The following is a 72,089-nucleotide window of genomic DNA, read 5'->3' on the forward strand; positions in this document are numbered from 1 at the left end:
GTTACCAAACTCCTGCCAATTAAATGTCAAAGAACCTACCTATCAGGCCACAACCAGAACTTAGAAAGCTACAGGTAATCTGGATACTTGTGCCAAAAAAGGAGCTTTGAGTTTGAAAGAATAAGTAATATTCTAGGGAGACAGGATGGCAGTCAGAGGCCACCTGAATATGAATCAGGCAAAAGGCTAGGATGAAAAGAAGGTAGACAAGATCTCTATGAAGTTATAAGGCAAGATCTCTATTAAGCCCTTTGGGGTTAAAACATACTTATCTGTGGATTGGATTACTGGAAAATTGGCTACTTTGAAGTCAAGAAAACTGAAAATAGCTTCACAGAATGCTAAAAATTCAGGCATGAAAGACAAGTGTTAACTAATCATTCAAAGCTTGGATAACTGCTATAATATCCCAAGAAATGATGCCTCTATTTTGGAACATCTCCAGTGACTTAAAAAAAATTCACACATTCCATTTTAGATGGTTCTGACCATTAGAAAATTCTTCTATATCTTGAGCCAAAATCTGTCTCTCTGAAATTTCTATTACTGGTTACAGTGCTAGCACTCAAGTTTATATAGAAAGTCTAATTTTACATTCACATGGCAGGCCTTCAAATGTCAGAAGGTGGTTATCACATTCTCATTTTCAGACTATTTATTCCCAGTACTTTTAACAGATTGTTTACATGGCATGGCTTACCCATATTGATTATTCTTTTTTACGTCTCTTGGCCACTCAATTTGGCTTTAGCCTTTTAAAGTGGACCACTGGGACAGGAAAGGAACAGAACTATAAACACTCTCTTTCTAGACACCTATGTGTATTCACACAACTTCAAATCACCTTTTCTTTTCTTTGAAAGCCTCATTACATCATTGGTCAATTGTATGCTTACTGTCAATTCAAACTTTCTGTTTCTTAGAGCAAAATTTTTGGAAACAAAAAAGGGACCATATATCCATCCCTGTTAAATTTCAGCATAATGAATTCAATCCATTCTCCAGCTAGTAAAGATTTTTTTCGTTAATTATTTTATTATTCACAACTTGAATGGGCAGACTTTCTGTATGTTCTTTTAAGTCATTGGCAAAAATATCAAAAAATTACAAGGCTAAAAAAACTTCCTTTCAATTGAACAGGAATCCATGTTTTCAATCAAATATTGGAGTCAAACCTGTATGTCTCCATCTTTTCACATACTAGGGAGACCTTATCGAATTCCTTGATTTAGTTTAGATACATAATATCATTTTGCCTGCATTTCCTTAATAAGTCCAGAAATCCTACCCAAGATAGAAATGAGGTAAGCATAGTATGAATGTATGTCAATCCTTTCCATGTTTTAATCATCATTTTCCACTTTTGGTAAATCACAAATCTGTTTAATGAGTCACTTTTGCTGGTATTGTGGTTATGTATGAAAATATTCTTTTTATTTTTTATATGAATACTGACATATGTAGGGGTAAAATTATATAACTGAGATTGTGTTAAAATTACTAACAAAAAGGGGAGGAGAGTTTCCCATTGATGAACAATAATTATGGCTAAGTATTGACAGAATTGGGCATTTTGTTTGCAGACATCACCCTTCTCTTAACAAAATTTTTTTATAATTGCCTGACACTTTTGTCCCCCACATCTTGTCCAGTCTCCACAATTTCTCTGCAATAACAAATAGCCATTCAATTAATTCATTTGAAATTTCTGAGTAATCTAAGATGTCATTCATAAGATTTGAACTCTGAACTGCTAATGCTCCCTCATCTTTTTTGCTTTGAGTTTGCATTCTTCATTTCAATGTTTGCCCCACTCTTTTTAATATGAAGATCAATTTTAACAAAGATGATACAAGGAAATTTACAGGGTAACTTACAAAACTGTATCTTCTTCCCAACTGTTGTTACTCTGCCTCATCCTTGATCTGTTTCTTGTTCTGAAAATAATGAAGAAATCCTATTTTACTGTCAGTGGCACTTTTCACAAACTTGAGTACCCTTCAACTTTATGGACATTATTCTTACACATGTGGACCACCCTAGGATTTTTTGTCATTAACTTGTACTTTTTAAATCACATATGTCTCAAAAATCTGAGTTCACAATTCCCACTAATTTTTATTTTTTAAGAAACAGGGTCTTGCTATGTTGCTTAGGCTGGCCTCAAGGGATGGATACTCCCACATCAGCCTCCTGAGTAGCTGGGTGTGCACCACTGTGTCAGCAAAATTTCCCTCTAATTTTTATGAGATAAATGGTTTACAGTATGCAGAATCAAAACTGCATTTCTAACAACTTCCCAAACCTGTTGGCATCTTCCCTTTAATGTAGAATGCCATGAAATCATGCCTATGTTTTCCTTGATATTTTCTACATTGACCCTCTTAAAGTCTGTAGCACATGGTCAACCATACCAGGCTTCCCCTCAATGATTATGATGAACTCTAAAATATTATAGTGACTTTCCCCAAAGCTTCTGTTCCTCTCACTTTGCCAATAAATGTATCCTATATTTCAGAGTCAGACCAAAAGGAACTGTTTCCCTAATGGCCTATCTTTCAGGAGATTGTTTACAACTTGTCAAAGAATGTCATGAGCTTACACACACTCAGATTTTTGCAGGTTGAGATTCTAGGAGATGTCTTAATTGAAATCCCTCAATCATAACTTTGGCTTGGCACAGGGTCATCTTTCAGATCTCTGTCAAAAGTATATCATCTCTTTCTTCCTTCTGGCCAGAAAGTTTGGAGAACACTCTCCCAACAATTTCAGATTTCCATTTCTATTTTCCTCAGCTATAATCTTGCATCATGAGTTTCTACACTAGTTTACGGCCCCTTGATACATAAATATAACTATTTCTCTATTTTATTTTCAAAAATGTCTGCCCTCCTTAAAGAGATACCATCACCATCTTTTAATTTTGAATCACATCTCAATTAATCTCAATGATAACTATGAATGTATATAAACCTCTTGCCATAAATTAAAATTGCTCAATATCTTGTTAATTTCTAATGTTCTACAGTGGTATACGTGTTGGAGGCTATAATTTTGGCTTTTGGTACCATTACTGATTTTCCAACTAAATCAATAAGCATCTCCTACATTCCCTCCTACTATTTGCATTCGCAAAATCATGCTCTACACCAATGTATTTTATTACTTATCTTCTTCCCCTGTATATTCAGTTTAAATTTCACTCAAATAATTCTGAACCGTGTTCCTACCCTAGCCAAAATCCTATCATTCTGGGGTCTTAAGTTATAGCTCAAAAATCTAAATTCTATTTCAAATGCAACATCCACTGAACATCAACATTTTCCCTGTTCATGTATTTTTTCAACAGACATCTGTTGAGAAAACACTTTGTACAATGTGGTCTGGTAAGGATTAGAATAGTAAAAAGAGACAATTTCCCCACCCTCTAATGGGTGGGTTCAAGTAAGCAAATGTAATTTTAATATGTATCTAAGCTTTCGTCCTAAGGCAATAAGTTTACCCAAGTTATTCCATTTCTTATAAGACTTCTATACCATTGTTACCATGAATCTTCTCAGATAAACATAGTCAACCTCTCATGAATCAACAAGGTGAGATAATGATTGGTGCGATTTGATAGACTTGTGACAACTCTGTCAATTCTCACATACCTGCTCTAGGAAAACAGAACACCGTCCAATTTACTACATTAAATCTACCTACAACTAACTCCATACAGCTAATTCTGTAGCCTGAAAAAGAAGATACCAAACAACATTAAGCATCTCCTTCCTTAACCTTGTAACAGGCTTATCTATATAAACTAGGACTTAGTAATTGTGCCACTTGGTCTGTGGAGTATGAGCTGCTACCATTTCTTCATAAGATCCAAATTCCCCTTTTCTGGGAAGGGTCCCATACACATAGTATAACTCAAGCTAAAGTAATATTCCTTGCTTTCTCCTGCGTCAGAATCTTCCACTTGCTAGTAGTATTTATTTTTCACTCTTTATTAAAACTTTCTTTTGTTCTCCCTTTAGTCTTTATTTCTTCCCTTCTGACTAGAAATCACTCATCATCTCTAACCGGTTAGAGTTTATAAAGCCTTGAGCCTACATGTGTTCTCCTTTATGGGAACATCAACTTTTTAAGGGAAGGAAAAAATCTTATTCATCTTGATGCAGTCTCTTATCTAGACGATGTTGACACAGGCCTGAGGCCTGGCAGCTCATAGGTGACAGGTAAACATCTACTGAGGTGACCTAGGAAGAGAATTGACAGCTCACATAATTGGTCAGAGCCTCTGGCAGGAAGACAAACATCTTGCAGGCTCAGAAGTGTACACTTTGTAGATTTTTATAGGAAATAAAGACCTTCATAGTTTCCCTTAGGAAATATTTCTTAAACTCCTGTAACTCACTGCCTACAGGCTCCTTTGAATACTGCCTTCAAGGAAGCCAAAAATATGCCCCCTTTCTTCTATCTCTGCCATCTTCTGTTCAAAGCTTGGTACTTAATGACTTGAGTCCTCGTCAGTTCAAACATACTCTAATCTTTTTAAGTAATATTAATTACCAAAAAAAAGTACATCTACAAAACACTTTCTCAGCCACTTCCTTTTTCCTCTTTTCTCTGTTTGCTCTGGACTTCTCAGAGTCAATAGGATAGAATGTCTCCCCACAGCTTTAGAAAGACTTTAAACATAATTGACTGCATGGTATTTCTGTAAAAATATAAGCAAGGGGTAGGCAGTGGATAGGTATATGATTTATGAATAGGTTTAACATGAGCTCTGCAGCTCCTTTTCTTGGTTGTGCACTCATCTGAACCCAGGTAATGGAGGTGAGGGCCACTAAAGGAAAGATGCTGCCTGGTACACTTTCATTGCAAAGCTGCTTGAAAAATTAGAATACCTTGTCAAATACCCATTTCTAAGAATGCTTTCAGATAGCTCAAACATTGTGCAAATTAGCAAGCAGGGGAAGAATTAGATTAAAATTTAATATTTAGATTCCCCCATGTCCTTTCAACATAACAGTAGAGTGGTTCCCCTCTGTTCTATTTGCAGAAAAAGTCATAGACATTTTCCAAACTAAGGCATGAAGTGAGACAGTTCAAAATCCTAAAATTTGCCCTTGGGAACTTCTCCATTTAAAATGACAGTAGAATCTCCATGTACCTATATAATAAACAGAGTAGAATCTATTGAGAATACTAGAAAGCTTGCAATTTGCAATGCTTCCAGAAAATCAAAAAAAAATAAAAAAGGCAAGTTAATTAAATCAAGTAAAACTGTTCAGAATCCCCAGTAATAGTCACAAAGCAAAATAAATACCCCTAGGTTTCCAGGTACATATTATGTATCTTTTTTTCATTTTTTTATAATATTCCCAAAATGTCATCAAAGTAATTTACTCCATTTATCATAGGTACAAGGTTTGACCTATAGCTTCCTGCAGCATAAACGAAATGCTACAATATAGAGAAAAACTATTCATAAGACTTTCTCCAGTCATTCCAAATGAATTATCCCTTGATAATCCATTTGAGGTGGAGAAAATGATCAAAGGGAATGTTCAAGTTACAAAAATGTTCAACATACCAATGAGATAAAAAATCTAGGGTCCCAAAGGAAACCCTGGAAGGAAGGCACACAAAACAGTAAGGCTGGGTCCTGCATGGATTCCATGAGTGAACAAAAAGGAAAGGGAGACATGATCCCTCTTCCCATATGATTAGTTTACTAGAGCTACCATAAAAAATACCACAGACTGGGTGGCTTAAACAACAGAAATTTATTTTCTCAAAATTCTGGAGGCTAGAAGTCCAAGATCAAAGAGTTGGCAGTAAGGCCTCTCTTCTTGGCTTATAGATGGCTATCTTCTCACTATGTCCTCACATGGTCTTCTCTGTGTGTCTGTGTCCTAGTCTGCTCTTCTTGTAAGGGTACCAGTCATATTGGATTAGGATCCACCCTAGTGGCTTTATTTTAACTACCTCTTAAATACCCTACCTCCAAATATGATCTCATTCTCAGGTACTAAGGGTTAGGACTTCAACTTGTGAATTTTGTGGGAGACACAATTCAGCCCACGATTACATCCTCCAGCAATGAAGAAGGGAAGACAATTATGAAGAAAAATGCCTTATAAGGATTTCAGTGGTTTGCTATGGGATTGAGCTAACCAAAGGAATCAGATTTCAATCAGACTCACATAAATCAGAGATCTCACCAGCATCATGATTTACTGGTAATTTTAAGGATACAAGCAATCAAAAGGAGCAAAAAGAACAAAAGGTGGAATTTTAAGGATACAAGCAATCAAAAGGAACAAAAGGTGGAATAAATATATATTCTCTGTGTATAATATCTCTATGTGTATATATATGTATATATGTATACGTACACGTTTTGTGTGTGTGTGTGTATATATGTATACACACACACACACACACAGATATTTCACTACAATTATATTTAAGGTTTACCCCACTGAAAACTTTATCTTATTGTGTACACCTTTTGAGTGTTATATCCAATGCCTCCTTTTCTGGTAACTTCTTTCCTCTTTCCCAGCCATTCACATGATAACCGCAGTGGCAAACTCTCCCTCACCTCACCCCTCAGAATCTCTTCACTAGATTTCAGCCCTCCAGATAATTTACCTAGTCTAGAAGCAGATAGCTGCTGTAGAAACCACTTTTCTGAGAAAGTTATTCCAGCTTGAGTCTTTGAAGCTGTCTTGAACTCAACAGTTGCGGACAGTCACTCTTTTGCCATGTGCATATAAAATCAGTTATATAGAAAGAGAAAAGACTTAATCAGATCCACTGAGCGGAGCAGAAGTGAGAAAAAGAGAAACAGCCTTAATTGCATGCCAATCCCTGCTTCTAGGGTATCCTGGGCACTGTCAGCCCTTGGGTCCTGTGTGACAACTGTGACTATATCCTAAAAATAAGTGCCTTCTCTTAGAAATATATTTTTTATTGCCTTCAACCAAAAGAACTCTAATATGTAATTTAGACCTATATTTAAATTCTGGCATTGTCACTTAATGATCATTTGATCTTATATTATTTGTTCTCTCCAAATTGAAGTTTTTTTATTTATAAAATACAGACAATACAATTTAACTTACAAGTTAGTTGTATAGATTAAATATTAAAATATAAACTATACGACACACTTTATAAATGGCAAATATTTATATATGACCGATGCCTCCAGCTGCCATTCTTAGGATCCACTGCAGTGTTCATGCCAAGGCCGTACTTCCCCCAGGTGCTCCCAGCCAATGAAAGCCTGATGGGGGCCACTGGAGCTGGCCCATTACTGTCTAAAGCAGAACTCTTCTAGTGGAAAGTCTTTGCTCAAGGACTTCCTGTCAGCCCACTCAAAACTTTCTCAGAAATACACTGTGGTCTGAGACTCCTCTGACCCAATCTGTCCTTTCCTCGCATGTTTCACAAGTCCAAACCCTGAAGCATTGTCTAAAGGCTCTACCAAGCATATCTTGTTCCCTCCCAAATACCCACTGCTGACATGTCCCCAAAAAAATCTCATTCATATATAATTTCATGTTAACATTTTCTTCTCAAAGGACCTGAAGTGACACAATGACAATTTACATGCAGTATTTAAACTACCAATAAAGAACTACTATTGTTGTAAATACATAGCACATTCTACACCATAGTGGCCATTCCTAACTGGAATGTGGCTGACAATCTCTGACTGAACCCAGACATGATCTCACACATTTAAAAGCCATATTAACCATAAATTGACCTGACTGGCATATTTACAGGTAGATCTGACATTAACTTCCAATTACTACTAAGAAATTGATAAAACACTTGGCCCAGAATGACTAAGAAAAACATCTGTGCCTTGGTTCCTTCCAGCATCTTTTCAGCTTTTCTTGTTACATGACTTTGCCTTTCACTAAACCCCACCTTTGTCCCAGGCTGTTATAAACCCCAAACTAGTCTGTCCTAAATCAGTAGAGTACAATTATTAAAGCTTATAGAATGTTTTGACTTTAATTTTAAACAACATCTGGATTGTAGACTCTGGTTCAACTTCTCTTAATGTCCCACTAAAAATATAGGTGAAATTAAAAGAAAAAAAAATACCTACATGGAAAACCTAAGAATGTCAGTCAAATTACTGCTAATCTAAAAAATACTTGCACAAGCTGCATGACTTAAAGAGTAAAATTCAGAACCAAAACCAATGGGAAAATCCAAGATTTGATACTGACCCAGAGTATATCGAACACTCTTGACAAAGACAGGAAGATACTATCTGCCTGCCCGGTAATTCAAGGTCCCAGAGTACAAATCAGTTGCAAGCAATCCCATGAGTAATGCTTTTGAGGTGGCCAGTACACTTGCTTCCCCATCCTTAGTTAATATTTCTCTTTCTACCTTCATACAGACAGCACAATTGAGAAATCAACATGTACTATCATATAGATATATGATGCTATATTGTGTATTGGGGAATAAAAACCAGCACATAAAGTTAAGAAATAGGAGGAGAGATAGGAAGAGCCATGTTAGCAGTGACTAGCAGGACTTACAGCTTTTCATATACAACCTTGCTTCAAATTGTCCTAAGTCAGGTACTGACAGTAGGAGAGCCTCCCTCAACCGGAATAACTGCATGAGTTAAAGGCCTACTAATAATATACATGGAACTAGAATTTAGCACAGCAGTCTACTTGCCAGTCATAGATTTCAGAATGGTATTTAACAAGACCCAATTGGACCTATGGTGGGGACAAGAAAGATACATCTTCTCTGTTGGCAAATACTGAGCCTGGGAGAATTTATTTTCATTCACACATAAGGACACACAAATCCATAAGATCTGTAGAAACAAAATACTAGAGATTAATGGAACACCACCCCAAACACACAAAGGAAATGCATACCTCTGAAAACGATACATTAGAAAAACCAAAGCAAATTGAAGACTTGACATTTTGAATGGAATATCAAAATACATGCATAGTATGAGGAGTAGAGGAAAGACATTACAGTTAATTCATTTGAGAGAAAAATATAATTGCAATAGATAATGAAGGAGTCTATAAATATATGAAAATACAAAATCAAAATTAAATGTAATTTAAAAATAAAGAACAAATTTACATGGCAGAATATAAAATTGATGTCACAGGGAACAAACCAAAGAGGCTATTCCAATGTATACAGGCATATGACAGATAAAAATAAAAATAAAGAACATATAACTTGCAGAGGACAGAAGACATGAGATCAAAAGAAACAAAATAAGTGATCAAAGATATCAAAGAAAAACATATGCAAACTGCTGAGAGGAAATCATCTCCTACCTACATTCTGGAGGGGAAAAATGGTGAATTATAAAGGCAAACATGAGGGGAAATATCATGGAGGCCTCAGAATTCTTATCTGAAAAATAATAGTGCTTGATAGTATTATTAAAACTACAGGATTTAGGGGAGGCCATTGTAACTTAAAAAACATATAATCATAATTATTTTGTGTGTATGAAGGTATAAGAAAGATATTCAAAAAGAGTTTTTATGAGTCATTAAGAAAAATATTTTTTAATGAGCAAGGAATACAAAGAAAAGCTCAAAGGGAGATTCCAAGATGGCCAAATAGGAACAGCTCCAGTCTGCAGCTCTCAGTGTAAGCGACACAGAAGTCAGGTGATTTCTGTATTTTCAACTGGGGTACCAGGTTCATCTCACTGGGGCTTGTTGGACAGTGGGTACAACCCACGGAGTGTGACCCGAAGGAGGGTGGGGCATCACCTCACCCAGGAAGCACAAGAGTCCAGAATTCCCTTTCCTAGCCAAGGGAAGCCATGACAGAAGGTACCTGGACAACTGGGACACTCCCACCCTAATACTGTGCTTTTCCAACAGTCCTAGCAAATGGCACACCAGGAGATTATATCCTGCTCCTGGCTCGGAGGGTCCCATGCCCACGGAGCCTCGCTCACTGCTAGCACAGCAATCTGAGATCAAACTGCAAGGCAGCAGCCCGGCTGGGGGAGGGGCGTCCGCCATTGCTGAGGCTTGAATAGGTAAACAAAGCAGCCAGGAAACTCGAACTGGGTGGAGCCCACTGTAGCTCAAGGAGGCCTCCCTGCCTTTGTAGGTTCCACCTCTGGGGGCAGAGCATAGCTGAATAAAAGGCAGCAGAAACTTCTGCAGACTTAAACGCCCCATCTGACAGCTTTGAAGAGAGTAGCAGTTCTCCCAGCATGGAGTTTGAGATCTGAGAACGGACAGACTGCCTCGTCAAGTGGGTCCCTGACCCCTGTGTAGTGTAACTGGGAGACACCTCCCACTAGAGGCCAACTGACACCTCATATAGCTAGGTGCCCCTCTGAGACGAAGCATCTGGAGGAAGGATCAGGCAGCAACATTTGCCGTTCTGCAATATTTGCTGTTCTGCAGCCTCTGCTGGTGATACCCAGGCAAAGAGTGTCTGGAGTGGACCTCCAGCAAACTCCAACAGATCTGCAGCTGAGGGTCCTGACTGTTAGGAGGAAAACTAACAAACAGAAAGGACATCCACACCAAAACCCCATCTGTACATCACCATCATCAAAGACCGAAGGTAGATAAAACCACAAAGATGGGGAGAAACCAGAGAAGAAAAGCTGAAAATTCGAAAAATCAGAGCTCCTCTTCTCCTCCAAAGGAACGCAGCTCCTCACCAGCAACAGAACAAAGCTGGACAGAGAATGACTTTGACGAGTTGAGAGAAGAAGGCTTCAGATGATTGGTAATAACAAACTTCTCCGTGCTAAAGGACGATGTTCGAACCCATCGCAAAGAAGCTAAAAACCTTGAAAAAAGATTAGACAAATGGCTAACTAGAATAAACAGCATAGAGAAGCCCTTAAATGGCCTGATGGAGCTGAAAACCATGGCACAAGAACTGCATGATGCATGCACAAGCTTCAGTAGCCCATTCGATCAAGTGGAAGAAAGGGTATGAGTGATTGAAGATCAAATGAATGAAATGAAGCGAAAAGAGAAGTTTAGAGAAAAAAGAGTAAAAAGTAATGAACAAAGCCTCCAAGAAATATGGCACTATGTGAAAAGACCAAATCTACATCTGATTGGTGTACCTGAAAGTCACGGGGTGAATGGAACCAAGCTGGAAAACACTCTTCAGGATATTATCCAGGAGAATTTCCCCAACCTGGCAAGGCAGGCCAACATTCAAATTCAGAAAATACAGAGAATGCCACAAAGATACTCCTCGAGAAGAGCAACTCCAAGGTACGTAATTTTCCGATTCATCAAAGTTGAAATGAAGGAAAAAATGTCAAGGGCAGCCAGAGAGAAATGTCAGGTTACCTAAAAAGGGAAGCCCATCAGACCTACAGTGGATCTGTCAGCAGAAATTCTACAAGCCAGAAGACAGTGAGGGCCAATATTCAACATTCTTAAAGAAAAGAATTTTCAACCCAGAATTTCATATCCAGCCAAACTAAGCTTCATAAGTGAAGGAGAAATAAAATCCTTTACAGACAAGCAGATGCTGAGAGATTTTGTCACCACCAGGCCTGCCTCACAAGAGCTCCTGAAGGAAGCACTAAACATGGAAAGGAACAACCGGTACCAGCAGCTGCAAAAACATGCCAAATTGTAAAGACCATCAATGCTAGGAAGAAACTGCATCAACTAATAAGCAAAATAACCAGCTAACATCATAATGACAGGATGAAATTCACACATAACAATATTAACCTTCAATGTAAATGGGCTAAATCCTCCAATTAAAAGACACAGACTGGCAATTTGGATAAACAGTCAAGACCCATCAGTGTGCTATATTCAGGAGACCCATCTCAGGTGCAGAGACACACATAGGCTCAAAATAAAGGGATGGAGGAAGATCTACTGAGCAAATGGAAAACAAAAAAAAAGCAGGGGTTGCAATCCTAGTCTCTGATAAAACAGACTTTAAACCAACAAATATCAAAAGAGACAAAGAAGGCCATTACATAATAGTAAAGGGATCAATTCAACAAGAAGAGCTAACTATCCTAAATATATATGCACCCAATGCAGGGGCACCCAGATTCATACAACAAGTCCTTAGATACCTACAAAGAGACTTAGACTCCCACACAATAATAATGGGACACTTTAACACCCCACTGTCAACATTAGACAGATCAATGAGACAGACAGTTAACAAGGATATCCAGGAATTGAACTCATCTTGGCACCAAGCGGACCTAACAGACATCTACAGAACTCTCCACCCCAAATCAACAGAATATACATTCTTCTCAGCAACACATCACACATATTCCAAAATTTACCACATAGTTGGAAGTAAAGCACTCCTCAACAAATGTAAAAGAAAAGAAATTATAACAAACTGTCTCTCAGACCACAGTGCAATCAAACTAGAACTCAGGATTAAGAAATTCACTCAAAACCACTCAACTACATGGAAACTGAACAACCTGCTCCTGAATGACTACTGGGTACATAATGAAATGAAGGCAGAAATAAAGATGTTCTTTGAAACCAATGAGAATAAAGACACAACATACCAGAATCTCTGGGACACATTTAAAGCAGTGTGTAGAGGGAAATTTATAGCACTAAATGCCCACAAGAGAAAGCAGGAAAGATCTAAAATTGACACCTTAATATCACACTTAAAAGAACTAGAGAAGCAAGAGCAACACATTCAAAAGCTAGCAGAAGGCAAGAAATAACTAAGATCAGAGCAGAACTGAAGGAGATAGAGACACAAAAAACCCTTCAAAAAATCAATGAATCCAGGAGCTGGTTTTTGGAAAAGATCAACAAAATTGATAGACCATTAGCAAGACTAATAAAGAAGAAAAGAGAGAAGAATCAAATAGATGCAATAAAAAATGATAAAAGGGATATCACCACCGATCCCACAGAAATACAAACTACCATCAGAGAATACTATAAACACCTCTACACAAATAAACTAGAAAATCTAGAAGAAGGATAAATTCCTCGACACATACATCCTCCCAAAACTAAACCAGGAAGAAGTTCAATCCCTGAATAGACCAATAACAGGCTCTGAAATTGAGGCAATAATTAATAGCCTACCAACCAAAAAAAGTCCAGGACCAGATGGATTCACAGCCAAATTCTACCAGAGGTACAAAGAGGAGCTGGTACCATTCCTTCTGAAACTATTCCAATCAATAGAAAAAGAGGGAATCCTCTGTAACTCATTTTTTGAGGCCAGCATCATGAAGATACTAAAACCTGGCAGAGACACAACAAAAAAAGAGAATTTTAGACCAATATCCCTGGTGAACATTGATGCAAAAATCCTCAGTAAAATACTGGCAAACCGAATGCAGCAGCACATCAAAAAGCTTATCCACCATGATCAAGTTGGCTTCATCCCTGGGATGCAAGGCTGGTTCAACATAAGCAAATCAATAAACTTAATCCATCATATAAACAGAACCAAAGACAAAAATAACATGATTATCTCAATAGATGCAGAAAAGGCCTTTGACAAAATTCAACAGCCCTTCATGCTAAAAACTCTCAATAAACTAGGTACTGATGGGACATATCTCAAAACAATAAGAGCTATTTATGACAAACCCACAGCCAACATCATACTGAATGGGCAAAAACTGGAAGAATTCCCTTTGAAAACTGGCACAAGACAGGGATGCCCTCTCTCACCACTCCTATTCAACATAGAGTTGGAAGTTCTGGCCAGGGCAATCAGGCAGGAGAAGGAAATAAAAGGTATTCAATTAGGAAAAGAGGAAGTCAAATTGTCCCTGTTTGCAGATGACATGATTGTATATTTAGAAAACCCCATCATCTCAGCCCAAAATCTCCTTAAGCTGATAAGCAACTTCAGCAAAGTCTCAGGATACAAAATCAATGTGCAAAAATCACAAGCATTCCTATACACCAATAACAGAAAGAGAGCCAAATCATGAGTGAACTCCCATTCACAATTGCTTCAAAGAGAATAAAATACCTAGGAATCCAACTTACAAGGGATGTGAAGAACCTCTTCAAGGAGAACTACAAACCACTGCTCAATGAAATAAAAGAGGACACAAACAAATGGAAGAACATTCCATGCTCATGGATAGGAAGAATCAATATCACGAAAATGGCCATACTGTCCAAGGTAATTACAGATTCAATGCCATCCCCATCAAACTACCAATGACTTTCTTCACAGAATTGGAAAAAACTACTTTAAAGCTCATATGGAACCAAAAAAGAGCCTGCATTGCCAAGACAATCCTAAGCCAAAAGAATAAAGCTGGAGGCATCATGCTACCTGACTTCAAACTGTACTACAAGGCTACAGTAACCAAAACAGCATGGTACTGGTACCAAAACAGAGATAGAGACCAATGGAACAGAACAGAGCACTCAGAAATAATATCACACATCTACAACCATCTGATCTTTGTCAAACCTGACAAAAACAAGAAATGGGGGGAGGATTCCCTATTTAATAAATGGTGCTGGGAAAACTGGCTAGCCGTATGGAGAAAGCGGAAACTGGATCCCTTCCTTACACCTTATACAAAAATTAATTCAAGATGGATTAAAGACTTAAATGTTAGACCTAAAACCATAAAAATCCTAGAAGAAAACCTAGGCAATACCATTCAGGACACAGGCATGGGCAAGGACTTCATGACTAAAACACCAAAAGCAATGGCAACAAAAGCCAATATTGACAAATGGGATCTAATTAAACTAAAGAGTTTCTGCACAGCAAAAGAAACTACCATCAGAGTGAACAGGCAACCTACAGAATGGGAGAAAATTTTTACAATGTACCCATCTGACAAAGGGCTAGTATCCAGAATCTACAAAGAACTTAAACAAATTTATAAGAAAAAAATCAAACAACCCCATCAAAAAGTGGGCGAAGGATATGAACAGACACTTCTCAAAAGAAGCTATTTATGCAGCCAACAGACACCTGAAAAAATGCTCATCATCACTGGCCATCAGAGAAATGTAAATCAAAACCACAATGAGATACCATCTCACACCAGTTAGAATGGCGATCATTAAAAAGTCAGGAAACAACAGGTGCTGGAGAGGATGTGGAGAAATAGGAACACTTTTACACTGTTGGTGGGACTGTAAACTAGTTCAACCATTGTGGAAGTCAGTGTGGCGATTCCTCAGGGATCTAGAACTAGAAATACCATTTGACCCAGCCATCCCATTACTGGATATATACCCAAAGGATCATAAATCATGCTGCTGTAAAGACACACGCACACATATATTTATTGCGGCACTATCCACAATAGCGAGGACTTGGAACCAACCCAAATGTCCATCAATGATAGACTGGATTAAGAAAATGTGGCACATGTACACCGTGGAATACTATGTAGCCATAAAAAAGGATGAGTTCATGTCCTTTATAGGGACATGGATGAAGCTGGAAATCATCATTCTCAGCAAACTGTCGAAAGGACAGAAAGCCAAGCACCACTTGTTCTCACTCATAGGTGGGAATTGAACAATGAGAACCCTTGGACACAGTGGGGAACGTCAAACATCAGGGCCTGTCATGGGGTGGGGGGAGGGGAGAAGGATAGTATTAGGAGATATACCTAATGTAAATGACGAGTTAATGGGTGCAGCACACCAACATGACACATGTATACATATGTAACAAACCTGTATGTTGTGCACATGTACCCTAGAACTTAAAGTATAATAAAAAAAAGAAAAGCTCAAATCACCTATGAACATATGAGAAATACTCAATCACACTAGTAAATTACAATATTAAGATCCTATTTCACACTTGTTTAATAAACAAAATTGTAAAACTCTAAAAATATCAAGTATTCAACTAATAGAATAAAATGAGAACTGTCATGCATTGCTAGCAGGAAAAGAAATTAGTGATCATCCCCCACCCCAACCCCGGAACACAAAATTAAACAACTATTCACACAAGAAACACCTTCCTAAGAACAAAAAATCAGAGGAGCACTCACAATACCTGGTTTTAACATCATATCAAGGAAAGGGGCGCTGAAGAGGGAAAAGAAATCAGTCTTGAATTGCTGACACCACCCATTCCCCTTCCCCAAGTAGTGACTACATGGAGAGAAGAGAGGATCTGTGTGCTTGCAGGAGGGAGAATGCAGTGAATGCATGAGAATGCAGAGAATGCAGTGGAACTCTGCAATTGGAACTCAGTGCTGCTCTGTCACAGTGGAAAGCAACACAAGGCAGAATTCAGCTGGTGCCCACAGAGGGAGAATTTAGGCCAGCCTATCACAGAAATCAGAAACTGGGTTCTGGCTAGCCCCCACCATTGCAGGCTAAAGTTTTTTTTGGGTCTAAATAAACTTGAAAGGCAGTCTAGGCCACAAGAACTGCAATTTCTGGGCAAGTCCTGGTGCTGTGCTGGGCTTAGAGCCAGTAGACTTGGGGTGCATGCAACATAATCAGAAACTAACTGGGGCAGCCAAGGCAGTGTTTATGTCACTCCTCTCCTAACCTGAGGCAGTACAGCTTGCAGCTGTGGGAGAGACTCCTTCCTTAAGGTTGAAGAAAGGAAATCAAGAGGAAGAGGAGTTTGTCTTGCATCTTGGATATCAGCTCAGGCACAGTAGAATAAGGCACCAAGCAAAGTCCTGAGGCCCTGATTTCAGTCCCTAGCTCCTGGACAACATTTCGAGACACACACTGTACCAGATGGGAAACAGCTGCCTTGAAGGGAAAAACCCAGTCCTGGCAGGATTCATCACCTGCTGTTGACTAAAGAGCCCTTGAGTCTTGAATAAACATTAGTGGTTGCCAGGCAATACTCGCTACAGGCCTTGGGTGAACCCCAATGCTGTTGTGGCTTCAGGTGTGACCCAGCACACTGCCAGCTGTGGTGACCATGGAGAGAGACTCCATTGGCTTGAGGAAAGAAGAGAGAAGAGTAAAGGGGACTTTGTCTTGCAGCTTGGGTACCATCTTAGCCACAGTGGGGTAGAGCACTAAGTGGACTTCTCAGAACCCTGACTCCAAGCCTTGGCTCATCGGGGGGCATTTATGGACCCACCTTAGGGCAAAGGGGACCCCATTGCCCTCAAGGGAAAAACCCAGCCCTGGCAGAATTTACCATAAGCTGACTGAAGAGCCCTTGAGCCATGAGTGAATATCAGCAGTAGTCAAGCAGTACTTGATGCAGATCTGGAGTTGGGGTGGCCATTGAGAGAGGCTCCTTCTGCTTGAGGAAAAGAGAGGGAAGAGTGAGGAGGACTTTGTATTGCAGCTTGGGTTTCACCTCAGCTGTAGTAGAATAGAGCACCAAGTAGATTCCCAAGGTTCCCAACTCCAGGGCCTGGCTCCCAGACTGCATTTCTGGACCCTACCATGGATAGGGAGAAGCTTGCCACCCTGAAGGGAAAGATACAATCCTGACTGGATTCACCACCTGCTGATTGTAGAACCCTTGAGCCTTGAGGAAACATCAGCGGTAACTTGACAGTGGTCGCCACAGGCCTAAGGCAACACTCAGTGCTGTTCTGGCTCTTAGTCTGCCCTAACACAGTCCCAAAATGGTGGCCACAGGGGTATTTGTGTCACCTCTCCCCTAGTTCCAAGAAATTCAGCATGGAGAGAGAGAGACTCTGTTGGTTTGGGGAAAAGTAAGGGAAGAGAACAAGAGTCTCCACTTGGTAATCTAAGCAATTCTCCTGGTATCGGGGAATCTGCCCCAATATTCACATAGGTTCTTTTCTATTTTCCTTAAGCATTGGCCAGCTTGAGAAATAAAGGGACAGAGTACAAAAGAGAGAAATTTTAAAGCTGGGCATCCGGGGGAGATATCACATGTCGGTAGGTTCTGTGATGCTCCACAAGCCTCAAAAACCAGCAAGTTTTTATTAGGGAGTTTCAAAAGGGGAGGGATTGCGCAAATAGGTGTGGGTCACAGACATCAAGTACTTTACAAGGTAATAGAAAATCACAAGGCAAGTGGAGGCAGGGCAAGATCACAGGACTACAGGACAGGGGTGAAATTAAAATGGCTGATGAAGTTTCGGGCACCATTGTCATTGATAACATCTTATCAGGAGACAGGGTTTTGAGATCAACTGGTCTGACCAAAATTTATTAGGCGGGAATTTCCTCTTCCTAATAAGCCTGGGAGCACTATGGGAGACTGGGGTCTATTTCACCCCTGCAGTCTCTACCATAAGACACAGGTGCACCTGGGGGTGCTGTTTATAAGCCTATACCTCCAGGCGCATATTCTCTTTCCCAGGGATGTTCCATGCTAAGAAAAAGAATTCAGTGATATTTCTCCCATTTGCTTTTGAAAGAAGAGAAATATGGCTCTGTTCCACCCAGCTCACCGTCGGTCAGAGTTTAAGGTTATCTCCCTTATTCCCTGAACAATTGCTGTTATCCTGTTCTTTTTTCAAGGTGCCCACATTTCATATTGCTCAAACACACATGCTGTACAATTTGTGCAGTTAATGCAATTATTACAGGGTCCTGAGGCGATATACATCCTCCTCAGCTGACAGGATTAAGAGATTAAAGTAAAGACAGGCACAGGAAATCACAAGGGTCTATATAGATTGGGGAAGTGATAAGTGTCCATGAAATCTTTACAATTTATGTTTAGAGACTGCAGTAAAGACAGGCATAAGAAATTATAAAAGTATTAATTTGGGGAACTAATAAATGTCCATGAAATCTTCACAATCCACGTTCTTCTGCCATGGCTTCAGCCGGTCCCTCCGTTTGGGGTCCCTGACTTCCTGCAACATCCTGGATCTTACCCAAGACCAAAATGGTGGTACCTATACAGATCTGCAGGAGTCATAGCATTACTAGGATTGGGATTCCCCTTAACGCATATATGCCTGCAATGACCAAAGACTTACATCACAACACTCAATACCCTTTGAATACTTGGAAAGCCTTCCCTAGAAGGATGAATATAAACAAGCCCAGACTGTGAAGATTACAATAAAACCTGACTCCTCAATGCCCAGACATTGGTGCAAATCCACAGGCATCAACACCTTCCAGGAAAACATGACCTCACCAAATGAATTAAATAAGGCACCAGTGACCAATCCTGGAGTGGCAGAAATATGTGATCTTTCAGACAGAGAATTCAAAATAGCTGTTTTGAAAAAGCTCAGTGAAATCCAAGAAAACATGGAGAAGGAATTCAGAATACTATCAGATACATTTTAACAAGGAGATTGAAATAATTTAAAAGAATCGAGCAGAAACTCTGGAGCTGAAAATTCAATTGACATATTGAAGAATCTATCAGAGTCTCTCAACAGAAGAATTGACTAAGCAATAAGAAATTATCTGAAGTTACAAAATTTACTGCTAGTGGTAAGCGCACAAACACAGAATATCCTAACACTGAAATTGTGTATAAACAACTCATATCTTGAGTAGAAAGACTAAAAATAAACCTATCAAAAGTAATGACTAAAACAATTGTTCAAAACATAGACAGTATAATAAGATATAAATAGAAACAATAAAAACTTTAAAAGCAGGAGATAAAGTTAAAATGTAGAGTTCTTTTTCAGTTTCCTCTTTGCTTGTTTGTTATTTTGTTTTGCAATTGGTGTTATGTTGTCATCAGTGTGAAATAATGGGTTACAGGATGTTATTTGCAAGCCTCATGGTAACTTCAAATAAAGCAATATGCAAGAGATACACAAAAAATAAAAAGAAATTGAAACATACAACAAGAGAAAATTGCCTTCCCAAAAAGGAACACAGGAAGGAAAGAAAGACTACAAAACAACCAGAAAACAAATAACAAAATGGCAGTAGTAAGCTCTTACTAATAATAACACAGAACATAAATGGATTAAATCTCTAATCAAAACATATAGAGTGGATGAATGGATAAAGAAAACAATACTCAGTGATCTGTTACCTAGAAGAAACACACTTTACCTATAAAGACACACATGGACTAAAAGTAAAGGGATGGAAGAAGATATTTTATGCAAATGGAAACCAAAAAAAGAGAAAGAATAGCTATACTTATATCAGACAAAACAGATTTTAAGACAAAAACTATAAAATGAGATAAAAAGGCCATTATATAATGACAAAGGGGTCCATTCAGTAAGGGAATACAACAACTGTAAATATATATGGACCCAACATTGGAGTACCCAACATAAAGCAAATATTAGAGCTAAAGAGAGAGAGAGAACCCAATACAAGACCAGGCGTGGTGGCTTACATCTGTAATCCCAGCACTTTGGGAGGCCAAGGTAGGTGTATCACAAAGTCAGGAGTTCGAGACTAGCCTGGCCAACAGGGTGAAACCCTGTCTCTACTAGAAATACAAAAAATTAGCTGGGCGTGATGGCGGGTGCTTGTAATCCCAGCTACTCGGGAGGCTGAGGCAGGAGAGTTGTCTGAACCCAGGAGGCAGAGGTTGCAGTGAGCCAAGATCGCACCATTGCACTCCAGCCTGGGTGACGGTGCAAGACTCCATTAAAAAAAAAAAGAACCCAATACAATTATAGCCGGAGACTTCAACACCCCACTTTCACCATTGGACAGATCTTCCAGACAGAAAATCAACAAAGAAACATCAGCTTGAATCCGTACTGTAGACCAAATGGACCTAGATATTTACAAAATATTTTATCCAATAGCTTCTGAATACACATTCTTCTCCTCAGCACTTGGGTCATTCTCAAGAATAGGCCATAAGTTAGGTCACAAAACAAGTCTTAAAGCATTTTAAAAATTAAAACAATAGCAGGCATCTTCTCTGACTACAATAAAATAAAACTAGAAATCAATAACAAGAGGAACTTCGGAAACTGTACAAACACATGGAAATAAAACGATGTGCTCCTGGAATGACAGAGCAAGATGCCCAAATACAAGCCTCCACCAATGGCCCCCCCTTCACAGGGACCCAAAATTTAAAAAAAAAAATCTACACACAAACACCTTTATAAGAATGAAAAGTCAAGTGAGCAATCACAGTGTCTGGTTATAACTTCATTTACCTGAGAGAGGCACTGAAGAGGGAAGGAAAGACAGTCTTGAATCCCCGATGCCTCCTCACCCCAGACAGAGGCCATGTGACAAGGAGAAAGAAACTGTGAGCTTAGGGGAGGGAGGACCCAGCAGTTTTAGGACTTTGCATTGAATTCAGTGCCGTTTTGTCACAGCTGAAAGCAAAACTGAGCTGAACTCAGCTGATGCCCATCCTCACCCTCCGAGGGAGCATTTAGTTGAGTCTTAGCCAGAGGGGAATCACCTGTGTCAGAGGTTGGAAAGTGAGTTTCAACAAGTCTTGTCGCCATGGGCTGAAGTACTCTGGGGTCCTCAACAAACATGAAAAGAACTCTAGGCCACAAGGACTGCAACTTCTAGGCAACTCCTTGTGCTTTGTTTGGCTTAGAGCCAGCGGGCCTGGGGACAAGCAACCTAGTGAGATACCAGCTGTGGAAGATAAGGGAGTGCTCACACCACCTGACCCCCAACCATAGGCAACACAGCTCACAGAAATAAAAATGACTACTTCCTTCTGCTTGAGAAGAGGAGAGAGAAAAGTAAAGAGGACTTTGTCTTTCATTGTGGACACCAGCTCAGGCACAGTAGGATAGGGCACCAAGCAGAGACGTGAGGCCCCCATACTAGGCCCTCACTCCCAGATGATATTTCTAGACACACCCCCAAGCCAGAAGAAAACCTGCTGCCTTGAAGGGAGGGACCTAATACTGACAGGATTCATCACCTGCTGACTAAAGAGCTCTTGGGCCCTAAATTACCAGCATGACACCCAGATAGTATGCTGTCAGCCTTGGGTGAGACTCTAAGATGTGCTAGCTTCAGGTAAGACATAGCACATTCCCAGCTGTGGAGGAGATCTGCTTGCGAAAAGCAGGGAGGGAAAAAGTAAAGCGGACTTTGTCTTGCTCCTTGGTACCAGCTGGGTCACAGTGGAGTAAAGCAACAAATGGACAGAGCACCCAATGGGCTACAGCAGTCTTGAGACCCCAATTCCAAACCTTGTCTCTTAGACGGCATTGCTGGACCTGCTCTGGGCCAGAGGGGAGTGCACTGACCTGAAGGGCGAGTCCCAGGCCTGGCAGCATTCACCACAAGCTGATTGAAGAGTCCTTGGGCCTTCAGTGAACATTGTTGGTAGGCTGACAGTATTGCCCATGGGCCTTTTGCGGTGGTGGCTATGGGGAGAGGCTCCTCTACCTGTGGAAACGTTAGGTAAGTGTAGGAAGGGCTTTGTCTCATTTGTGAGTACCAGCTTAGCCACAGTCGAACAGAACACCAGGTAGATTTCTAATGTATTTGACTCCAGTCCCTGGCTCCTGGATGGCATCTCTGAACCCACTGGGGGCCTGGGCAAACTCACTGGCCTGAAGGAGAGGACACAAGCTTGGCTGAATTCACCACCTGCTGATTATAGAGCCCTATGGCTTTAGTGAACATAAGCAGTAGCCAGGGAGTGGTTACAGCAAGCCTTGGGTGAGATCGGTGCTGTTCTGACTTCAGCACATCCCAGTGGTGATGGCCACAGGGGTGCTTGTGTCGCCACACCCCCAGCTCCAGATGGCTCAGCACAGAAAGACTCCCTCTGTTTGGGAGAAAGTAAAGGAAGAGAACAAGAGTCTCTGCCTGGTAATTCAGAGAATTCTTCCAGATCTTACCCCACCAAGACAGTACATCTATGAGTCTGCAATAACTACAGTGTGACCAGGCTTGGGATGCAGCCCAATGCAGATATGGCTTAGATCACAACACCCAAGTCCCTTCAAATACCTGGAAAGCCTTCCCAAGAAGGATGGATACAAACAAGCCCAGACTGTGAAGACTACAATAAATACCTAATTCTTCAATTTCCAGACACCAATGAACATCCACAAGCATCAAGAGCAACCAGGAAAACATTACCTCACCAAATGAAATAAATAAAGCACCAGGGACCAGTCCTAGAGAAACAGGATTGAAAAGCTACATAAAAAAGCAGTCTGGCCACTTTTTTGCACAGCAGCTGTGCTGTGTTGGGGGTCTGCTCCAGCCCCACCATTGCCTCAGACTCTCCAAAGCCCAAAGGCAACAATGGCTATGGCTGTGAAACAGCAAAGATGGAGGTCCACCCCTCCCTCTGGGAGTTCCATCTCAGTGTGGTATGGACCTGTTACTGGTCCAAAAACACCAGTGGGATGGTTGTAGACCTTGATTGTGAGATTCTGCCCAATGAAGAGAAACAGGAACTGGGACCTGTGTGAAAATGCAGTCTGGCAGCCTCACCATAGAGCAACTATGCTGTGTTGAGGGAGCACTCCAGTCCCTAGTCACCTTGGATTCCCAAACCCAAAGGCAACAGCAGTTAAGGCCATGAAACAGCAAAGATGGTGGCCCACCCTGCCCTCTGGAAGCTCCATCCCAGGGAGGTTTGGGACTACTTCTGGCTAGAAAACACTCACAAGGGTGGTTGTAGACCTCGGTCAGAAGATTCCACCCACTGAAGAAAAATGAGGTCTGGGACTCACGTGGAAAAGCAGTCTGGTCACCTCTCCACAGAGTTGCTGCAGTGTGCTGGGGGACTACTCCTGTCTTTAGTCAACTCAGATTTCCCAGAGCACAAGGGCAACAGTGGCTAAGGCTGCACAACAGTAAATACACTGGCCTGCCTCTCCCTCTGGAAGCCCAATTACAGGGAGGTGTAACACTGCTACCCGTGGCTGGCTGAAGTTCCAAGCCAGTGAGTCTTATCCTGCAAGATGCTGTGGAAGTGGGGCCTGCAGACCATAGCTGCTCATCCCCTAGATTTTTCTCCTTTCCTAGGAGTATGTATGAGGGTCTAACCTCCTGCTTTGCCAGAGTTGCAGCTGCTTTTGCTGAAAAGCCTGGGTATCTAAAGCTTCGGGGATTCCACGTGTGCCTGAGCAGCTGCTCTGCCAGGACTCCATGTAGCCCTGCATATCAGACTGAAGACCTTTGTGGAGTGGATTCATGAAGGGATCTCCTGACTCATGGGTTGCAAAGATCCATGGGAGAAACATGGGTCCCTGGGGCTGCTCACTCACTCACCAATTCCCTGGGCAGGGAAGGCTCCCCTGGCTCCATGTTGCTCACAGGTGGGTGGTTGTGCTGACTTGCTTTTCTTCATTCTCTGTTGGTTGAGTTGTTTTCTTGATGAATCCCAATGTATGTACTTGGATGCTTCAGCTGAAGATGCTGTATGTATCACTCCTTCTATTTCTCTCTGTGAGAGTGTCACACATTAGCTGCTTCTGATCATTTATCTTATACTTTTCTTTCTCTTGTTGTTGATATTTAGCTTTATTCTATTGTGGTCAGAGAAGACATTTGATATTATTTCTTTTTTTTTGAAAAAAAAATTTTTTTTGCTCTTGTTGCCCAGGCTGGAGGGTAGTGGTGTGACCTTGGCTCACTGCAATCTCTGCCCTCTGGGTTCAAGCAATTCTCCTGCCTCAGCCTCCAGAGTAGCTGGGACTACAGTTGCATGCCACTACACCTGGCTAATTTTTTGTATTTTTAGTAGAGATGGGTTTTACCATGTTGACAAGGCTGGTCTTGAACTCCTGACTTCAGGTGATTCACCTACCTCAGCCTCCCAAAGTGCTGGGATTACAGGTGTAAGCCACCATACCCAGCCTTTTTGGATGTTTTAAGACCTGTTTTGTGACCTAACATATGGTCTATCCTTGCGAATGACATATGTACTGAGAAGAATGTGTATTCTGCAGCCAATGGATAAATGTTCCGTAAATATCTATTAGGTCCATTTGGTCTAGAGTGCAGATTAAATCTGACATTTCTTTGTTGATTTTTCTGTCTAGAAGATCTGTCCAGTACGGAAGTGGGTGTTAAAGTCTCCAGCTATTATTGTGTTGGAGTCTATCTCTTTATCTCTAATAATATTTATTTATATCTCTGGGTGCTCTACTGTTGGGTGCATATATATTTACAATTGTTATATCCTCTTGTTAAATTGACCCCTTTATCATTATGTAATGACTTTTTTTTGTCTTCTTACAGTTTTTTCATGAAACCTATTATGCCTGTTATAAATATATCTACTCTTTCTCTTTTTTGGTTTCCATTTGCATGAAATATCTTTTTCTATCCCTTTATTTTCCATCTATGTGTGTCTTTATAGGTGAAATGTGTTTCTTATGGCAACAAATCATTGGATCTTGTTTTTTAAATCCATTCAGCCACTCTATGTCTTTTCTATCAGAGTTTAGTCTATTTCCATTTAATGTTATTATTAATAAGTAAGGACTAACTTCTGCCATTTTGTTATTTGTTTTCTGGTTTGGGGGGTCTTCTATGCCCCCAACCAGGGTCCCCAGCCACTCCCATCAGTGAGTTTAGGCAACAGGTCCATACCACCTGGGGCAGAACTCCCAGAGGGAGGGGCAGGCCATCATCTTTGCTGTTTTGCAGACTTTACTGTTGATACTTTCAGGTACTAGAAAATCGAGGTGACTAGGGACTAAAGTGGACCCCCAGCATACCACAGCAGCCCTACAAAAAAGTGGCCAGCCTGTTTTGTGGGTCCCTGATCCCATGTCTCCTCACAGCATGAGTTCTCCCGGCCTGAGTCTTCAGCCACCCCTCACCCCCACTGGAGGTATCAAGCCAGTAGCAACTCTGCAACTCCCTGGAACAGAGCCCCAGTGGGAAAGGTGGATTGCCCTCTTTGCTGTTTTGCAGCCCTCACCCTTACTGTCTCCAAGCTCTGGAGAGTCCATAGGGAGCAGGGGTTGGTCTGGACCCCCAGCACACAGGACCCACCTAACGAAAAAGTGGCCAGACTGTTCACACAGGTCTCGGTTCTCACTTCTCACTGGGAAGGACCACCTGACCTGGGACTCCAGCACAATCACTCTGCCCCTTCCTGACCATTTTAATCAGAGGCAGCCCAGCATTTCTCTGAGAAGAAAATCCCAGAGTCAACCCACAACCCCTCCACCTCTGCAGTTGCAGTGCCCCTCTTTCCTGAGAACTCTTACCCCTCACTCTTCACCACACAGGGCCCCTGGCTTATGACTGCAGAACAGTCACCCCACCCACAGCTGAGTATACCCACTGGTAGTGGCCCAGAGCTTCCCTGGAAAGAGGTTCCCAGAGGCATCTGTCAGCCTCTCTGCCACTGCCACAGCGGCAGTTCTAGCCCTCCTGCCCTTGGTCTGGGAAAGAACCTGAGGGCTACACATGAGCTTACAGCACAATTCAGTTGCCACACAGACAGGAGACCAGTTTCTACTCCTCGTGAGCCCTTGACCCCCTGTTTTCCAACAAGTGGAGCCCCAGGTTCACACTAGGAGTAAAGCTGCCCCACCCCACTGGCTGAACACTTCTACTAACAGCAGCTCCACAGTCCTTGGAGGTGGAGCCCCCAGGGGCAACTGAAAGCCCCTCTGCCACTGCATGTGCAGTGGTGCTACCCCTGCTACCCTCAAACTACTGAAGGAGCAAAGGCCCTAGGTACCTTATCCACACCTCCAACAAGCAGCAGTCAACCCAAGGAGAGGAAGCCAGCCTGTCTTTCACTGGTCCCACCCACCCCACTTGTCATCAGGCAGGGAACCCCTGGCTTGGACCCACAGCACAGATTCCCTATGCCAGGCTTATTGCACTGAGTGATTGCAGACCTGCATCTTTCTGGGGCTGAGCCCCCAAAAGACAAGTAAAAGACCCTCGGCCACAACCACTGCTAAGGTCCTTTCCTTCAAGTTGGGGAAGAAATAAAAACCCTGAGATGACGCCAGAGCTGCAGAGGGCAGCCAGGGAGTGCCAAACCATGATCTATAGCCAGCACTCAAGTGAAAAAGGATCCCACACTTTCAGAGCATTGAGAGGGAGCACATCTGCAACTGTGAGGAAATATAGGGGAGCCACACAACCGAGCAAGAGCCTACCAGCTGACCACTATGCCTAAGTGCCACCTGCTGTATCACACCCCAAAGCTTCAACACCAAAAATACCTGGCTAACATAGCCCCCTGTGAAACCAAAGACAAGTCAGCTACAAATAAATACCATGCACAAAGCCTCGGCCCTGTGAAAATATCCAGAAAAGAAGTTTACTGACCATACTCAATCTACACTGCAGTTAAAGGAACATCCACATGCAGAGATGAGTAAGAACCAAAGCAAGAACCTCAGCAACTCAAATGGCCAGAGTGAATGTCCTCCAAATGATCACACTAGTTCTCCAACAAGGGTTCCTAACCAGGCTGAGATGGCAGAAATGATAAAAACAGAATTCAGAATATAGATAGAAACAAAGATGATTGGGATTCAGGAGAACAACAAAACTCAATCCAAGGAAACTAAGAATCACAATAAAACAATACAGGAGATGACAGACAAAATAGTCAGTATGAAAAAAAGAGCCTAATTGATCTCATATACCTGCAAAACACACTACAAGAATTTCACAATGCAATCACAAGTATCAACAGCAGAATAGACCAGGCTGAGGAGAGAACCTCAGAACTTGAAGGCTGGCTCTCTGACATGAGAGAGTCAGACAAAAATAAAGAAGAAAAGGAAAAGAAATGAACAAAACCTCCAAGAAATATGGGATTATGTAAAGAGGACAAATCTGTGAACATTGGCATCCCTGAAAGGGAGGGGGAGAAAGCAAACAACTTGGAAAACTTATTTTAGAATGTCATCCATGAAAACCTCCCAACTTTGCTAGAGAAGCCGCAGTCAAATTCAGAAAGTACAGAGAATCCCTGCAAGATTCTACAGAAGATCATCCTTAAGACACATAATCATCAGATTTTCCGAGGTCATAATGAATGAAAGAATGTTAAAGGAAGCTAGAGGGAAAAGGCAGGTCAACTGCCAAAGGAATGCCATAAGGCTAACAGCAGACCTCTTGGCAGAAGCCATATAAGCCATAAGAGACTGGGGGCCTGTATTCAACATTCTTAAAGAAAAAGTCTTCAACCAAGAATTTCATATCTAGACAAACCAAGCTTCCTCAGCAAAGGAGAAATAAGATCCTTTTCAGGTAAGCAAATGCTAAGGGAGCTTGTTACTACTAGACCTGCCTTAGAAGAGATCTTAAAAGGAGCATTAAATTTGGAAAGGAAAGACCATTACTAGCCAATACAAAAATACACATAAACACACAGACTAGCGATACTATAAAGCAACACACAAACAAGCCAGCATAATATCCAGGTACCAACACAATGACAGGATCAAATCCACATATATCAATACTAACCTTGAATGTAAATGGGCTAAATGCCCCATTTAAATAAGGCACAGTATGACAAGCTAGATTAAAAAAAAAAAAAGCAAGACCCAATGGTATACTGTCTTCAAGAGACCCATCTCACATGCAATGACATCCATAGGCTCAAAATAAAGGAATGGAGAAAAAGCTACCAAGCAAATGGAAATTAGAAAAAAGCGGGAGTTGAAATCAGAATTTCAGAAAAAAAAAAAAAGACATTAAACCAACAAAGATCAAAAAAGATAAAACAGGCAGTACATAATGGTAAAGAGTTCAATTCAACAAAAAGACCTAATGATTATAAATACATATGCACCCAACACAGAAGCACCCACATTGATAAAGCAAGTTTTTAGAGACCTATGAAGAGATTTATACTCCCACACAATAGTGGGAGACTTCAATACTCCACTGAGAATATTAGACAGAACACCAAGGCAGAAAATTAATGAAGATATTCAAGACCTAAACTTAATATTAGACCAAATGGATCTGATAGGCCTCTACAGAACTCTCCATCCAAAAACAATGTAGTATACATTACTCTTATCACCACATGGCACATACTCTAAAATCGACCACACAATTAGACACCAAACAATTCTCAGCAAATGCAAAAGAACCAAAATCATACCAAGCACACTCCCAGACCACAAGACAATAAAAATAAGAATCAATATTTAAAAAATTGCTCCAAACCATGCAACTACATGGAAACTAAAGAACCTGCTCCTGAATGACTTTAGGTAAATAATGAAATTTAAGGCAGAAATCAAGAAGTTCTTTAAAACTAATGAGAACAAAGGTACAACATACAGAATCTCTGGGACACAGCTAAGACAGTGTTAAAAGGGAAATCTATAGCACTAAACACCCACATCAAAAAGTTAGAAAGGTCTCAAATTAACAACCTAACTTCAAAAATAAAAAAAAAACAGAGAATCAAGAGCAAACCAACCCCAACACTAGCAGAAGAGAAATAACAAGTATCAGAGCTGCACTGAAGGAAATTGAGACACAAAAAAAATTCAAAATATCAACAAATCAAGGGGTTTGCTTTTGGAAAAAATGAATAAGATAGATAGGCAGCTAGCTAGAAAAGTAAAGGAGAAAAGAGAGAAGATCCAAATGAACACAATCAGAAATGACAAAGGAGATGTTACCACTGAACCTACAGAAATACAAACAATCATCAAAGACTACAAACACCTCTATGCACACAAACTAGAAACTCTAGAAGAGGTGGATATATTCCTGGACAGGCACCCTCCCAAGACTGAATCAGAAAGAAACTGATTCCCTGAACAGACCAATAATGAGTTCTATACTTGAATCAGTAAAAATAGCTTACCAACCAAAAAAAAACCCAAGACCAGATGTATTCACAGCCAAACCCTACAAGATGTGCAAAGAACAGCTGGTATCATTACTACTGAAAGTATTCAAAAAAATTGAGGAGGAGGCATTCATCCTAAGCTCATTCTATGAGGCCAGCATCATCCTGATAGCAAAACCTGGCAGACACACAACAAAAAAAAGAGAACTTCAGGCCAATATCCTTGATTAACATTCATGCAAAATCCTCAACAAAATACTTAAAAACGGAATCCAGTAACACATAGTAAAGCTAATCCACCATGACCAAGTAGGTTTTTCCCTGGCATGCAAGGTTAGTTCAACATATGCAAATCAATAAACGTGGTTCATTACATAAACAGAACTAAAGACAAAAAACATATGATTCAATAGACACAGAAAAGACTTTTGATGAAGTTTGACATCCCTTCATGTTAAAAATTCTCAATAAACTATGTATTGAAAGAACACACCTCAAAATAATAAGAGCCATCTATGACAAATCACCTGCCAACATCATACTAAATGGGCAAAAGCTGGAAGAATTCTCTTTGAAAACAGGCACAAGACAAAAATGCCCACTCTCATCACTCCTATTCAACAGAGTATTGAAAGTCCTGGCTAGAGCAATCAGGAAAGAGAAAGAAATAAAGTATATCCAAATAAGAAGAGAAGAAGTCAAACTTTCGCTATTTGCTAATGACATGATACTATATCTAGAAAACCTTATAGTCTTAGCCAAAAAGCTTCTTCAGGAAACAATTTCAGGAAAGTTTCAAGATACAAAATCAATGTACAAAAATCACTAGCATTCCCATATACCAACAACAGCCAACCCGAGAGATAAATCAGGAATGGAATTCCACTCACAATTGCCACAAAAAGAACAAAATATCCAGGAGTTTAGCTATTTGGATAACTGGATAATTGTATAGGTGAAAGATCTCTACAATGAGAATTACAAAACACTACTCAAAGACATCAGAGATGACACAGACAAATGGAAAACCACTCCATGCTCATGAATCAGAAGAATCAATGTCATTAAAATGGCCATACTGCCCAAGGTAATTTACAAATTCAATGCTCTTCCTATCAAACTACCAATGACATTATTCATAGAACTAGAAAAACTATATTAAAGTGCATATGTAACCAAAAAAGAGCTCGAATAGCCAACACAATCCTAGGCAAAATGAACAAAGATGGTGACATCGGATTATCCAACTTCAAACTATACTACGGAGCTACAATAATCAAAACTGTAGAAGAAGATTGAAACTGGACCCCTTCCTTACACCACATACAAAAGTCAACTTAAGATGAATAAAAGATTTAAATGTAAAACCCAAAACTATAAAAACCCTGGAAAACAACCTAGGCAATACCATTCTGGACATAGGAGCAGGTAAAGATTTCATGACAAAGATGCCAAAAGCAATCACAACAAAAGCAAAAGTTGATAAATGAAATCTAATTAAACTTAAGAGCTTCTACACAACAAAAGAAACTATCAACAGGGTAAACAGACAACCTATAGAATGGGAGAAAATATTTGCAAACTATGTATCTGACAAGGCCTAATATCCAGCATCTATAAGGAACTTAAACAAGTTTGCAAGAAAAAAGCAAACAACTCCATTAAAAAGTGGGCAAAGGACATGAAAAAACTCTTTTCTAAAGAAGACATATATGTAGCCAAGAAGCATATGAAAAAAAACTAAATATCACTTATCATTAGAGAAATGCAAATCAAAACCAAAATGAGATACCATCTCACACTAGTCAAGAATGACCATTGTTAAAAAGTCAAAAATAACAGATGCTGGCAAGGTTGCAGAAAAAAGGAAACACTTATATACTGTTGGTAAAAGTGTAATTAATTCAACCATTGTGAAAAGCAGTATGGTGATTCCTCAGAGAGCTGAAAATAGGATTACCATTTGTCTCAACAATTCCATTACTGAGTATATACCCAAATGAATATAAATCATTCTACCATAAAGACATACACATGCATATGTCTGTTGCAGCACTATTCACAATAGCAAAGATGTGGAATCAGCCTAAGTGCCCATCAATGGTAGGCTGGATAAGGAAAATCTGGTACATATACACCATGGAATACTATGCAGCCATAAAAAAGAACAAGATCATGTATTTTGCAGGAATGTGGATGGAGCTGGAGTCCACTATCCTTAGCAAATTAATGCAGGAACAGAAAACCACATGTTCTCACTTATAAGTGGGAGCTAAATGATAAAAACACATGGACACAAAGAGAACAACAGACACTGGAGCCTAATTAAGGGTGGAAGGTGGGACAAGGGAGAAGATCAGAAAAAGTAACTATAATATACTCTGGTTTCTCTTCAGATCATATTAAATCTTTCACCTTTTACTAAAGAAAAATAACTATTGGGTTTTAGGCTTAGTACCTGGGTGACAATAATCTGTACAACAAACCCCCACAACATGAGTTTACCTGTATAGCAACTCTGCATATATACCCCTGAACCTAAAATAAAAGTTTAAAATTAATTAATTTATTAAATAATTAAATGATTTAAAAAAACATTATTTTGAGAAAGGGTCCAAAATATCACAGACTGCCAAAGTTCACTGCCCAAGAATGATCAAAACCCTACACAAAAGCAACGGGGGTCTAAGACAATTCACACTCCCCAGGGTAGCACTAAAGTGGAGTGTTTCTGTGTCCTCTAAGAAGGCAGGTGCAAAGCAGGGGAGAGATGGTGTCTAATGGATTCATTTATCCATTCATTTATTCATTTATTCATTTAAAGATACTTACGAAGGGCCACTGTATGCCAGGCACTGTGCTATACCCTGGGGTCTCTGCCTCATGGGGATTATGTTCTAATAGAGTGGCAGCTCTTAAACAACAAATATGCAACAAACAATGCAGGTTGGAGACACGAACAATGAGGAATTGTCACTTGGGAAAGAAACAAAAGTTTTAGGCAGGGGGAACAGCAAGTGCAGAGACAGCTTTCCTGAGATATGAAAGAGAGAGAGGCTCTTGGGAGCTTTAAGGTCCTAGAGCTGTGCTGTCCAACATGGAAGTCACCAGCCCCATATGCCTACTGAGCACTTGAGATGTGCTGTCTCAATTGAGAAACTGATTAACCCAATTGAGATATGCTGTGAAGATAAAATATACATTGGATTTTGAAGACTTAATACAAAAAATGAATGTAGATGGTCTTATTAATAACATCAAAAAATTGATTATATGTTGATAATAATTTGGATATATTAGGTTAAATTAAACGCATTATTGAAGTTAAAAACAAGAGGAACTTTGGAAACTATACAAATATATGGGAATTAAACGATATGCTTCTGAATGAACAGCCAATAAAGAAATTAAGAAGGAAATTGAAAAATTTCTTGAAACAAATAAAAATGGGAACAAACATACCCAAACCTATGGGATATTGCAAAAGCAGTACTAAGAGGAATGTCTATAGCTATAAGCAACAAAAATCAAGAAAAACTTCAAATAAACAACTTAATGATGAATCTTTTTTATTATTTTTATTTTTTTATTTTTATTTTTTAGACAGGGTCAGACTCTGTCACCCAGGCTGGAGTGCAATGGTACAATCTTGGCTCACTGCAACCTCCACCTCCCAGGCTCAGGTGATTACCTCACCTGAGACTCCCAAATAGCTGGGACCACAAGCATTCACCACCATACCTGGCTAATTTTTTGTATTTTTTGTAGCGACATGGTTTTGCTATGTTGCCCAGACTGGTCTTGAACTCCTGGACTCAAGCAATCTGCCCACCTCAGCCTCCCAAAGTGCTGGGATTACAGGTGTAAGCCACCACACCTGCCCTAATGATGCATCTTAAAGAACTAAAACAATAAGAGCAAATCAAACCCAAAATTGGTAGAAGAAAAGAAATAATAAAGATAAGAACAGAAATAAATAGAATTGAAATGAAAAAATTATAAAAGATCAACAAAATGAAAAGTTGGTTTCTTAAAAAAATAAAATTGGTAAGCTTTTAGCCAGGCTCACTAAGAAAAAAAGAGAGAAGACTCAAATAAACAACATCAGAGAAGAAAAAGGAAACATTGCTACCTATGTGACAGAAATTCAAAGGATCATTAATGGCTACATTGAGCAACTATATGGCAGTAAGTTCAATAAATTGGGAAATCTAGAAAAAATAAATTCCTGGACACACACGACCTACCAAGATTAAACTAGGAAGAAATTTAAAACTGAATATCAATAACAAGTAATAAGATCAAAGCCATAATAAAAAGTTTCCTAGCAAACAAAAGCCCAGGACCTAATGGCTTCCCTGCTGAATTCTACAAATGTTTAATGAAGAGCTAATACCATTCCTACTCAAATTATTCCAAAAAATGGAGGAGGAGAGAATACTTCAAAACTCACTCTACAAGACCAAAATATTACCCTGGTACCAAAGACAATGACATATCAAAAAAAGAGAACTACAGGCCAATATACCTGATGAACATTGATACAAAAACCTCAACAAAATAGCAGCAAACCTAATCCAACAACATATTAAAAATATCATTCATCATGACCAAGTGGGATTTATCCCAAGGATGCAAGGATGGTTCAACATATGCAAATCAATCAATATGATACATCAGATCAATAGAATGAACAGTAAAAAACAAATGATCATTTCAATTGATGCTGAAAAATCATTTAATAATATGCAACACCCCTTCATTATAAAAACCCTCAACACACTTGGTATTAAGGAACATACCTCAACAAAATAAAAGCCATACACAATAGACCCACAGCTAGTATTATACTGGGAAAAAAATGAAAACCTTTCCTCTAGGATGTGGATTGCAACAAGGATGCCCACTGCCACCACATTATTCAATATAGTACTGGAAGTTCTAGATAGAGAAATCTGGCAAGAGAAAGAAATAAAGGGCATTCAAATTGAAAAGAAATAAATTATCCTTGTTTGCAGAAGATATTATCTCATATTTGGAAAAACCTAAAAACTGCACCAAAAAACTATTAGAACTAATCAACAAATTCAGTAAAGTTGCAGTATATGAACTCAACATACAAAAATCAATAGCATTTCCATGTGCCAATAGTAAACAATCTGAAAAATAAATCAAGAAAGTAATCTCATTTACAATAGCTACAAATAAAATTAAATACCTAGGAATTAACCAAAGAAGTGAAAGATCTGTATAATGAAAACTATAAAGCATTGATGAAAGAAATTGAAGAGGAAATAAAAAGTGGAAAGATATTCTATGTTCATGGTTTGGAAGAATCAATATTATTAAAATGTCCATACCCAAAGCAGTGCACAATTTGATTCAATCTCTATCAAAATATCAATGATCTGCTTCACAGAAACAGAAAATACAATCCCAAAATTTATATGAACCATAAAAACTCAGAGTAGCCAAAGCTATCAACTAGACCCCTATCTCTTGCCATATGCAAGAGTCAAATCAAAATGTATTAAAAACTTAGATCTAAGACCGCAAACTATAAAACTACTAAAAGAGAACACTGTGGCAACTTTCTAGGACATTGGTCTGGGCAAAGATTTCTTGAGTAATATCTCACTAGCATAGGTAACCAAAGCAAAAATGGACAAATGGGATCACAGCAAGTTAAAACTTCTGCACAACAAAGAAAACAATCAACAAAGTCAAGAGACAACCCACAGAATAGGAGAAAATATTTGCAAATTATTTATATCACAAGGAATTGATAACGAGAATATATAAGGAGCTCAAACAACTCTATAGGAAAAAAATCTAATAATTTGATTTAAAAATGGGCAAAAGATGTGAATAGACATTTCTCAAAAGAAAACATACAAATGGCAATAAATACATTAAAAGGTGATCAGCATCACAGATCACCAGAAATGCAAATCAAAACTATAATGAGATATCATCTCATCCCAGTTAAAATGGCTTTTATCCAAAAGACAGACAGACAGAAATGAATGATGGTGAGGATGTGGAGAAAAGGGAATCCTCATATACTGCTGGTGGGAGCATAAATTGGTACAGCCACTATGAAAAAAATTTGGAGAATCTTCAAAGAACTAAAAATAGAACTGCCATATGATTCAGCAATCCCACTGCCAGGTGTGTACCCAAAAGAAAGGAAACCAGTATATCAACCAGACATCTGCACTCCTATTTTATTGCAGCACTATTCATAATAGCTAAAATTTGGAAGCATCCTAAGTGTCTACCTACAGATGAATAAATAAAGAAAATGTGATACATATATACAATGGAATACTATTCAGCCACAAAAAAGAATGAGATCCTGTCATTTGCAACAACATGGATAAAACTGGAGGAAATTTTGTTAAGTGACTAAGCAAGGCACTAAAAGACCAACTTTGCATGTTCTCACTTATTTGTGGGAACCAAAAATTAAAACAATTGAACTCACGGACACAGGGAGTAGAATCATGGTTACCAGAGGCTGCAAAAGATAGTGGGGAGGAAGAGTATTATGGAGATGGTTAATGGGTACAGAAATATAGTTAGATAGAATGAATAAGGTCTAGTATTTGATAGCACAACAGGGTGATTACAATAAACAATAGTTTATTGTACATTTTTAAATAAATTGTATAATTGGCATATTTGTAGCACAAAGAAATGATAAATGCTTCAGGTGATGGATACGTCATTTACCCTAATGTAATGATTATGCATTATATGCTTGTATCAAAATATCTCATGTAACCATACAAATTAAAAATTTAACAACTAAATAAAAAACAGATTTATCAGCCAAATTTAAAACACAGCAATTTTAATTTCCTACAAAGAGAAATTCAAAACTCCAAGACACATAATTGTCAGATTCACCAAAGTTGAAATGAAGGAAAAAATGTTAATTTAATTTCCTACAAAGAGGAATTCAAAACTCCAAGACACATAATTGTCAGATTCACCAAAGTTGAAATGAAGGAAAAAATGTTAAGGGCAGCCAGAGAGAAAGGTCGGGTTACCCTCAAAGTGAAGCCCATCAGACTAACAGCGGATCTCTCGGCAGAAACTCTACAAGCCAGAAGAGAGTGGGGGCCAATATTCAACATTCTTAAAGAAAAGAATTTTCAACCCAGAATTTCATATCCAGCCAAACTAAGCTTCATAAGTGAAGGAGAAATAAAATACTTTACAGACAAGCAAATGCTGAGTGATTTTGTCACCACCAGGCCTGCCTCACAAGAGCTCCTGAAGGAAGCGCTAAACATGGAAAGGAACAACCGGTACCAGCCGCTGCAAAGTCATGCCAAAATGTAAAGACCATCGAGACTAGGAAGAAACTGCATCAACTAACGAGCAAAATAACCAGCTAACATCATAATGACAGGATGAAATTCACACACAACAATATTAACTTTAAATGTAAATGGACTAAATGCTCCAATTAAAAGACACAGACTGGCAAATTGGATAAAGAGTCAAGACCCATCAGTGTGCTATATTCAAGAAACCCATCTCACGTGCAGAGACACACATAGGCTCAAAATAAAAGGATGAAGGAAGATCTACCAAGCAAATGGAAAGCAAAAAAAGACAGGGGTTGCAATCCTAGTCTCTGATAAAACAGACTTTAAACCAACAAAGATCAAAAGAGACAAACAAGGCCATTATATAATGGTAAAGGGATCAATTCAACAAGAAGAGCTAACTATCCTAAATATATATGCACCCAATACAGGAGCACCCAGATTCATAAAGCAAGTCCTTAGAGACCTAGAAAGAGACTTATACTCCCACACAATAATAATGGGAGACTTTAGCACCCCACTGTCAACATTAGATAGATCAACGAGACAGAAAGTCAACAAGGATACCCAGGAATTGAACTCAGCTCTGCACCAAGCGGACCTAATAGACATCTACAGAACTCTCTACCCCAAATCAACAGAATATACATTTTTTTCAGCACCACACCACACCTATTCCAAAATTGACCACATACTTGGAAGTAAAGCTCTCCTCAGCAAATGTAAAAGAACAGAAATTATAACAAACTCTCTCTCAGACCACAATGCAATCAAACTAGAACTCAGGATTAAGAATCTCACTCAAAACCGCTCAACCGCATAGAAACTGAATAACCTGCTCCTGAATGACTACTGGGTACATAATGAAATGAAGGCAGAAATAAAGATGTTCTTTGAAACCAACGAGAACCAAGACACAACATACCAGAATCTCTGGGATGCATTCAAAGCAGTGTGTAGAGGGAAATTTATAGCACTAAATGCCCACAAGAGAAAGCAGGAAAGATCCAAAATTGACACCCTAATATCACAATTAAAAGAACTAGAAAAGCAAGAGCAAACACATTCAAAAGCTAGCAAAAGGCAAGAAATAACTAAAATCAGAGCAGAACTGAAGGAAATAGAGACACAAAAAACCCTTCAAAAAATTAATGAATCCAGGAGCTGGTTTTTTGAAAGGATCAACAAAATTGATAGACCACTAGCAAGACTAATAAAGAAAAAAAGAGAGAAGAATCAAATAGATGCAATAAAAAATGATAAAGGGGATATCACTACTGATCCCACAGAAATACAAACTACCATCAGAGAATACTACAAACACCTCTATGCAAATAAACTAGAAAATCTAGAAGAAATGGATAAATTCCTCGACACATACACTCTCCCAAGACTAAACCAGGAAGAAGTTGAATCTCTGAATAGACCAATAACAGGAGCTGAAATTGTGGCAATAATCAATAGCTTACCAACCAAAAAGAGTCCAGGACCAGATGGATTCACAGCCGAATTCTACCAGAGGTACAGGAAGGAACTGGTATGATCCCTTCTGAAACTATTCCAATCACTAGAAAAAGAGGGAATCCTCCCTAACTCATTTTATGAGGCCAGCATCATCCTGATACCAAAGCCAGGCAGAGACGCAACCAAAAAAGAAAATTTTAGACCAATATCCTTGATGAACATTGATGCAAAAATCCTCAATAAATTACTGGCAAACCAAATCCAGCAGCACATCAAAAAGCTTATCCACCATGATCAAGTGGGCTTCATCCCTGGGATGCAAGGCTGGTTCAATATACGCAAATCAATAAATGTAATCCAGCATATAAACAGAACCAAAGACAAAAACCACATGATTATCTCAATAGATGCAGAAAAGGCCTTTGACAAAACTCAGCAACCCTTCATGCTAAAAACTCTCAATAAATTAGGTATTCATGGGATGTATCTCAAAATAAAAAGAGCTATCTATGACAAACCCACAGCCAATATCATACTGAATGGGCAAAAACTGGAAGCATTCCCTTTGAAAACTGGCACAAGACAGGGATGCCCTCTCTCACCACTGTGTTGCAAGTTCTGGCCAGGGCAATTAGGCAGGAGAAGGAAATAATGGGTATTCAATTAGGAAAAGAGGAAGTCAAATTGTCCCTGTTTGCAGACGACATTATTGTATATCTAGAAAACCCCATCGTCTCAGCCCAAAATCTCCTTAAGCTGATAAGCAACTTCAGCAAAGTCTCAGGATACAAAATCAATGTACAAAAATCACAAGCATTCTTATACACCAACAACAGACAAACAGAGAGCCAAATCATGAGTGAACTCCCATTCACAATTGCTTCAAAGAGAATAAAATACCTAGGAATCCAACTTACAAGGGAAGTGAAGGACCTCTTCAAGGAGAACTACAAGCCACTGCTCAAGGAAATAAAAGAGGATACAAACAAATGGAAGAACATTCCATGCTCATGGATAGGAAGAATCAATACCGTGAAAATGGCCATACTGCCCAAGGTAATTTATAGATTCAATGCCATCCCCATCAAGCTACCAATGACTTTCTTCACAGAATTGGAAAAAAACTACTTTAAAGTTCATATGGAACCCAAAAAGAGCCCGCATCGCCAAGTCAATCCTAAGCCAAAAGAACAAAGCTGGAGGCATCACGCTACCTGACTTCAAACTATACTACAAGGCTACAGTAACCAAAACAGCATGGTACTAGTACCAAAACAGAGATATAGATCAATGGAACAGAACAGAGCACTCAGAAATAATGCCGCATATCTACAACTATCTGATCTTTGACAAACCTGAGAAAAACAAGCAATGGGGAAAGGATTCCCTATTTAATAAATGGTGCTGGGAAAACTGGCTAGCCATATGTAGAAAGCTGAAACTGGATCCCTTCCTTACACCTTACACAAAAATCAATTCAAGATGGATTAAAGACTTAAACGTTAGACCTAAAACCATAAAAACCCTAGAAGAAAACCTAGGCATTACCATTCAGGACATAGGCATGGGCAAGGACTTCATGTCTAAAACACCAAAAGCAATGGCAACAAAAGCCAAAATTGACAAATGGGATCTAATTAAACTAAAGAGTTTCTGCACAGCAAAAGAAACTACCATCAGAGTGAACAGGCAACCTACAAAATGGGAGAAAATTTTCGCAACCTACTCATCTGACAAAGGGCTAATATCCAGAATCTACAATGAACTCAAACAAATTTACAAGAAAAAAACAAACAACCCCATCAAAAAGTGGGCGAAGGATATGAACAGACACTTCTCAAAAGAAGACATTTATGCAGCCAAAAAACACATGAAAAAATGCTCACCATCACTGGCCATCAGAGAAATGCAAATCAAAACCACAATGAGATACCATCTCACACCAGTTAGAATGGCGATCATTAAAAAGTCAGGAAACAACAGGTGCTGGAGAGGATGTGGAGAAATAGGAACACTTTTACACTGTTGGTGGGACTGTAAACTAGTTCAACCATTGTGGAAGTCGGTGTGGTGATTCCTCAGGGATCTAGAACTAGAAATACCATTTGACCCAGCCATCCCATTACTGGGTATATACCCAAAGGACTATAAATCATGCTGCTATAAAGACACATGCACACGTGTGTTTATTGCAGCATTATTCACAATAGCAAAGACTTGGAACCAACCCAAATGTCCAACAATGATAGACTGGATTAAGAAAATGTGGCACATATACACCATGGAATACTATGCAGCCAGAAAAAAGGATGACTTCATGTCCTTTGTAGGGACATGGATGAAATTGGAAATCATCATTCTCAGTAAACTATCGCAAGAACAAAAAACCAAACACCGCATATTCTCACTCATGGGTGGGAATTGAACAATGAGAACACATGGACACGGGAAGGGGAACATCACACTTTGGGGACTGTTGCGGGGTGGGGGGAGGGGGGAGGGATAGCATTGGGAGATATACCTAATGCTAGATGACGAGTTAGTGGGTGCAGCGCACCAGCATGGCACATGTATACATATGTAACTAACCTGCACATTGCGCACATGTACCCTAAAACCTAAAGTATAATAATAATAAATAAATAAATAAATAAATAATAAATAAATAAATAAGAAAAAAAAGAGGAATTCAAAGCAAAAAAGGATTAAATGGGAAAAGAGTAGTTTTATATTAACACAAGGTACACAATCGAAATATACCAAAAAACATAACATTCAAAGCTAGTTTTGTGAGGAATACAGTGGGCAGAATAAAGATATAATAGCAAACATTTACTAGTAAGGTTCTCACTATATATCAGACTATGCCCAGAGTGCCACATAGATTATCTTATTTAATACTCATAAAAATTGAATAAACCCATGTCCTAGTATCAGCTAGGGTTTTTTCAGTTGAGAAAACTGAGGCTAGGACAGCCACAGAGGCAGGCATTTGCAGAGATGGGATGTGGGCCTAGTATGGTCTGAATGTTTATGTTTCCCAAAAATTCATATGTTCAAATCTTCATCCTTAAAATGATGGGGTTAGGACATGGAGCCCTTGGAAAGTAATTAGTTTGTGAGGGCAGAGCCCTCAGGAATGGGATTGGCACCTTTATAAGGGAGGCCAGAGAGAAAGCCCTACCCCCTTCTACCATGTGAAACCACAGTGAGAAAGCACAGCTTATTAAGCATGAAGTGAGCCCTCACCAGAAATGAGATAAATGGCAACACAATAATAGCAGGGGACTTTAATACTCCACTGACAGCACTAGACAGGTCATCAAGAGAGAAAGTCAATAAAGAAGGAATGGACTTAAACTATACCCCATAACAAATGAACTTAACAGATATTACAGAACATTCTACCCAACAAATGAAGAATATACACTCTGTTCATTGAAACATGGGACATTTTCCAAGATAGACCATATGATAGGCCACAAAACAAGGCTCAGTAAATTCAAGAAAATCAAAAGTATATTAAGTACTCTCTCAAACCACAGTGGAATAAAACTGAAAATCAACTCCAAAAGGAACACTCAAAATCATGCAAATACATGGAAATTAAATAACCTGCTCTTGAACAATAAAATCAAGATGGAAATTTAAAAATTCTTTGAGCTGAACAATAATAGTGACACAACCTAGCAAAACCTCTGGGATACAGCAAAAGTGGTGCTAAGCAGAAAGTTCATAGCATTAAATGCCTACATCAAAAAGGCTGAAAGAGCACAAATAAATCTGGGTTCACACTTCACAGAACTGGAGAAGCAATAACAATCCAAAGCCAAACTCAGCAGAAGAAAAGAAATAACAAACATCAGAACAGAACTAAATGAAATTAAAGAAAAAAAAAACAGATAAATGAAACAAAAAGCTGGTTCTTTGAAAAGATAAATAAAATTAACAGACTATTAGTGAGATTAACCAAGAAAAGAAGAGAAAAGATCCAAATAAGCTCATTTAGAAACAAAAAGGGAAATATTACTACTGATACCACAGAAATACAAAAGATTATCCAAGGATACAGTGAACACCTGTATGCACATAAACTAAAAACCAAGAGGAGATGGATAAAGTCCTGGAAATAAACAACCCTCCTAGATTACACCAGGAAGATATAGAAACTCTGAACAGACCAGTAACAAGCAGTGAGATTGAAATGATAATTTTAAAAATTACCAACAAAAAAAGTCCAGGACCAGATGGATTCACTACTGAATTCTGTCAGACATTCAAAGAAGAATCAGTACCAATTCTAATGACACTATTCCACATGCTAGAGAAAGAGGGAATCCTCCCTAAATCATTCAGTGAAGCCAGTATCAGCCTAATATGCAAATCAGGGAAGGACATAACAAAAAAAGAAAACTACAGACCAATATCCCTGATGAACATAGATGCAGAAATCCTCAACAAAATACTAGCTAACTGAATCCAACAGCATACCAAAAGATAATCCACCATGATCAAGTGGGTTTTATACCAGGAATGCAGGGATGGTTTAACATCTGCAAGTCAATAAATGTGATACACCACATAAACAGAATTTAAAACAAAAATCACATGATCATTTCAACAGATGCAGAAAAAGCATTTAACAAAATCCAGCATCCCTTTATGATTAAAGCCCTCAGCAAAATCGGCATACAACAGACATACCTTAAGGTAATAAAAGCCATCCATGATAAACCCACAGCCAACATTATACTGAATGGGAAAAAGTTAAAAACATTTCCCCTGAAAACTGGAGCATGACAAAGATGCCCACTTTCACCACTTCTATTCAACATAGTACTGGAAGTCCTAGCCAGAGCAATCAGGCAAGAGAAAGAAATAAAAGGCATCCAAATCAGTAAAGAGGAAGTTCAACTGTCACTGTTTGCTGATGATATGATCATATACTTAGAAAACCCTAAAGACACATCCAAAAAACTCCTAGAACTGGTAAATGAATTTAGCAAGGTTTCAGGATACAAAATTAACATACATAAATCAGTAGTTCTGCTATACACCCACAGCAATGAAGCTGAGAATCAAATCAAGAACTCAACCTCTTATAATAGCTGCAAAAAAAAGAAATACTTAGGAATATACCTAATTAAAGAGGTGAAAGAATTCATGATATGGTTGGCTGTGTTCCCACCCAAATTTCATCTTGAATTGTAACTCTCATAATTCCCACCTGTTGTAGGAAGGACCCAGTGGAGGTAATTGAAACATGGACGAAGGTTTTTCCTGGGCTATTTTCATGATAAGTGAATAAGTCTCATGAGATCTGATGGTTTTAAAAAGAGAAAATCCCCTTTTAAATCCTCTTTTTACCTGCTGCCATCCATGTAAGATGTGACTTGCTCCTCCTGCCTTCCACCATGATTTTGAGGCCTCCCCAGCTATCTGGAATTGTAAGTCCATTAAACCTCTTTCTTTTTTTTTTTTTTTTGAGACGGAGTCTCACTCTTTCACCCAGGCCAGACTGCAGTGGCGCTATCTCGGCTCACTGCAAGCTCTGCCTCCCAGGTTCACATCATTCTCCTGCCTCAGCCTCCCAAGTAGCTGGGACTACAGGTGCCCACCACCACGCCTGGCTAATTTTTTGTATTTTTAGTAGAGACAGGGTTTCACCATGTTAGCCAAGATGGTCTGGATCTCCTGACCTCGTGATCCACCTGCCTTGGCCTCCCAAAGTGCTGGGATTACAGGCATGAGACACCACACCTGGCCCCATTAGACCTCTTTCTTTTGTAAATTTCCCAGTCTCAGGTATGTCTTTATCAGCAGCATGAAAACAGACTAATACAGTAAATGGGTACCAATAGTGGGGTGCTGCCAAAAAGATACCCAAAAATGTGGAAGCGACTTTGGAACTGGGTAATAGGCAGAGATTGGAACAGTTTGGAGGATTCTGAAGAAGACAGAAAAATGTGAGAAAGTTTGCAACTCCCTAGAGACTTGTTGAATGGCTTTGACCAAAATGCTGATAATGATATGGACAATGAAATCCAGGCTGAGGTGGTCTCAGATGAAGATGAGAAACTTGTTAGGAACCGAAGCAAAGGTGACTCTTGTCATGTTTTAGCAAAGAGACTGGCAGTATTTTATCCCTGCCCTACGGATTTGTGAAACTTTGAACTTCAGAGAGATAATTTAGGGTATCTGGTAGAAGAAATTTCTAAGCAGCAAAGCATTCAAGAGGTTACTTGGGTACTATTAAAGGCATACAGTTTTAAAAGGGAAACAAAGCATACAAGTTTGGAAAATTTGCTGCCTGGCAATGTGATAGAAAAGAAAATCGCATTTTCTGAGGAGAAATTCAAGGCAGCTGCAGGAATTTGCATAAGTAACAAGAAGCCAAATGTTAATCACCAATACAATGGGAAAATGTCTCCAGGGCATGTCAGAGACCTTTGCAGCAACCCCTCCCATCACAGGCCCAGAGGTTTAGGAGGAAAAAAATGGTTTTGTGTGCTGGGTCCAGGGTCCCTCTGCTGTGTGCATCCTAGGGACTTGGTGCCCTGAGTCCCAGCTGTTCCAGCCATGACTGAAAGGGACCAAGGTACAGCTTGGGCTGTTGCTTCAGAGGGTGGAAGCCCCATGCCTTGGCAGCTTCCACGTGGTGTTGAGCCTGCATGTGCACTGAAGTCAAAAATCAAGGTTTGGGAACCTCTGCCTAGATTTCAGAGGATGTATGGAAATGCCTGGATGCCCAGGCAGAAGTTTGCTGCAGGGGCAGGGCCCTTATGGAGAACCTCTGCTAAGGCAGTGCAGAAGAGAAATGTGGGGTCAGAGTCCCCAGAGTCCCTACTGGGGCAAGCCTAGTGGAGCTGTGAGAAGAGGGTCACCGTCCTTCAGACCCCAGAATAGTAGATCCACCGACAGCTTGCACTGTGTGCCTGGAAAAGCTGCAAACACTCAATGCCAGCCTGTGAAAGCAGTCAGGAGGGGGACTATACCCTGCAAAGCCACAGGAATGGAACTGCTCAAGGCTGTGGGAGCCCACTACTTGCATCAGCGTGACCTGGATGTAAGACTTGGAATCAAAGGAGATCATTTTAGAGCTTTAAGATTTGACTGCCCCACGGGATTTGGGACAGGCATGGAGCCTGTAGCCCCTTTGTTTTGGCCAATTTCTCCCATTTGGAATGGCTGTATTTACTCAATGCCTGTACTCCCATTGTATCTAGGAAGTAACTGACTTGCTTTTGATTTTATAGGCTCATAGGTGGAAGGCGTTTGCCTTGTCTCAGATGAGACTTTGGACTATAGACTTTTGAGTTAATGCTGAAATGACTTTGGGGGCTTAAGACTTTGGGGGACTGTTGGGAAGGCATGATTGGTTTTGAAATGTAGGGAAATGAGATTTTGGAGGGACAGAATGATATGGTTTGGCTGTGTCCCCGAGCAAATCTCATCTTGAATTGTAACTCCCACAATTTCCACGTGTTGTGGGAGGGACCCAGTGGAGGTAATTGAATCATGGGTGTGGGTTTTTCCCATGCTATTCTCATGATAGTGAATACATCTCATGAGATCTGATGGTTTTAAAAAGGGGAGTTTCCCTGCACAAGCTCTCTTTTTTGCCTGCTGTTATCCATGTAAGATGTGGCTTGCTCTTCCTTGCCTTCCACCATGATTGTGAGGCCTCCCCAGCCATGTGGAACTGTAAGTCCATTAAACCTCTTGGTTTTGTAAATTTCCCAGTCTCAGGTGTCTTTATCAGCAGCATGAGAGCAGAATAATAAACTTCTGCAAGGAAAACTACAAAACACTCCTGAAAGAAATCACAGATGACTCAAACAAATGGAAACACATCCCTTGCACAGGGATGGGCTGAATCAATATTGTAAAAATGACCATAACGCTAAAAGCAATCTACAAATCCAACGCAATTCCCATCAAAATACCACTATCATTCTTCTCAGAACTAGGAAAAACAATTCTAAAATTCATATGAATCCCAAAAGAGCCTACATAGACAAAGAAAGACTAAGCCAAAAGAACTAATCTGGGGGCATCACATTATGTGACTTCAAACTATGCTATAAGGCCATAGTCACCAAAACAGCATGGTACTGGCATAAAAATAGGCACATAGACCAATGGAACAGAATAGAGAACTCAGAAATAAACCCAAATACTTACAGCCAACTGATCTTCAACAAAGCAAACAAAAACATAAACTGAGAAAAGGACACCCTATTCAACAAATGGTGCTGGTACAATTGGCAATCAACATGTAAAAGAATGAAACTGAACCTCATCTCTGACCTTATACAAAAATCAACTCAAGATAGATCAAAGACTTAAATCTAAGACCTGAAACCATAAAAATTCCAGAAGATAACATTGGAGAAACCCTTCTGGACATTGGCTTAGGGAAAGATTTCATAACCAAGAACCCAAAAGCAAATGCAACAAAAACAAAGATAAATAGATGGAACTTAATTAAACTAAAAAGTTTCTGCACAGCAAAAGACACAATCTGCAGAGTAAACAGACAACCCACAGAGTGGGAAAAAAATCTTCACAGTCTATACATCTGACACAGGACTAACATCCAGAATCTGCAAGGAACTCAAACAAATCAGCGAGAGTAAAACAAACAATCCCATCAAAAAGTGGGCTAAGGACATGAATAGACAATTCTCAAAAGAAGATATACAGATGGCCAACAAGCATATGGAAAAATGCTCAACATCACTAATGATTAGGGAAATGCAAATCAAAACCACAATGTGATACTACCTTACTCCTGCAAGAATGGCCATAATCAAAAAATAATTGATGTTGGCATAGATGTGGTAAAAAGGGAACACTTTTACACTGCTAGTGGGAATGTAAACTAGTACAACCACTACGGAAAACAGTGTGGAGATCCCTTAAACAACTGAAAGTAGATCTACCATGTGATCCAGCAATTCCACTACTGGGTATCAACCCAGAGGAAAAGAAGTCATATTTAAAAAGACACTTGCACACGCATGTTTATAAAAGCACAATTTGCAATTGCAAAAATATGGAACCAGCCCAAATGCCCATAAATCAATGAGTGGATAAAGAAAATATGGTATATATACCATGGGCTACTGAGCCATAAAAAGGAATGAAATGATGGCATTCACAGCAACCTGGATGGAATTGAAGACTATTATTCTTAGTGAAATAACTCAGGAATGGAAAAACAAGCATCTCATGTTTTCACTCATAAGTGGGAGCTAAGCTATGAGGACACAAAGGCATAAGAATTATACAAAGGACTTTGGGGACTTGGGTGAAAGTGTGGGAGGGGGTTGAGGGATAAAAGGCTACACACTGGATACAATGTACACTGTTTGGATGATGGATGCACCAAAATCTCAGAAATCACCACCAAAGAACTTATTCATGTAACCAAACACCACCCATTCCCCAATAACCTATTGAAATAAAAAAATAAATTTTTTTTAAAAAAAGGTTACAAACTTTCAGTTATTAGATAAACCAGTTCTGGGGATCTAATGCACACCATGAGTGGTGATGGATGTGTTAATTAATTTTATTGTAATTATTACGTAATGTAGATGTAAATCAAGTCATCACGTTATACACCTTGAAAAAAAAAAAAGTAAAAATTGTAACTCACTTTCCCTGAATGTAATAAATTACTAACAATAATATAGTAGTAGTAATTAGTAGTAAAAAGTCCACACATTTAGTAATTTTAAAACATTCTACCAAACTATTTGATCAAAGTATATGTCAAAACTCCAATTTTAAAACTATGTAAAAATATTATCAATAATAGATAACTGATACAGCAACTGTCATATCTAACTTTTTAAATAATCCTCTTATAGTAACTATAAAAATCTGCTTAAAGCTAATAAGCATAAACCTAAGAAGACATATGCCTATCTAACATGTAGACATCTGAAAACTTTATTATAAGACAAGCAAAAGAAGATTGGAATAAATGAAGTCTCCTGTTTCTGAATAGAAAGGACATTACCAAGGCAGTTTGGAAGATCTGGGGCACAGAAGCCACTAACATGTATTACTATTAATAGGAGTGATAGTAGTAATAATGCATTATAAGTAATAATATTCATATTTTTGAATTTTTAAGTAATTCTATTACTTCCCTATAATAATCTGACTTTTCCGAATTTTCTATAGTTACCATGCATCCCTTCTATAATTGAGGTGAATTTTTCTTTAAAAATGAACTCTTCATCAATTGTATTTTATCATTCTGTTTGTCAGATCTGTTATTCTGGAATTCAGTTTGATTTGCTCTTTATAAATTGCCTATGGCTGCTTTAACTTACCCAGAAATGGCTTCTACATTTGGGTCTATGATGAAGCCATGGGGTGGTGGATTTTACAGATTCTCTAATTTGAGTCAGGAGGGAAACTCCCCTATTGAGCAAAACCTGAAAATCCTCCTGTATAATAATTGTTGTATAATAAATCACTCCCAAAAGTTGTTGGTATAAACTGATCATTTGTTTGCTTACATTCTTACGGTCAGCGATGTGGGCAGGACTTAGTTGGAATGGCTCACCTCTGCTCCACCTGGGCTTACTCATGTTTGTGACCGGGTGGCTGGTTGACCAGGGCTGGTTTGATCTGGAAAGCCTCATTTCTCTGTGCAGCAGTTGGTGAGTCTTTTCGCTTGGCACCTCAGTTCTCCTCCGCCGAGCCAGCCTGTTATCTGAGCTTCCTCAGTGGTGGATTGTTTTCAAGACAATGAAAAAAGAATCTGCAAGTCCTGTTGAAACTTCACCTCAAATGTCACACAATGTCACTCTGCCACATTCTATTGGTCAAAGTAAGTCACAAGCCAGCCCAGATTCATGGTGTGGAGGGCATAGACTCCACCTTTCAAGGCAGAGTAGCAAAGTCCCTTCACAAAGCAGCATGAAGAATTGCTACAGCCATCTTTGCAAGTAATCTTCCTCACTCTATCATAATTTATTCATCCTTACACTTTTTTAAGAAAGTTTTTAAGTGCCTCCTGAGTGCTAAATTCTGTTCTAGCCACTGGAGCACAGCAGTGAACAAGACAGACATAGTGCTTGCCCCTGTGGGAGTCACAGCTGTCGAGGAAGACCTGCACTGAACCGTAGTAACATGTGCTGTGAGTGCTACGGAAAAATACCAGGCTGGACTGGAGACTAGTGTAGCTGACTAACCCAGAACGGGAGGTAGCCGGATGGAGGCGGGGAGGTCAGGCAGACAGTATTATTTCCCATGTGTATCAGAGTTTTCTACTTCCTGTATCTACTTGGGTTCTACTACCTCATTTTACTATATCTGTGCTGCAGATGTATTTACTTCTCCTCTACCATAGAATTGTATGGTTACAAAGTGAAAACAGAAGAAAAATTGGGGGGAAATATTCCTTTTAAAGAAAGTCTAGAACAGTCTTGGGGCCAGGGGGAAAGAAGAACTAACTTTTGTGAAATCATAATTTTTTTATCATGTCAAAATCTTTTCCTAATTGAGGAATTTATAATTAATTAAGAAAGCTGGGCTTTTCAAGTGCACGACTGTCCCTTTGATCTACAGTGCTCCGGGCTATGAGTTCCCAGATGCCTGAAGCTGGTTTTAACTAAAGTGTTTCCTTAGCAAAGGCATTTTCTATGGCACAAAATGAAAACACAGTTGTGGTGCATTTTGTCAGAAGATCCAAATCGATAAGCTGAGATGCCAGGGTTTGAATACCTGATGTGCTGGAGGTGGTTGACTTACTAATCTATAGATAGCACACTGAGAAGAAGATTTAGGGTCTTTGATGGCTGTTCAAAGAGTGTTTGAGATAAAGAATCCGGTGGGAGAAGAGGTGGAACAGAAGAGCACGTCAGAGACTTGTCACACAGCTGCAGGAAAGCTCTCCACCAAAGTGTTATTCTCTTCCCAGCAGGTTTGTTGGAAATGTGCTTCCTGTGTTAAGTTCAGAGAGTCTCGTGATAGGTCTGTGAGGTAGATGTTCCTGGGGGTGTGGTGTGTGCTGTCAAAGAAAATAGCAAATAGCAGCAGGCTCTCTCAACAAGAAGTGTGGTTAGAGTTCAAAGTGCTATGGATGTTGTTAAGGAGTATTTAATCAATGAGTCAACAAATATTTTAGAATCTCTATTATGTATTAGACATTATGTTAGGTTTCAGGGATGTAATGTTGAATAAGACAGACATCATCCCTGCCCTTATAGCGATTATAGTCTGCTGAGGAAACAGGTAGTAACCAGGCAGTTCCAACACCATGTGAAAAGAACAGGGATAGGGAAATACAGAAAACTGTGGAAACAGCAGTGGCACACCTACTTCAAACTTCAAGACTTCCTGACAGAAGTAGCATCTGAGCTGAGCACTGAAGGACCCACAGTGGCTAACCCAGAGAAGAAAAGGACATCTGTTTAACAATGGCAAAATCCACTAAAATGAAAGAGAATTTTTAAAATAAAAGACACATAAGCCTACAAGGGCAAAGAGGATGGGAAAGAAGATGCCAACAAAAAATCTGGGAACTTGGAAAGCAGATTGACAAATGGAAAATGCCTTAGCTGAATTGAGAAAACTGACTCTCAACCAGTAGAGAGAAGAACCACAAAGCAACATCACTTGTGCTGCTGAACCCCTCAGTGCTGTAGAACTCATGACACCTGGTACCTAAGAAAACAGTGGTGAAGATTGCTTTAAAACCAGTGCACTGACTGAAACTCTAAGAGGGAATTCAATCTCCTCCTCCACACTGCCCAGCCTGGCACCTGCCCATCACCTACCGTGGCAAGGCACTTCAGGCTTTTCTTTTGGAGAGGGTAGAACAGGTCCCTGGACTAAAGACACAAGGTATAGCCCAAGGCAAAAAGGAACGCTACTGGAAATAAGTCTCACACTGAGTGTTAAGAGCCTCAACTCTCTTGAACCACTTAGTATCCTAGACACAGACTTACATTCTATTCTCTATGACTGGAAAGTTCTTTTCTAAGGAACCTGAATAGCTGAAGAGAAAATACAAGAATGGTCTGTAACTGGGGGGTTACCTAACCACATGGCATAAAGAGGTTGCCATACAGTGAAGACCACAGTTGACAAGCATGTCCCACCTTCCCCATGTATATAAAGCTTCCAAATAGGATTTTTGTGCCCCACTCCTAAATGCAAACCGTCAAGAATTATTGGACATTGTAGGAAATTATCTAAAATGGAAGGCAGATATCTATTCTGAAGCAAACAAATAATTCAAAAAGCAAACTAGGGCAGCCCAAGGTGGCTCGCACCTGTAATCCCAGCCCTTTGGGAGGACGGGATAGGAGGATTCCTTGAGCCCAGGAGTTCAAGACCATCCTGAGCAACATGGCAAAACCCCATCCTCAAAAAATTAAAAAATTAGCCAGGCATGGTGGCACACACCTGTAGTCCTAGCTAATCGAGAGGCTGAGGGAGAATTGCTTGAGCCCAGGAGGTCGAGTCTGCAGTAAGCCAAGATCGTGCCACTGCACTCTAGCCTGGACAAAGACTGAGACCCTGTCTCAAGGAAAAAAAAAAAAAAAAAAAAAAAAAGCAAACTAGAAGAAATGGAGGCTGCAAACAGAGAAGAAGTCAACTTCACCAAAATTTTTTTGAGATGTTCAACAAAATAAGAGAAGAAAAAATAGAGACTTCCATTTTTTCATTTGCCCAAGCTACAAATCTTGAATTCATCCTTGACTCCTTTCTTTCTGACACACTCCCATAGTCAATCTGTCCTACTACACAGCAACCAGTGATCCTTTTAAAAACATAAATTGATTATCTCACTCCCTCATCCAAAAGCCACATCAAACTCTGTTTTCATTCAGAGTAAAAGCCAAAGTGGCTTCAGGGGCTTAAGGAGCCCTGTATAATCTGGCCCACTCCCACCACATCACATCCCACTTTTAGAATGTCATGTCTTTGACTCTCCCTCTCACTCGCTCTATTGCAGTCATGCTAATTTCCTGGCTTCTCCAACACACAAGGCACACTGCCTTAGGGACTTGACTTTAGCTGTTCCCTTTACCAAGACACTATTCCCCTTCCTGGAACACTGTTCCCACAGACAACCTTTGGATAACTCCTTCATTATCTTTGCCTTTGGTCAAGTGTTACTTTCTCAATGATGCTTACCTTCAGTGTCCCCCCACCCTCACCCACCACACACACACACACACACACACACAATTCTAATCCCCCTTTCTCTACTATACTCTTCCTTTTACCCACAACATATATTACATTCTAACAGGTATTTTGGCTCCTGGTCCATTACTCTCCACTAGAATGAGGCTAAAAACTGTATTTTGTTGAATGATGTATTCCAAGCACCTGAACATTGCCTAATAAATAGTAGGCTATATTAGTTTCCTAGGGCTGCTTAATAAAGTACCACAAATAAGGTGGCTAAACATTATATTTCTTGTCTCATAGATCTAAAGGCTGGAAATCTGCAGTCAAGGTGTTGGAAGGATTGGTTCCTAAGGAGGGTTGTGCAGGAGAATCTTTTTCATCTCTCTCCTATCTTCTGGTGGTTTTCTGGCAATCTTTGGTGCTCTTTGGCTTATAGAGGCATCATTCCAACTTCCACCTTCATCTTACTAGTGTTCCCCTCTGTGTCTTCACCTCATCTTCCCTCTGTGTCAGTCTCTGTGTCTAAATTTCTCCTTTTTATTAAGTACGCCAGTCATATTGGATTAGAATTAATTCTAATAATCTTTTTTTAACCTGATTCCCTCTATAAAGACACTATTTCCGAATAAGATCACATCTGAGATATGGGGGTTAGGACTTCAACATATGAATTTGTGGAAGGGGACACAATTCAACCCACAACATAGACACTAAATAAATATTTGTTGTTGGGCACAGTGGCACATGCCTGTAGTCCAGTCTGGTCAACATAGCAAAACCCCGTCTCTAATAAAAATTAAATAAATAAGTGTTTGTTGAATATTTAATGAATTTTGTGTCCATAAAACATGAAATATTGCCAGGTGCGGTGGCTCACGCCTATAATCCCAGCACTTTGGGAGGCTGAGACTGGCGGATCACTTGAGATCAGGAGCTCGAGACCAGCCTGGTCAATGTGGTGAAACCCCACCTCTACTAAAAATACAAAAGTAGCCATGTGTGATGGCAGATGCCTGTAATCCCAGCTACTCGGGAGGCTGAGGCAAGAGCATCGCATGAACCGGGGAAGCGGAGTTTACAGTGAGCCGAGATCCAGCCACTGCACTCCAGCCTGGGTGACAAAGCAAGACTCTGTCTCCAAAAAAAGAAAAACATGAAATATTTACAGAGCAACAATTTTAACATTCTTATAATAGAAATTTAAAATGATAGTAGAAATCTCTTTTTTAAAACTATGGAAATGTAAGAAAATTCACCTAAGGATGTCTTTAGAAAGCATAACAAACACACGAAGGGTTAGAAAATAGGAGATAAATCGATTTTTTACAATTAGAAAATCAATTCAAAAGTCCAACATCCGAATAATAAACATTTCAGAAAGAGAAAAAGAAGAGATGGAATTATTCAGTAAATAACTCAAAAAATATTCTTAAGAACTGAAGGAAATAATTTCCGTGGGACTTTGAGAGAAAAAAAATCCTAAGAGTTTGAATGCACTGAAGAGATATTCACACTTCTGAAGGAGAGTTTGGGAATAAGTCAGGATACAAAGAAAGAGAATTAAACAAGAAAACAAACAAGATAATTATTAAGCAAATCAGAGGATTTATGCAAAGAAGATAAAGTTATCCCAGCCTACCACGTGACTCAACTGTGAATAACTCCAAATTTATAATATTACTATATTAGAAAGATATGTGTTCATGTGTATATTTTTACATATGTAGGTAATAAGAGGAGAAAGAAACTCAAGTTTCCTCTTCCTTAGTGGGAAGTCAACAGATGATGTCTAACATTGAAAAAAGAACAAGTAGAAAAACATGATCACGTCATTTGAGATACAGCTGCCAATACCAAAAGAAATAGCCAAAAGAGTTTAAAACAGTTAGCTCTAGGGGCAGGGAACAGATGAAGTGGGTAGAAGATCACTAATTTTTATAAAACTTCTTAAAGAACTATTTGACTCTGTAAATTTATGTCATAATATGACAAAATAAAAAGTAAATTTCAAACAGAGAAAGGGAAGAATAAGAAGAGAAAAGAGAGGAAGGATTTTCTAGACAGAGACACAAACAAAGGCAGGGGTAATTAGCAAGACACATTCAAGAATATGAAATGAGTCCACTCTGAAGCACAGAGCACATGGGGACATCAGTGGTGAGAGAGAAGATGATTGAATCGGGTGGAAAACAAACATGCCAGGAGAAAAGAATCTGGGCTTAAGAGCAGCAGGGTAATTTAAAGAGATTGGGAATGTAATTAGATTTGCCTCTTATGACCAATCACTAAAACAGTGAGCATAAGTATGATTTGGGTACAAATAGGCTATGGTAAACCCGAGGACAGTTCTCACTGAGGCTCCGTGACTCTGTGGGCCAGACTTTACTCAAGAACTGTTGCCTCTGAAGTCCCCTCCTGATCAATCAGGGTCCCTGGAAGACACCACAGGGCCAGGCTCCTGATAATCACAGTATAGCTGGCTTGGCCTTCAGGCTAAAAAGTGTGGGGTCAAAGGACAACCAAAAGACCCAGTATCCCAGGATGAGGCTGGAGTCATGAATCAAAACAGACTCTCCAAACCAAGCCACAAGTCTAAAGAGGCCAGAGGCAGAGAGCCACAAAGCAAGTGTAAATCAAAGGGAGCGTCAGGGGAGTGGGGACAAGCAGGGTTGGCCGAATGCTAAGAGGCTGTCCGAAGGGATACCCTAAATTGTTCAAATGCAGGAAAGGGTCCTTTCCTAAGGTATAGTTATCCACTGTCATGTAACAAATCACCCTAAAGGTTACTGGCTTAAAAGAAGGAGTGTGTGTGCTCGTGATTCTGTGAAACAGCAGTTTGGCCTGGGTTCAGCTGGGCAGCTCTTCTGTTGGTTTTGCCTGGGCCATTCCTGCAGCTGAACATATCTGGCCAAGATGGTGCCAGGTGGTCTAAATTGGGCTCCTCTACATGGCTGGCAGCTGGTGCTGGCTGTTGGCTAATGGATCTGCGGGACTTAGCTGGATTGACTATCTCTGCTTTATATGACCTCTCATCTTCTTGTAGGTTATATCACATTTCACCATATGGCAATTACAGGGAAGCATTCTAAGGGAGTGAGGACTAGAGCTTTAAGGCCTATGTTTTACCACTTTCTACTGATCAGAGTCCCAAGGCCAGCCCAGACTCACGGGGTGGGGAGTGAGACTGCATCTCTCAATGAGAGCAGCATCAAGTCACATCAACAAAGCACATACACATAGGGAGAGGAGAAACTGTTGCAGTCAGCTTTGCAAACAGTGCCTCAGGTTATCAGGTCATCCCAGAGGTCTCTGGGAGCCTTCAGAGGTGAAAATGGCCAAATATCACACCTGCTCACTTCTCATTGAACTTAACAGCAACAGGACACCTTCACTTTCCCAAAGGAGGTAGAGAAGTCCAAGCCCATAACATCATGGCTTATTGAGTGCCATCAGTTACATAGAAAATAATTTCATCCCCGGGTGCTTTTAAGTTATAATTTAATTATAAATTATAAGTAAAAATTTTTGGGGGGTATTGTTACAGTCAGTGAATTTCTGTTCTTAAAAATGTATTTCAACCCCATCTCTACTAAAAATACAAAAAAAAATTCGCCGGGCATTGTGGCGTACACCTGTAGTCCCAGCTACTCAGGAGACTGAGGCAGGAGAATGGTGTGAATCCAGGAGGCAGAGTTTGCAGTGAGCCGAGAACGCACCACTGCACTCCAGCCTGGGTGATGGTGCAAGACTCTGTCTCAAAAAAAAAAAAAAAAAAAGTATTTCATAATTATTTCAAAGTAGCTTCAATTAAATATCTATTTAATATCCTTACTTCAAAAAATTCCACCTGTGAACTCTAAGATAGGCACCATCTAAAAAACATATACAGCTACACCAGTCATTCTGACGGAAATAGAGAATAAGGTTCATCTTCCCTGTCAGGTAACCCTACTCTGAGAGTATTTAGAGCCAGAGAGAGCTCCCTCCTGGCATCTTGGCCCCAGGTAGGAGCCAAAGTTCACATGGCCTCTGGCCACCCAGATCCTTCTATTTCCAAGGCTTTTGTAGTCAGTCTTTTCTAGGATATCAGTAGTCTGAGTTCATCTGAAACACTCTTGCAGAGAAAACGTAGAGCCCACTCTCTGTTTGCCTATCACCCACTTTTAGAAGGTTGCTTCTTTTTCCATTACTTCTCTCCCCCTCAGGCTTTGGTCTGTAGTATTCTATTCTTCCTTACATTGAAAAAAAATACACAAAGTACTGAGGAAAGGTAATATATAAAATACCAAGACAACAAGAAAAAAGAATGCCTTTTTAAAAAGTCAAAAATAAATTTGGTAATTAGTCTTATACTTCCCCAATAACATAGCATCCGTTTGTTAGTTCCATTTGTTAGTTCCATTTGTTATTTTAATCTATATTTGTCGGTCACTTATTATTCAACAAATGTTTGTTGCTCATATGTACTCTACATGGGACACAGGCGCTACAGAGAGAAACATGACCTTCCCTGATCACAGGGACTTCACAATCAATACAAGGAGACATTTGTAGAATGTTGAGTGGTTGACCAAATACCTGAGAAGAGGCTTCTTTCACTGGTTTGAACCCCTTCATATGAAAAACTCAAGAGTAGGGAGTCAAATAAACTTATAATGTTGTATTCGTATAACCACAAAATGTCTGGCTTTAGTGAAGGAAATTTTTTTTAATCATTAGGTCAAACTAGTTTTATGTAAACACGATCTTGGCGAGCACAAGTCAAGAAGTTCTGTTTTCTGGTTCCATTGTTTTCAACTCCATTTAACAAATGGAGCATTGGCTGGATGCAGGAAATGGGTTCAGAGACATAAACACATCTCCAATGTCAGAAAGCTTTCACTCTAGAAAAAAGATGAGCTATTAGGCAACTATATACAATTCCCATTTCAGTGTCAAAATAAATAGACCAATAATATCTGTACTGTTTTTCTTAAGATGGTTGTATGATTTAAGTAAAGGAAATGAAAGGAAGCTTTGCATAAAATTAAGGAAAAGAGAAAAAGTTGAAATATCTCCATCCTCTAAGACAGAGAATATTTTGAGAACAAGACAAATCTAATACACATAAATGTTTTAAATGGCAAAGAAAGCCAAATTACCCAACTGGAAAATAATGAAAACTTTGGAAAACATGATTTTGAAACAAGCTCTTAAAAAGTTTAAGCTGAAATAAATAAGATCTGAATTAATTATGTCTCAGAGCATTTAGATAGTTTATGCCTTTAGTAAACTGTTTACAATGTTCTAAAAATACTGAGAACTGGTAAAAGACCACCAGAGTTTTTGAAAAAAAATGCCAAGACATTTTTATAAGACACAGAACGTTCTAATGTACTCAGCTTTGTTATCTTACTAGAAAGTCCTAGGCAGGGCATGAGAGGAATTATAGAAATTGTTTTAAAGCTTCTAGAATATAATGGCATTATGACTAATATGCTTCGGGCTTTTATGAAGGAAAAAAAACTCATATTAGACGAACTTGGGAGATGTTTTTGATAGAATGCCAGAATTAATGAATGGAACACAGTAGGTGTTGATTTTATGTCATTATAAGTTAAGCCTGTTATTTTGCAGTCAAGGAATGAAAAATAAATATCAAACCAGCCTGACCTGCTCTCCTGATTTAATAGCTTAATTTCCAGAAATGCCAGTGAAAAATAGCACAAATGTTTGCCTAGGCCAATTCTTCTTTATTATAGTTCATCCATTTTCCCTTTTCCACAAGGAATGCAGCACCTAACAGAGCTTAATTAAGTTTATATTTTATGACACAAACCACATTGCCTTAAAAAAGAAAGCTTATTAGAAGCAAGAGAGGAGGATGTGTCTCAGAACCCAGTCCATAAGAAAGCAACCGAAGATGGCTACGGTATTCTATGGATCCGTATGCCTGGTGGCCAGCGCGACGATGAGGACTCTTTCACCTGTTACAATAATGGACAGTTTACACTAAGCAAAGGTAGTAATGGAAATAACCTACATCCATGTCAAGAAAAGAAAAGTGTCTCTGGGAGATTCATCTTTAGCCCTAATGACACTTTTTTTTCATCACATAGGTTTGTAGTTTCTACATTCTTTCTTTTCTTAACATTGAAAAACGATGTCAGAAGGATTCTCCCTGGCCCCCTATTGAACGTGTTAGAGGCTCCATGTCTAATGAAATTCCCTTAAGGTAAAAAAGTGCTTAAATGTGTAACAGTTTATTCTGTCAGTGGAGTTAACGTGTCAGAGCCTCAGGAATTAAGTTGCTGAAAAAACTTGCTTTCTAATGTTTTGTTTTGTTTTTTGTTTTTTGGTTGTTTTTTGTTTTTTTTTTTTTTGAGGAGATTGGCTTGAACCCAGCAAAGTGATGGATTGCCTGTCAGAGCTAAGTGAAATGTAAATGTTTAAAATAGGATCTACATCAGGTATATAATTCAAATGAAAATAAAAGCAGGTAGCATTGTTGAGACGGCTCTGAGAAAATAAAAATAGAAGTATGAATGTTTCTGTTAGGATAGAGTCAGTTGCATGGAAAAATAAAAGCCAAATAATAGTTGCTCAAGCAGATTGAAAATTTATTATATGACACTCTCAAACAAAAGAAGTCCAGATGGAAACAGTGCAGATTTTGTATCGACTCTTCCCAGTAACATCAGAGACGTAGGCTAAACTCTGTTCCAAAAACTTGGCAAATGGCTTCAGTTTTCAAGGTTACCTCATAGTCCAAGATGTTTGGCAGAGTTCCAACCATTACAAAAGCATTCCACACAGCAGGAAGAGGAATGGGAGAAAAGGCAAAAGGGCCCTTTTCCCAGCCAAGTTATTGAAGGGATTTGTTTCCCAACGAACTACAACTCCTCCATATCATAATAAAAATAAGCTTACAGAACCTGTTTTCCATCAGTATCAGAATCAACTACTAATTTATCAACCCTGTCAGCCTGGCTTTTCAGAAGAAAAGGGATATAACTGGTAGCCATGCCACCTGACAACCAGGCAAGTGGCTATTTGGAAAGCACCCTAGTGAGAACCAGAAGACTGGATTCTGATCTGCAACTGGGTCTCCGGCTCCCTGACTGATCTGGGACAAGTCGCCCTCTGAACTTGAGTTTATTGATTTGCAAAACAACAGGTCTCAACTAAATGGTCTTTAAGCTTCCCTCTAGTTTTTATTTTGTATGAATTATAAATCTTGGTCTCAAATTCCTCATCTGAAAAATCATAAAAATAAATAACTCTACTTTTAAAGATACTGGCCAGGCATGGTGGTTCACACCTCTAATCCCAGCACTTTAGGAAGCCAAGGCAGAAGGATCACTTGAGGCCAGGAGTTCAAGACCAGCCTTGTCAACATAGCAAGACCCTGCCTCTACAAAATTTTAAAATTTAACCAGGTGTGGTGGCACACACCAGCAGTCCCAGCTACTCAGGAGGCTGAGGTAGGAGGATCACTTGAGCAGGTAGCTCAAGGAGTTCAAGGCAACAGTGAGCCATGATTTCACCACTGTATTATAGCCTGGGAGACAGACAGACCCTGTTTCTAAAAAAAATAATAAAAGATACTATCTAATAATTGTTTGAGGATAAATTCCCTCAAAACAATTCTTGAGCAACCTGCTATGTACCAAGTACTATGCCAACTGTTGAAGATACAGACATGAATTAGATACATTTCCCTTTTTTAGCTGTTTTAGGAATCGCCAAACTGCTTTCCACAATGGTTGAACAGATTTACACTCCCACCAACAGTATAAGTGTTCCCTTTTCTCCACCACCTTGCCAGCATCTATTATTTTTTTACTTTTTCATAGTAGCCATTCCCACTGGTGTAAGATGGTATCTCATTGTAGTTTTGATTTGCATTTCTCTAATGATCATTGATATTGAGATTTTCTTCAAATGCTTTTTGACCACATGTATATTTCTTTTGAAAATGTCTGTTCATGTCTTTTGCTCACTTTTTCATGGTCTTTTTTTGTTGGTTTTTTTCTTGTAAATTTGTTAAAGTTCTTTATAGATGCTGGATATTAAACATTTGTCTGATGCATAGTTTGCAAATATTTTCTCCCATTCTGTAGGTTGTCTGTTCACTCTGTTGATAGTTTCTTTTGCTGTGTAGAAGCTCTTAAGTTTAATTAGATCCCATTTGTCAATTTTTGCTTTTGTTGTGATTGCTTTTGGCATCTTTGTCATGAAATCTTTGCCAGTTCCTATATCCAGGATGGCACTGCCTAGGTTGTCTTCCAGGGTTTTTATGGTTTTAGGTTTTACATTTAAATCTTTTATCCATCTTGAGTTGATTTTTGTATATGGTATAAGAAAGAGGTTCATTCAACCCAGCAATCTCCTTACTGTGTATACACCCAAAGGAATATAAATCTTTCTACTATAAAAACACATGCACACGTATGTTCATTGCAACAGTATTCACACACACACGCAAAAAGACAAGAAATCAATCTAAATGCCCATCGATGACAAATTGGATAAAGAAAATGTGGTACATATACATGATGGAATACTACATAGCCATAAAAAATGAGATTATGTCCTTTGCAGAAACATGGATGGAGCTGGAGGCCATCATCCTTAACAAACTAACACAGGAACAGAAAACCAAATACCACACATTCTCGCTTATAAGTGGGAGCTGAATGATAATGCATGGACATGCAGAAGGGAACGACAGACACTGGGGTCTTCTAGAGGGTGGAGGGTAGGAGGAGGGAGAGAATCAAAAAAAATAACTATGGGTACTAGGCTTAGTACCTAGGTGACAAGATAATCTGTACAACAAACCCCTGTGACATGAGTTTACCTATAAAACTAATCTACACATGTACCTCTGAACCTAAAGTAAAAGTTTTAAAAAGATACATTTCTTGCCTTCAGGGAACTTACAATTCAGTAAATGAGACAGAAATATAGTCAAAATTCATAATACCGTGTGAAATATGCAACAAAAGGAAGGAAAGTTGGAGGACAAGGTCAGGCTAGGAGAGTTAAAGATAGCTTCCCAGAGGAGGTGATGTCTGAGTCAGGTTTCGAAGACGAAATAGGAGTTTGCTAGGCAGATAAAGGAGGAAGGGCATTCCTGGCAGACATAACATTGTGAAGACAGAGGAATGAAAACTCACAATGTTTTTCAGAGAAGTATAAACTATTCAGCACTACTGAAGCTTAAAGTGTGTTGGAAGTAGTGGAGAGTGGAGAAGATGAGAACTAAGATGTTCGTGCCATTCTAAAGAGGTTTAGGCCTCATCTTGTAGCACTGGGAGACTATCGTGGTATTTTTAGAAGAGGACTGACAGGGTTTCATTTTAGAAAGGTTATTTTGGCAGCAATGTGAAGAATCAATCAGAGGCCGGCAGCCCAGCTAAGAGGCTACTATAGACATCCAGGCTAGTGATGGTGAGGGCTGAAATTAAGACAGAGTTCAGAAATTCTTTGTTGTGAAATCCAATAGACAGTCTTCAGTCCTTCACTGGCTTGACCTCTCAGCAGCAGTTAACACTAATGAGCACATGCGCCCTCTTTAAAACTCCTTTTCTTTGAACATTGATAATATCATACTTTCCTGATGTTCCTCCTACTCTCCAGTCTCTTTCTCTATGCTACTATCTTTCCTTGCCAACCCCTTAAATGTAGTATTTCTCAATTCTCTATCTTTGGCCCTCCACTCTTCCCACACTATGAATTCCCCCTGTGTATCACATTTACTTTCTATATTTTAAATAGGGATGCCTCCCAAATCCATATGTCCATCCCACATCACTGTCCTGATCATCAGACTCATACAGCTGAGAGCTCAGTAGACACCTGTGAGCCTTAGGAAGATATGATCAACGTCCAGCTTGCACAAATAAGTGGTTGTGGGGATATGCATATATGAGAGTGTGTGTGTGTGTGTTTGTGTGTGTGTGTAGGAAAAGCAAACTGTCTGGAAATGATTTATATCACTAAGCTGAGGTTATTTTTATGGAAGAGGTGAACTTTCCCCTTTTTATATTATGTGCACGTCCACGTATTCATTTGAATGTTCTATAATGGGCATGAATTGCTTTTATGATTTTTAGAAATCTAAAGAAATACAAAGGATTATTTAAAATTGCATACTCATACCCTCAACTGCACTCCATGGCCATGGCAACAGCCTTTTCCCTCCTTAGATATGTCCTCCAAACTGCTACTAGAATTACTATCATTCTCACTCACTTCTTAAAAACCTTACAGGATCAAGTTCACTCCTTGGAATGACTCCTGAAGCCCTTCACAACGTGGCCCCAGCCTTGATCCCCAATTTTATTTCCTATTCCATTTCCCTCCTCCCTCTTGGACACACTGAACACACCATTCTGCATATACAATGTTTCCCTTTGCAAATGGATGCCTTCACCCTTGCCACTTCTGCCTCAAGTGCCTTTCCCTATTTCCCCTCCCTGCAAAAAAATCTCATAATTCTTTGAGACCCATCTCAGTGTTATTTCCTGACTCTTTCAAGTAGTTATGACTTCCATAAACATGAAAGGAGTTGGTGGACCTCCTTTTTAGCATTTCCACAGTGAATTGTAAGGCACCTCTGTTCCTATCTTCACAAGACTGTGAATTCTCCAAGAGTAACAATCCCGCCACAGCTTGCCCTTGTCTTTCCAACACCTGGCTCATCACCTGTCTCATAGAAGATTTTCAATCAATGTTTATAAATGAATAAGAGGTAGATGAGCAAATGCACTTGGAAAATTTGTAAGAAGTTCTTTTGGCTTTCTTCTACTTCTCTTCTCTTTAACTGATACGCCATTTCCACCAGCACTGTCATTAGCCACTCTCCAAGACCCTACTTTCTACCCATACCCTATACCAAGGTAGTCTCTCATCCCTGTTAATGCCTTTGCTGAAAAATTTGAAAGTGCTGTCCTTAAGTGATTTGCCAGGCATATGACCTCTGACAATGGCTCAGCAGATAAGCTTCTGTTTCCTTATCCAATAAATGATGGTGATATGCAAGACTATAATTAGTTGTCGTGAGAATTAAATGGGATCGTATGTGTATAGCAACTACAACAGAATTTGGGTCCCCATAGGAAATTCAACAATACTTCTCTTCTCCTTCATTCCTCCCAGTATTGTTCTCCATTTCACAAGGATCCTTGAAAACAAGAAAGACTTTACAATTTCTAAAGTGACTATTTGATGAAGCTAACGGCAGGTGATGGTGGAGCTGGTAATAGCAAAAGAGAATCCTGGAGAGAGAATCCTGCGTGATCTCCTCAGATCATTTCACAAATAGCCACTTGCTTTGTCTCCTTAAACAACCCTTCCCCCTGGTTATCCCTATGGCAGTTCCTCCAAAACACCCAGCCCTCCTCTCTCTCTCAGGCTCTTTCTGCCCACATTCTCTGCCTAGATCATTCTTACTCATTTTTCATGGCTGGGGACAAGGGTCACCTCCTCTAAAGAGCCTGCTCTGATGCCCTGAAATTAGGTCACTCCTATGTGCTTCCACAGAACCTAATGCCCCCCTCTCCACTTGCCTACAGCCCATTAAGCTCAGGACTCCATCTCTGGGTCCTCTTCCCAACACTACAGGAGAGTGTCCTCAAAAGTGGCAGGATCCTCCCTTTCCCCAGTGCTTAAGAGATTCTGCTCCAGAAAATGGCCCAGCATTGATATCCAAAGCTATGGAGCAAGTAAATAATAAATTAATTACAACTGACATAGAGAATTTTAAATCTGAAAGTCATTAGTTGAGTTTGGAACAATAAAGAGGCTCTTATTGAATCGTTTCAGGGCACAGAGTTGCAAAAGATGCCATTATCACTGGATGATGTGGTGGGAATTCCTGGCTCTTCTCTATATATTGGAATTTAATTTCTACCTTAAATAAATCTCACTCTCAATGGGGGTTTTGACAGTACCAGGGCCATTAATGAGAAAGAAAGCCCTGGAAACCTAACTATCAGCTCAAAAGACATCCAGGGACAGCTATGTAAGGGAAAGGTGTGAAATCTGACTGCTGTATCATTCTGGGCTTGTGCTGTGTCTAGGTGTTTGTAACTAATGCAATTATTTTTCTCTAACAGACATTTCAAAAAATGGCATTTAAAGTGACTGTATAGTAAAGAAAAGAATAGAAAGTTACAAATTGTATACAGACATCATCAAAAAGAGAGCCAGGGTGTGCTGATAAAGAAGACTGCTCCTTCAAGCAAGGTTGCTGCCCATTCTCTGATGTGCAGCCTTTAAATTTAAAAGTGCGGGTGGCCAAAAAATACTCTCACAAGAAAGAGTAACAGAACACGATGACAAAATGGCTCAGAGATTCTATTCCTTTTTATTTTTCACTCAAAATAAATGCTTTAATTGGCAAAAACAAGCTTTTCACCAGACGACGATGACTTTACTGTGTATGTATTAGAGGCTATGCTGTTTTATTGTTTCATTCTGTCCTTCCAGCAGCCTGAATTCAGTAGCCTTCTCTTTGCACATAATCTTTAACAGCATACTCTGTTGTCTGATTATCAAATTGTGTCAGAAACATTCAGGGAATTTTGGAAATATTCACTGCAAAAAAAAAATGTGACAATTCACCTTACTGGAGGATAATTTGGTCATAAATCTAAAGGCTTTAAAAATGTGCCTACCTTCAACACAGAAATTTGCCCTCTAGGAATTTATCCTAAGAAAATTATTAAAGGTGTGTGCAATTATGTGTATATAAGGATGATCACTGGAGTGACAACTTGAAACCCTATAAGTATCTGACCGTGACAAATAGCAAAAAAAAAATTATGGTGCAGTCGCATAATGAAATGAAATAGCATCTTAAACTATATTATAGACATATTTATTGTCACAGGGAGGTGTTCAGAGTATAGTAAATAGGAAAAAGTTTACAAAACAATATGAATAGTATGATCTTATTTTTGTGAGGAAAATAATATAGTAGAAGTCTTCTTTATTTGACCTAATTGGGTCACGGGTTTTGTTAAAGAAAAAAGTTAAAGTGGTAAAACATTAAAAAAAAAAATACGCATATAGATTACACATTTTCTTTAAACCTAAAACATGAATGTATACTCTTCTACCAGTCACTTGTTAAGGGCCAACACTCACTTTTGGGGCTGTAGGGGGCTTTTTATACAGTTTTGCATTGTCTGTCTTCAGATACTGCACTTCATGTACTATAAACATTTCCAGTTTAAATTTCTTTAACTGAGGAGAAAACATACAGACACTTATCAAGCAATCTAAGTTCAAAATCCTCCCATACTTTTATAATTTTATTCCAACTCTGGCAATTGTCTTACGTACACCTAGTCTGATGGAAAATATTTAGCAAGTTGACTTTCGAAAATTTTTTTCCATAGCATTAAAGCTAATTTTTATCAGTGACTCACACCTGTAATCCCAGAACTTTGGGAGGCCAAGGCAGTTGGACTGCTTAAGCTCAGGAGTTTGAGACCAGCCTGGGTAACATGGTAAAACCCCATCTCTATAAAAAATATAAAAAATTAGCCAGGTGTGGTGGCATGCACCTGTAGTCTCAGCTACTCAGGGGGCTAAGGTGAAAGTCTCAGCTACTAAGGGGGCTCCACTTGAGCCCAGAGGTGAAGGCTGCAGTGAGCTGTGTTCGTGCCACTGCACTCCAGCCTGGGCAACAAAGTGAGACCCTGTTTCCAAAAAAAAAAAACACTTTTTAAATAAAGTTAATTTTCACAGAAATTACCCTTTTCCAAAGTCATATTTCATCAGTTTGCATACTTACAATAACACAACCATTATAAACAGATATGGGTTAAAACAGTATAAATAGATTTGGGCAGGTAAATGTACACTTGAGAGCAGCCTGCTAGCCACATCAGACCAAAAATGCTTGCTAAGCAATGGAAAGCATTGTTTAATCCAGCACGTATGCCTACCAGAGCTCAGGAAAAGGTAGAAATTCTCCTCTCCCTATACCATGCGTGACTGGCTCATGGGCTCTCTATAGCATGCATGGCTGGATCATGGGCAATCTTCTGGCCGCAGCCTGTGTCACCTCCCCACAAAGCCTTCCATGACTGTCCTAACTACTCCTCTTATTCTTCATCACACCACATCATCCTGGTTTTTTCTTCTGAAAATCATCCTTTGTAATTCTCCTATTTACCATCTAATCACTTGCTTATCATCTGTCTTCACCGCTAGAAATTAAACCTGTCCATCTGGTTGCATACTAACACCAGGCACAGTGCTTAACGTAGTTGTCATTTGACACTTACTTAGTATACACCTATATACCTATCATATGTATGTATGAACGCTTGTAGTTTAAGTGATCTCGTGATTTCAAGGGAAACAAAATTATTCTGTCTCATCAGAGACAGAATATGTAATCTTGCAGTGATATTTGGATGACATTACACATATATATTTGGGAAGCAGCCTTAATCTGCATTCTTTTCCCCTGATCGAAATGTTTATATTCATTGATTTTCAGTTAATATCCATCCTCATCATAAACAAATATTAAATATCAAAAAGAATATAATTAATCGCTGAACAACTCATAGGCAATTATAACCTCCAGAATGAGGTGAAATAGGGCCTAAGAAATAGTCTCTTGAGGATTCCTATGGATGTTGTTCCTATAAAACCAGCTGAGCCATCTGTTGAGAGGTGGCATCAAAGGTCAGTTGTTTTCAGCTCCTGGAGATCAGACATCTTAAAAGAGAGATCCCTAACATGAAAAAAAAAGTATATAAAAAGTTGTAGTAAAGCAAAGAGCCAGGAGGAGTTTAACTCTGAGAATAACCACTCTGGTGGATTCTAAGAGATTGGTGGAGGAGGGTCTTTCAGTTCTGCAGCAGTGAAAGCTAGTTGAGGTTTGTGAAGCTCTTGAGGTACGATGTCAGTGCTTTTGGTGACATTATTTAGTCACCAGTTTTAGTTACCCCTCATAAAAGGGCATACATGACCCATTCACTGCACTAGGCTTCCTTAGTGACCCAGTCAGCAGCTTGTCCATGGAGAAATGTAACACATGCGTGGTTGGCTGCTGTAGTGAGTTCTTCAAGCTGACAGGTTTCAACTGGCAGGGCTTCCTCAGAGAGCATGGGAAAGGGCCCTCTGCAAGACAACAGTTCCCCAAAGGGATCTGGGCAGTCAGATTTTAGTTCTCAGTGATGCTGAGTCAGACAGACAGGAAGGAGGAAAATTGGAAATGCCACTTTCCAGAATTGTAGCCAGATATTGAAGTAAAATGAAAGAATTAAAAATTACTTCTGTGGCATAAGTTACTTCTGAGGCATGGAAAAAAGAAAACAAAGTCAATCTAAAAAATGTTTTAGGCCAGGCGCGGTGCTTCACGCCTATAATCCCAGCACTTCTGAGGCGAGCTGAGGCCAGGAGTTTAAGATCAGCCTGGCCAACACGGTGAAACTCCATCTCTACTAAAAATACAAAAATTAGCCAGGCTACGCATTTGTAGTCCCAGACACTCAGGAGCCTGAGGCAGGAGAATCACTTGAACCTGGGAAGCAGAGGTTGCAGCGAGCCGAGATCACACCACTACACTCCAGCCTGGGCAATAGAGCAAGACTCTGTCTCAAAAAATAAAATAAAATCTATAAGCATAATGTTTAACCTAATTTTCAAGAAAAAGTGGATATTACATCTAATTTATAAAAATAGATTAACATGGCCGGGCGCAGTGGCTCATGCCTGTAATCCCAACACTTTGGGAGGCCAAGGCAGGCGGATCACAAAGTCAGGAGTTTGAGACCAGCCTGGCCAATATGGAGAAACCCCGTATCTACTAAATATACAAAAATTAGCAAGGCACGGTAGCACGTGCCTGTAATCCCAGCTACTCAGGAGGCTGAGGCAGGAGAATTGCTTGAACCCAGGAGTCAGAGGTTGCAGTGAACCGAGATCACACCACTGCACTACAGCCTGGGTGACAAAGCAAGACTCCTTCTCAGAAAAAAAAAAAATAGATTTAACATAATCTTTACAGAGAAAAAAATCTTGACATATAATAATTCAGAGACATGACATACCATAAATATGAAAAGCACACACAAGACTATACCAGGCTATATCAAGAGTATCAAGTAAAGAGATTCAGCAAGTCTTGAGTATGTTGTAAACCTCTGTATTTTTATAAAACTGCAGGGATAAGTGATGTAAATTCCCAATTGAAACCTGCTGGCCTGGAAGATGTTAGATTCAAATTAAAGCAGTAAAGTTGTACCCAAGTTAACATTTAAAAAGTAACTGAATCTATGAATGATAATACTATACTGTTGTTGTCTATTATCAAGTAAAGCAGTATCAGGACTCAGATATTAATAAATAGAAACATCATGGACAGCAAGGGCATTGACAGTTCTCTAGAAACTTCTCTGAGAGCATATAATTTCCAAACTATTTGTGTTAATATTTTACTCTTACAAACTTAACCTAGAGAAGACAATGCCCCTCTTCTGATTTGACAAGTCTTCCTGAGCAACTCGTCTATAGTAATATATCACATAAACCTAATTATTTCTAGTGCCTCTCTTTTTACAAGGTGAAAAAACAAATTCTTTGTGATTTTCCAGGGACCCTCTGGAAAGCTCAGACGTCAGCTTTATACACAAAAGGTATCATTTAGGATTCATTTTGGGGAAGGTAGTGTCTGACTCACTATGGAGTACCCAAACACCAGTCAGAAACAGCACAAAGTGCTCCAAGAAGCCTTGTTACCTGGGTGGAGTGAACAGGGTTCCAAAGGTGAGGATTCTGCTCCTGCCCGAAACACAGCACCAAAACTGTGAAAGACAAATAGCACCGGTCAACCAAGGAGATGACTTTATTCAGGTTGTTGGGATAAGAATACTTATTAATGAGGAAGATCTCAGACAATGAAAGGAATGTAGGACTTCATGGAGGCAGATAAGCAAGCTCAGCATTTGCCAGTCTTACAGGAGCCATGAGGAAGGCTGGGGTGGGTTTTACCCAAGAAGAGACAAGGGCAGGATGATTCTTTGCCGTGACAAGGACTCCCTCCTCAACCAAACTTTAGTCAGGCTCCTCTGAACCCTCTTCTCAACTAGGCCTGAAATTTGGCCTGCTGAGCCCAATTCAGCAAAAATCCTGCCAAACCAGTTCAACAAGAATTCCCCACTCTTCATACCTAATCAAGCTCCTCTTAGTAATTTTCCATCCACGGACTTTCTCACCCTGCCTGTTGGCTATGGATTCCCAGCTGTTTCTGTTATGTTCAGAGTTGAGCTCCATCTCTCTCCCCTATTGCAATAGTCTTGACCGCTGCTGCAGTAGTCTTGAATAAAGCCTTCCTTGCCTGTTTAATTTCGTTCAGTGCAATTTTTCTTTGACAACAGCCATTTTCAGGACACAAACATATGATGGGATATCTTAACTGTCAGTGCTTTCTGGAAACACAGGGCTCAGATAAAGTTCAACATTGTCAGAGGATAAAACAAAATTGCTCTCCCACAGTGGTTTCCATCAAATAATTAAGTGCTCTCTTGATTAAGTCTTTCTGCCCATGAGTGAAACATCATTCATCAAAATGTATTCTTTGAGCACTTACTCTGGGTCAGACTACATGAAGGGGAATGCCAAGATGATTAAGACAGAATATGAGAAGAAATCAGGTCTTCCATAATGCAGAGAACGTCTTATCTTGTTAAAAAGTCAACTAACCAAAAATATCTTTCAGATTTTACTCCTTGTACAATCATGACCCCTTTATAGAATTTCAATGTCATAATCCTCTTTGTTCTCCAGAACAAATGCTGTGCCTCCCTTTGTTTTCAAATGTATATCCGACCTCTTTTCAAATGTATATTTGGCATTCTTTCAAATATATATTATCAGTACTCCTTTTAAATATGCCCCTTTCAAATAGATTTTTGGAAGTCTGGCAACTTATTATAAGTTTGCCTTCTCTTTCCCCTATTCAGTGTCTTTTTGTCTGCTTTTTCCTACCTCAGTGCCATGAGGCTCCTTCTCCCCAGCTGACCACAAGGCCAAGCTTGAAGGGCTGATTGAGTGTAAAAGAAAACCTGTCATTTTGATGTGTTAAAAAACTGGGCCAAGGCAGTTCCTGGCCCCTGGTTCATGCACTCCCCCCTTTCTTTCTGTAATTCAGGTCTTGTAAGCAGCAGCATCTTGTCTTAAAATTCTGGATCTTTGGTCTTTACACACACACATGCACGCACACACACACACACACCTGCCCCTTACAACAGATCACTCCATTGTAAATACAGCTGAGGTAAATTCTCTACATCTGATCACATCTAAGTCTAAGATGATAGCAAATCCATGTCCAAAGAGCACTTTAGGAATCTTAAATGTTAAATTTCCTCTCAGAGTCCAAGAGTATGGTTCTCTGTCAACAAGGTTTATTAAAGAAGTCACTGTGTTTTAACATGAAAGTTTTGGTACAAGAATCAATTGGACACAACCCTAGCCATTCTCTAGTGCACTCTCGTGCTCTTTCTCTCTCTCTCTCACACACACACATACATTTTTACTATTTTATCATCCTAAACACCTGTCAATCCATTACACACATGTCAAACTGACCCATCCTGACTTGTGCAAAGCTTTCTGTCTTCTCGCACAGGGCTACTGGAACACGTCTGCAAGTGAAGCATAGAGCACAGTGAACAGAACCTTGGATAGTGCATTTCTAATGAGAACTTCAATTCTCCTCTTGCCTTTTCTTTCTGACACATCCTTCTGGAACTCTAGCTCACTCATAGGATCTACAGAAAACTACAAGCCAGAACTCTCCCTCACCATGCTTTGTGCAGGGAACCAGTCCTGTGGGTGGAAAAGAAACATTTCTTACTAAAAAAACTTTCCCTTGTAAGCTCATGATAATAGCACCTGCCTATTAAACGACACTCCCTTTCTGAAACTTTTATCCCACCTATAGGTCATATTTTTGGGTGAGTGTTTTGCTTTTGAAGCAGCTGCCAGGATGTTATGGGCTGGCGTGATTGCAATTTACAAGTATTTCATAAATCATGGCAAGATTGAAAACGCTTGTGACAGATGAGGCTTTAAATTGTCATCCCGTCTTTTTATGGGCATTAAAAAGGTGGACCTGGTGACATATTCTACAGATGCATCCCCTTCTGCTCAGCCAAAAAATCCATACCTTTCACAGCACCAGAAAGAAAGAGACAGAGGTCTCAAGGGTAGTAAACTACAACTCTCCACATTGTGTTTTAGAAGAGGGGAAAATCCGAACATTAAAACTGTGATCCTCAGCATTTGTAAATGCTTGAAAGGCAAGATCCTTGATTCATCTTCTACCCCCAACAAAATCTGTGAATTTCATGAGCCCCGATGAATTCCCAAGTGCTATGAAATTTAAAGGAAGAAAACAGTAGATCAATTCTCCTTGGGAGAACAAAGAAACAAATTTCCTCAACGAAGATCACGAAGTCAAGCAATGGCTCA

This window comes from Pongo abelii, chromosome 2 (genome assembly GCF_028885655.2).
Source record: "Pongo abelii isolate AG06213 chromosome 2, NHGRI_mPonAbe1-v2.0_pri, whole genome shotgun sequence".
NCBI lineage: Eukaryota > Metazoa > Chordata > Mammalia > Primates > Hominidae > Pongo > Pongo abelii.